Here is a 72089-nt window from a genome sequence, read left to right on the forward strand (position 1 = left end):
CTGAGTCTCTGTGTCCCATGATGTACGAGAAAGAAAATAGGATTTTTATAACAGCTTACCTGTAAAATCCTTTTCTTTTGAGGTACCTCACGGGACACAGAGGTCACCCCCCTCTTCTAATACACTTATATTGCTTTGCTACAAAACTGAGGTACCTCCAGTAGGGGGAGGGGTTATATGGGGAATTGAACTTCCTGTCTAGGGTGTGCCAGTGTCCAATGACCTAGTGATACCCTATAACCCACCAGTAATTACTGAGTCTCTGTGTCCCATGATGTACCTCAAAAGAAAACGATTTTACAGGTAAGCTGTTATAAAAATCCTATTTTTCCATTGTTTACTACCCATAATATATACAGTGCCTTGAAAAAGTATTCATACCCCTGGACATTTTCCACATTTTGTCACGTTATAACCAAACATGTAAATGTATTTAATTGGAATTTTATGTGATAGACCAAAACAAAATGGCACATAATTGTGAAGTGGAAGGAAATGATGAATGGTTTTCCAATTTTTTTACAAATAAATATGTGAAAAGTGTGGTGTGCATTTGTATTCAGCCCCCTTTACTCTGATACCCCTAAATAAAATCTAGTGGAACCAATTGTCTTCAGGAGTCACCTAATTAGTAAATAGAGTAGAGCAGATTAATTTAATATCAGTATAAATACATCTGTTCTGTGAAGCTCACAAAGGTTTGTTAGAGACCCTTAGTGAACAAACAGCATCATGAAAGCCAAGGAACACACCAGACAGGTCAGGGATAAAGATGTGGAGAAGTTTAAAGTAGGGTTAGGTTATAATAAAATATCCCAAGGTTTGAACATCTCACGGAGCACTGTTCAATCCATCACCCAAAAATGTAAATGATATGACACAACTGCAAACCTACCGAGACATGGCCGTCCACCTAAACTGACAGGCCGGGCAAGGAGAGCATTAATCATAGAAGCAGACAAGAGGCCCATGGTAACTCTGGAGGAGTCCACAGCTCAGGTGGGAGAATCTGTCCACAGTACAACTATTAGTTGTGCACTCCACAAATCCAGCCTTTATGGAAGAATGGCAAGAAGAAAGCCATTGTTGAAAGAAAGCCATAAGAAGTCCTGTTTGGAATTTGTGAGAAGCCATGTGGAGGACACAGCAAACATGTGGAAGAAGGTGCTCTGGTCAGATGAGACCAAAATTGAACTTTTTGGCCTAAAAGTAAACTGCTATGTGTGGTAGAAAACGAACACTGCACATAACCCTGACAACACTGTGAAACATGGTTGGGACAGCATCATGTTATGGGGATGCTTTTCGTAAGCAGGGACAAGTAAGCTGGTCAGAGTTGATGGGAAGATGGATGGAGCCAAATACAGGGCAATCTTAGAAAAAAACCTGTTAAGCCACGTACACACGTAGCCGCCTGTCCGACGTACTTAGTCTGGCGGACTTCCGCCAGACTGTCCGTCGGAATTTCCGAACGGGCTACTTGCCCACACACGGCACTTTTTCAGCGGACTAATACGGCGTACTAAGTCCCCTGTACTATCCGCCCTACTTTCGAAATGAACGGACTCGCCCACACACGCGGAGTAAAGTCCGCTCATTTCGAGCGCGTCTCCAGGTAGGCGGGGCCCGCGAAGGAGACGCCGCTGGCCCCGCCGCCTGGTCTGGACTTGTGCCCCCCCACCCCAAAGCACCTTGTCCCCATGTTGATGAGGACAAGGGCCTCTTCCCGACAACCCTGGCCGTTGGTTGTCGGGGTCTGCGGGCGGGGGGCTTATCGGAATCCGGGAGCCCCCTTTAATAAGGGGGCCCCCGGATACCGGCCCCCCACCCTATGTGAATGAGTATGGGGTACAATGTACCCCTACCCATTCACCTGTAAAATAAAGTACAAAAAAAAACACAACACACAAGATAAAATTCTTTATTGCACAGCTCCGGGGGTCTTCCGTCTTCGGGGGTCTTCTCGCCGGACTCCTCCGCTATCTTCTTGTAGCTCTTTTGCTAGCGGAGGAGTTCGACTTTCTTCCTCGCCGCCGGCCTCTTCTTCCGACTTCGGGGGTCTTGTCCCCCTCTTCGGTTCTTCTGCCGGGCCACCGCGCCTTCTTATAGCTCTTTTACAGGCGGTGGCCTGGTCTTCTGTCGCCGCCGCCGCTGCCGCCGCCGCCTTCCGTTCTTCTTCTTCTTCTTCTCCAGGAGATGTTGACTCGGCGATCTCTCCGGCCGCAATGCCAGGGACGCGCTGCACGGCCAGTTATATAGGGACAAGGGGCGATGTCACATGGCTTTATGTCACATGGGTTGGTGTCACATGGTGACCCCGCCCCCTTACGATGTCACAGTCCCCATGTGACATCAACCCATGTGACCAACCCATGTGACATAAAGCCATGTGACACCGCCCCTTGTCCCTATATAAGTGGCAGCGCAGCGCTTCCCTGGCATTGCGGCCGGAGAGATCGTCGAGTCAACATCTCCTGGAGAAGAATAAGAAGAAGAAGAAGAACGGAAGGCGGCAGCGACGGTGGCGACAGAAGACCGGAAGAAGAACCGAAGAGGGGGACAAGACCCCCGAAGTCGGAAGAAGAGGCCGGCGGCGAGGAAGAAAGTCGGACTCCTCCGCTAGCAAAAGAGCTACAAGAAGATAGCGGAGGAGTCCGGCGAGAAGACCCCCGAAGACGGAAGGCCCCCGGAGCTGTGCAATAAAGTATTTTATCTTGTGTGTTGTGTTTTTTTTTGTACTTTTATTTTACAAGTGAATGGGTAGGGGTACATTGTACCCCATACTCATTCACATAGGGTGGGGGGCCGGTATCCGGGGGCCCCCTTATTAAAGGGGGCTCCCGGATTCCAATAAGCCCCCCGCCCGCAGACCCCGACAACCAACGGCCAGGGTTGTCGGGAAGAGGCCCTTGTCCTCATCAACATGGGGACAAGGTGCTTTGGGGTGGGGGGGCCGCGCGGCCCCCCTTCCCCAAGGCACCCCCCATGTTGAGGGCACGCGGCCTGGTACGGCTCAGGAGGGGGGGCGCTCGCTCGCCCCCCTTTCCTGGCCGGCCGGGTAGCGTGCTCGGACAAGGCTCTGTTGTGGACTTGGGGGGACCCCCACGCCGATTTTTTTCAGCGTTGGGGTTCCCCTTTAAGTCCATACCAGGCGGCGGGGCCAGCGACGTCTCCTTCGCGAGCCCCGCCTACCTGGAGACCCGCTCGAAATTAGCTGACTTTTCTCCGGGCGGGAAAAGTCCGCTCATTTCAAAAGTACGGTGGACTGGCACACACACAGCCGGATTGTTCGCCGAAATGCGAGTCCGACGGATAGATTGGTGTGCAACACGGCATTCTAAGTCCGCCGTACTTTCGGGTCAAAAAAGTATGCCGGAGGTGTTTGGCGGACTTGAGTTTGCCGGACTTTTCCACCGGATTGTTTGATCGTGTGTACGCGGCATTAGAGTCTGCAAAAGACTTGAGACTGGGGTGGAGGTTCACCTTCCAGCAGGACAACGACCCTAAATATACTGCCGGAGCTACAGTGGAATGGTTTAGATCAAAGCATATTCATGTGTTAGAATGGCCCAAAGTCCAGACCTAAATCCAATGGGGAATCTGTGGCAAGACTTGAAAATTGCTGTTCATAGACACTCTCCATCCAGTCTGACAGAGCTTGAGCTATTTTGCAAAGAAGACGGGCAAAAATGTCACTCTCTAGATGTGAAAAGCTGGTAGAGACATTCCCAAAAAGATTTGAAGCTGCAAATGCACGCCACACTTTTCACATATTTAATTGTGAAAAATTTGGAAAACCATTTAGCATTTCCCTTCCACTTCATAATGTACCACTTTGTGTTGGTTTATCACATAAAATCCCAATAAAATACATTTACATTTTTGGTTGTAACATGACAAAATGTGGAAAATTTCAAAGGATATGAATACTTTTTCAAGGTACTGTATATGCATCCTTGAAAGATTGATGAAAAAAGGAAATCCTGTGTTTAGGTACACTTATAGACAGCGTAATGAAAATAATCTAGGCCTTTGCAAATTATATGAATTTTTAGTGTCCAGTTATGCTGGAAGTGAGGTGAATAAACAATACGATCTTGTATGTGCATGTTCTTCTATTCAGGCTATTTTTATTTTATCCTTGTACCAGGACCAGGGGTCCTAGAAGTTTGGCGATGGAACCTGCTGTGGCGAGATTTAATCAATAAGTATCTGATTGGATCCAGACATAGGTGTGCTATTTGAACACTTACCTGTATGATTTAGCAGGTGACATGTTCACTGACTAAAGGCACCCCCTATATTCTGCTTTAAAGTGGAAGTAAACTCCCCTATCGTTTTCAGCCAAGGAAGCTGCCATCTTTGCCTCTGTTTAATCTTCAACTGCTATTGGTGCTGCACATGTGATTCGTTAGGACACCAGCCATTGGATGGTTTGATAGTTGGCTAGGAGCACAGCCAATGTGCAGTTAGCATTCCCGGCATGCCTTTTTTTTTTTAACTGTTTAAATTGATGGGTTTACTTCCACATTAATCTAATACTGTATGACATATGAACATAGATTTGTTATGTGATCATAGATTAATTCACAATACTTGAATGTACATATCTCTGCTTTAATACATGTTATCATATTAAAGAATACAAAATACTCTAATACTTAAAAAAAAAAAAAAACGAAACTTAAAGCAGGGAAAGTGACCAGAAAAAATAATTGGTTTAGAGGTATACAGTATGTAAGAATGCTGTCTAGTATTTTAATGGTTCTTTTTGCAACCCCACTAAAATCCTTTATTTGTTACTGAATGTGTGGTATGGAATTAATCTCTGAGGAGCAAGACAGCTTTCATTGTCTTCACTGTGAGTTTAATGGCACAAAAGACAAATACAAACATTTTCTTCCTGGCTTGAGCGCCAGAGTCCCATGTGGATGGTAATTTTGAGCTTTACCAAATGTAACTGCAACACGTAGCTATTTTTTACCAACATGTTGCGGCCACTCAGCCAATCTGTACTAAGCCCCATGGGTAACAGAACCTTCTGTAGTGATCTTCACATGGTAGTATAAAATTGCACAATGCTTCTTGAATGAGACAGAGGAACTGTAGAGGTTAAGTCTAGTTAGGTAATGGAATATCTACTGAATCGGCAAAAAGAAATAAAATTGTGCTTTTTGCCTGGCTAGATAAAGCTATAAGCTTGCTTGAGCAAAGCAAATGCAAATTGTAAGTTTTCCTTTTTTTAATTAAACAATATGCTTTGAATGATTGCCCGTAAAATACTCCCCATGATTTTCTATTAAAGGCTTGAGATACCAGTATGATTAAGAATCCTACTTTTTTTTTATCTGTGATCTCCACAAACACATACAGGTACATACAGTACCTTGCAAATGTATTCACCCCCCTTGGCTTTTTACCTATTTTGTTACATTACAGTCTTTAGTTCAATGTTTTTATTTTATCTGAATTATATGTGAAGGATCAGAACACAATAGTCTAAGTTGGTGAAGTAAAATGAGAAAAATATATACATAAAACTATTTTTCAGAAATAAAAAAACTGTATATTCATATCGCTCCCAGACCCTTATCCGGCATGCAGCCTGGCAGGTCAGCAAAGGGGAGTTGAGAGAGCCCCCCCTCCTGAGCCATACCAGGCCACATGTCCTCAAAATTAATGGGTTGTGGCAGGGGTGCTCTGCCTCCCCTACCCCAAAGAACCTTGTTCCCATGTTGATGGCGACAAGGGCTTCATCCCCACAACTTGTGGCCGATGGTTGTGGGGGCCTGCGGGCGGGGGGCTTATCGAAATCTGGAAGCCCCCTTTAACAAGAGGGCCCCAGATCCTGTCCTCCCCTATGTGAATGAGTAGGGGTACATAGTACCCCTACCCATTCATCAAAAAAGAGTCAAGAAGTAATTAGCGTTGCCGACCCAGCATGCGCCAGTCCATGACATCAGAAGGGGGAGGTGCCACCGGTGATGTAGCTAGGTTTCCCTGCCCCTTACCTATTTAACAACTTTCAAACAGCGGAACCTGCAGTAGGCAGCCAGCCTGCATCCCGGCAGGAGCGTTTTACATTTTTGTATTTTTCGGGTGCGGTGGGTGGCACGATTAACAATTTTATTTTTTATTTATTGTGTTTTTGTTACTTTTTGACACTTTTTTGGTAAATGGGTAGGGGTACTATGTACCCGATACTCATTTACAAGGGGGGATCTGGGGGCTTCCAGATTCCAATAAGCCTCCTTCCTGCAGACCCCCACAACCACCGGCCACGGCTGTGGGGATGAGGTCTTTGTCCCGATTAACATGGGACTAATGGGCTTTGGGGTGAGTGGAAAGCCCCCCCCAAGTACCCACCCCCCATGTTGAGGGCATGTGGCTTGGTATGGTTCAGGAGGGGGGAACCACTCACTAGTCCCCCACTTTCCTGACCTGCCAGGCTGCATGCCCCAGATAAGGGTCTGGTATGGGTTTTGGGGGGGAACCCCACACTTCTTTTTTTTAAAATATTTTGGCTTGGGGTTCCCCATAAAATTCATACCAGACCCGAAGGGCATGGTATATACTTGGGGGAGCCCACACAATTGCAACCACAAGTCAATTTAAATTGGATTTGACATTTTTTTCTTTAGAAATATAGTTTTTGCTGCAGCATGTTCTGTACATGCTCCAGATGTGCCACTTTACAGGAAACGAAGGGGACCCCCAGACGCTATGTTTATAGGATTTTTTCATTTTTATTTTTGCACTTTAAGCCTCATTAAAATCATTGTTCTTGAAAAAATTGTTTTTAAGAATTATTTTGTTTGCATTGATACATGTCCCCCAGGGCAGTACCTGGACCCCCATACCCCTTTTATGGCCAATTACTTACATATAAGCCTTCGAAATGGGCACTTTAGATTTTTCCTGTTCAGCTCCCATAGAATAGTGTCAGGATTTTTCTCCTGTGTGTGAGTTCTGCTGCAAACCAAACAGGGAGGTGTTTGGCCCCATTTCTATCAAAGAACCAACAATCTATCTTTTCTCTTCCTACTCCTATACAGTGTTGGTCATCTTACTTTAAAAAAGTAATTAGTTAAGTTACAAATTACTTCTCCCAAAAAGTAATTGCATTAGTAACTCAGTTACTACATTGGAAAAGTAATTAGTAACTCAGCAAAGTAACTGTAACTTTACTTTTATATTCTAAGGGGTGGGTCTAGTATTACTGTAAGCAAGGGGTGCGTTCCCCCCTGCACATCTGTTCCCCCCACACTTATATCTGTTCCCCCTCTGTACCCCACTACACGTCTGTCATCCCCCCCACACACATATATCTGTTTCCCCTCTGTATGAATCAGATCGCTCCTCGGATCAGAGTCACGGATCGGATCATTTTTCGGCTCAGCAGATAATAATTGAATTTGCAAAAACCTGTGAAAATTCCACCACCATATAGTCCCTACTGTAATATTCAAAATATCCCCCACTGTAATATCCACGTCATCTCCCCCACTGTAATATTTGCTGAGTATGGCTGGGTACGGCTGAGCATGGCTGGGTATGGCTGGGTATCGCTGAGTATTGCAGAGTATGGCTGGGTATTACCGAGTATTGCAGAGTATGGCAGAGTATGGCTGGGTATTAACGAGTATGGCAGAGTATGTCTGGGTATTACCAAGTATGGCAGAGTATGGCTGGGTATGGCAGAGTATTGGCTGGGTATGACAGAGGATTGGCAGGGTATTGCAGAGGATTGGCAGGGTATTGCAGAGGATTGGCAGGGTATTGCAGAGTATTGGCAAGGTACTGCAGAGTATTGGCAGGGTATGGCAGAGCATTGGCAGGGTTTAGGCTGGGTATTGGCAAGGTACTGCAGAGTATTGCAGGGTATTGCAGGGTATTGCAGAGTATTGGCAGGGTATTGCAGAGTATTGGCAGGGTATTGGCAAGGTACTTTAGAGTATTGCTGGGTATTGCAGAGTATTGGCAGGAGATTGCAGAGTATTGGCAGGGTATGGAGGCCATCCGATTTCTCCCCTGCACTGTACAGATCTGTACACAGGGGGGGGGGGGGGGGAGAGGAACCGGTGTAATTTGATGGAGCAATCACATTGTAAACGGCTGACGGGTGCACCAAGATGGCCGCCGCTCCGGATCTAGGCCGAAGCCGCTGCCCTTCCTAAGGCCGAGGCCACGGAGCGCTCCGAATAGCGATGTGTGATGTTCCATTGCGCCCCTAGTGGCGGTAGATGTAATTGCGGTAATGCCACCCAAGTAATGGGAACTGCGTTACCAAGAGGGGAAGATTAATCAGTTAGATTACTGGTTACCCCCTAAAGTAACGGCGTTAAGTAACGCTGTTTACTTTAACTCAGTTACTTACATCACTGCTCATATATACTTTTATGAAGATGTTTTATTAAAACTGGTAAAAAAAAAAAATATTGAAAAAGTAAAGTTGCTGCCTGTTATACAGTAGAAAAATTAAACAATATTTTGATGTGGTGTAATTTGGTGCTCCATTTCTTTTATCTAATGTAGCACTAACCCCAGAATGAGCTTCTGGTTTGATTGGTCTTACCATTACCTTCTTCACCTTGATTTGCGTGTCTAGGGGTTCTTGTGGTAGATGGCCCAGAAACTTTAGAGACTGATGACGGATCCGCTTAAAGGGATTTTTATTTGCAAAAACGTAGTTAACGAACAGTCTCTCAGTATAGGATCAGAGGGTTAGGAATAGCGTTCAGGTACTCTTAGTGTCAAAGTCAATAATAAAGGACTTGCCTACTTTGACTGAATCCAGAGAATAGCCATTCACAGCTGGATGTTTACTCTAGTTGGATAGTCCCTCTCTCACAAGGCCTAGCAGCCAACAGGGTGCTTAAATCAAGAATAAGTCTCTGCCACAGATTTTGTTGTAGAACATAAACAAGGAAACTTGAATACTTGTAGAAAGCTCGGGTGGTACCAGTATCTTTCAGCCGGTTCGGTGATGCCCACGAAATTGGATTCCCTTAGGTCCTTCAGCCCTACCAGGCTCTTGTTAAGAAGCCAACCCGTACGTGGCCTTCTTCTGAAGAGTCCTCCCCTGGATAGCTACGAAGTTGCTGAGCCTCTTCACAACCGGAGATGGCACCGGACCACCTTTGAATGCTTTCCTTAGTTTCCCTGCCTCGGGCTAGCCAGCCCCGAGACATAAAATCGGGTGGATCTGCACCCCAGGCCATAGCCTTCCTAGGGGCTGGTCAGAAGGACCAGGACCATGGAGTCAGAACATACTTCTGGACTGGAACCCCAAACCACGTGACATCTTAAGTACCCTCTCCCAGAAAGCACAGCAAGAGTGACACTCCCACTGGGCTGGCTCCGAGAGAAAGTAACCTTAAAGCACCCAACCAGACTGTGTTTCCATGCCTACCAGAAAAGACAGTGCCCCCTATGGCTAGGCTGAACACCCTATAGTCCAGTCAGACTGATGCTGAGGTCAAAATTTTGAATAATTATACCCAAACCAAACTGCAGTTCAGGTGTAACATTAAATTTCAAAAACATAGTGCACGCTCTTCAGGAGCCGGCGCTACACTAATTTTAATGAATCACCCAAGCTTGTGAATAGTAATTGGTAGACACCCTGTAACTCCCATGCTTCAATAACCTACTCTTAATGTACACTTGAAATCTATCATGAATTGCATGATGCTTCATGATGAAAAGTCAAAACATTTTTTTTTTTTTTTTTAAAAGGAGTAGAGCAAATGCTGTTGAGTTTTTTTTTTTAGATTGTTACCTCTAACGATCTGGGCCATCTGATTCTTACTGTATTAAAGTGTATTTTTACTCTTTCGAGGCCCCCGAGCACCCTATCCACTGATGCCCTCCATGCGCACCACGTTGCGGGCATGGAGGGCGTCACACATTACCCTAAACGTACAATTTCCCCCAGTGCCCCCTTTGGCGAAACCCAACTCTGGAGCATATCTACAAATTGCCTGAGCCCCATGGCTGGACTAAATTCAACATAAAAACGATATCACAGATTGTTTCCAACCAATCCCTGGTTCTCTGAACTGAACTCTGATTTTAATGTGCCGCGGTCCTATTTTTTCCAATACCACCAACTCTCCCATGCCTTCAGTAGTCAATTCTCCAATTCCCCCCCACGGCTACTCTGGTCTTCACTAGAGGACCTCCTTAGGTCCGACTGTGCAAAAAAACCCACCTCTCAACTGTATTCACACCTGATCATCGCCCCTCTACCGGCGCTGGAAACGCTAAGAAATAAATGGTCCCATGACAACCCTGAGCTTGACAACGATGATTGGGACGACATTTGGGACTCCCCCTTTAAATCTTTGGTCTCCCTCAGAGACCGCCTGATCCAGTTCAAGATCGTCCACCGGGCATACTTTACCCCCTACAGATTACATAAAATTAACCCTGACTCCCCTCCCGGGTGCCGGAGATGTGATGGGATTCCTGCGGATTTCACCCATATCTTCTGGACCTGCCCAGCAATTGCCTGTTACTGGAAATAGATTCTAGCCTTTATTGTGCAGGTTACCTCAGTACCACTATAACTGACAATGGCAACTTGCATATTAGGACTGATTGAGCAACTAATCCCTACGGCAGGGGGTCGCATGCTTGTGGGACTCCTGCTTTTCTATGCCCGCAAAGCAATAACCCTCAGCTGGCACAAACTGATCCCTCCTCCTCTCTCTCTGTGGAAACAACTCATCAACAATAGCCTACCTCTCTACAAAGACACTTACGCCAATAGAGGCTGTCCCAACAAGTATGACAAAATCTGGTCTAAATGGTTGGCAGATCCCGACTGTGCTTAGGAGGTCCCCTAATAGTCCCTGCTTCAAATTGCTCCTACATGAGGACCAACTGTGCACACCACTTATAAATGATGTAATGCTAGTATACATAAAGGTTAATGATAGTACCCGGCGACCCAGCACTCAGTGGTGCTGTACAACAATCATAATATTGGTTATATGCCTGCTACTCATGTAAGACATAACCATACGGAGTCCCCTCGGGGTTTCCAATGCTGCCATGTAAGACCAATGTTTGTTTAAATGTGTTTTGTTTAAACCAATAAAAAAATAAAAATAAAAAAAGTGTAGTGTATTTGTACTGTCTACCCTCAAGTTGTAAAGCGCTGTGTAAACTGTTGGCGCTATATAAATCCTGTATAATAATAATATTAATAACAATAATATAATATATATATATATATATATATATACTCTTTTCTGGTTTTCTTTCTAGAAAGGGACATAACATTATAAAGCTTCAATGTGAGTGTGTGAGCACAGCAGTACATTTAAATCATTGCAAGGAAAAGGTAATTAGTACTGACAGCAAGAGTGTAGATCTCAATCAAGAGGCCTGTTCCATTTTTGCAGCCCCTTTCCTAAGTAATTCACAATGTCAGAAACATGACTTTACAGATATGGCTCTATGTGGAATCTGGTTTTCATAGATCGTAAAAAAAGGAAATAATAATTACAGTGATTAGTCTATGATTGTTAGCAGAAGGTACCAGTTGGCACATACATATATATTCAAAGTGTGTTCTTGACAGTTGCAGATAGAGATAGCACTTTTCTTTAATAATGCTTTAGAACGAACATAAGAGGAGCTATAGCAAAATACTAACATAAGTTTTAAGTGAGTTTTGATGTCATACCCAGATCTTTTTTTTTTTTTGAGTATTGGACAGTAGGGTACTTAAAGTTGATTTGTTAAAGTGTAAAATACTGTTCAAACACTCATGTATTAAATATTTCCTATATAGCAAATTGAGTCTGCCAAAATACTTCAGAGTCTGTGTTATCCTTTGTATATCCTGTCTACTCATTTTACTAATACTGATAATTACCATATCAGTAATGCCTACCTGACCTCTCTTCTTGCCCTTTAATATATGTAGACAGGTTGCCTACGTGGGGATTTTTTTTTATATTAGCAAGTGAGACTGGCTCCCCAGATTGAAAAAGGGTTAAACCTGTCTCTGCCAGTCTTTTTGAGTGCTGCCCTTTCCCCTGTGCTGTAAATATAAGGAGGAAAGGCTCTGCACACAGAATGAGCTGCTGCATGGGAAGAAGACAGTGACTTTGAACAGACATACTGTAGGACTTCTGTGCTTCACAGTGCAATGAAAGCACCAGGATTTCCAAATGACATCCAAACCATGGAGAGTACCAGTATGGACTACCATCTCATGGAGGTATGCCTGGGCAGCCACACAACTGTAGTTAGGATTGGGAATTGGACTTATTCATATTGGACTGTAATGTTGATGACTCTTCAGTAAAGTTACACTAACTGTTCTGAGTCTGGTCTGAAGCTATTCAAAGGGGTGCATGTTGGTTTTGGTGTATGTAAAGAACCACGGTCTGTAAAGCACAGAGGGGTAATCAGTTCCCTGATTATCAGTGTAAATGTGTGCTGTCATAGGATTGCTAGTTATCGGCTTTCCTTTCCTCACACAGTGACAGCGCTAAGGAAAGAAAATGGCGAAAACTGCCATTTGTTTACGTGGGATCAGCTGTGATTGGACACAGCTGATCACATGGTAAAAGGCCACTGTGATTGGCCCTGTACCTCGATCTATGATTAGCTGTGTCCAAAGGACACAGCAATCACAGAGCACACCAGATGCAAACAACAAGAGGATTATTCCTTATTTCAGGATAATGGATGGAGCCTTGAAAATCATTCTTTTATGTCCCTATGGTGAATTGTACACCCAGAACAGATAGTGTATAGTACAGTATAGAACTTTACTCTAAAGTACTATTATAGTATAGTTTAGTATAGTTCTATTGCTGCAATAAAACTGCATACACCTGTTTCAGGCTTACTGGCCTTCATCAGTGTTGTGCATGTAAATAATTACTTATTTGTAGCAGGCCTACAAATTTATTATAACCCAACAGGTTATATGAGGTGGGCCAAAAGAAACCAAAAAAAACGTACCCCATGGTAGAATTAGCAGCTGCAGATGCTCACGAAAGCATCAGAACAAGCAGAACACTAGTGGCTCCATCTGCTAGATTTGACCTGATAATGTTGAACCCTTGATGCCCACTGCAACGTTCTAAAACTTTCTTTTGACCAGTATGGTCACAGCAAAAAAAAAAAATTGGCGCAATAGGTAGGTATAACAGTTAAGCTGGGATGCACTGGAATTTAAAAGTATTACACGTCCTCTCTGTTCTATGTTTTCATTTTTTTAATGATGGGCTATATTTAAATTGCAGTGGTATTCTTGAAATATATAGTCAACTGGCACATAAATGATCTCTATGCTAACCAATAGTATTGATTTTTTGAATGCCATTAAAGATCAGTCTGGAATAATTTAAAATGAATTGTTTCTACCTTGGATCCTAATTCCCTCGAGCCATTTTTAACTGTGTCAGGCGCCCGTGTACCTGCATAATCTATGCACCACCTCTAGCCAGCTCATACTGTAAGTCATGTCACGCAAGGAAATAAAGATGTTTGTAGATAAAACGTACTAATGAGTTTCTGTTGCAGATATTTTATGAAGGATCACTCATTGTTTTTACCTGCTGCTGAAGAAACAGCAGAATTAGAAAACAAAAGACAACTTGAAAACTGTAGTGATGTTCCTTTTTATTTATACAGTATATGGTTGAAAAAAGTAGTTTGCATAGTAATCATTTATTTAAGTTGTTACATGCAGAAGGTTCTTGTTTACATTGACAAAACCAGTTAATGAGCAGAACAGTGTAAGCCTTCAAGTGCCACATACTAGGATCTAAAGAACAAGTCTCTGGATTTTAGGACTAATGCATTTTCCTAATAAATTATCTGGCGTTTTAAAAATGTCAACTTGACAACTCAAGCATTTCCTAGAAGTGAGCTGGGGGGTTCTTAGTTGGCATGTTGGATTTTACCATAAGTTGTCAATTTACAGAAAGACGTTGGCTAGAACAAATGCTCCATCCCGAGCCCTTTATTATGTACTGTCCAATGCTGTTTTGATAGACAAATAATTGCAGTAAGGAAGCGTTCTACGTTTCCCAATGGTCATTGCGGGGTTACTGATTTAGTATCTTTTTTATTGTACCTTTAAAGCACTGTGTGAAAAGATCCACTTAATATTTATACCTTGGAGGCTTTAGTGGAACCCTCAATTTGCTCCTGTTTAGATGCTTTTTGAGAAGCGAGGATAGATCTCTGTAGCACTTTGCAGAGGGCTCAAATGCAGGTGCATAATTTCTATTCAGAATGGATGGCCTCTTTAACCACTTTCAGACCGGACCATTTTGCTGGCTTAAGACCAGACCACTTTTTGCAGTTCGGCACTGCGTCGATTTAACTGACAATTGCGCGGTCGTGCGACGTGGCTCCCAAACAAAATTGATGTCCTTTTTTTTCCATAAATAGAGCTTTCTTTTGGTGGTATTTGAACACCCCTGCGGTTTTTATTTTTTGCGCTATAAATAAAAATGGAGCGACAATTTTGAAATAAACGCATTTTTTTTTTACTTTTTGTTATAATAAATATCCCCCAAAAATATATATAAAACATTTTTTTCCCTCAGTTTAGGCCCGATACGTATTCTTCTACATATTTTTGGTAAAAAAATCGCAATAAGCGATTATTGATTGGTTTGCGCAAAAGTTATAGCGTTTACAAAGTAGGGGATAGTTTTATGGCATTTATATTAATAATTTTTTTTTTTACTAGTAATGGTGGCGATCAGCAATTTTTATTGTGACTGCGACATTATGGCGGACACATCGGACATTTTTGACAAATTTTTGAGACCATTGTCATTTATACAGCAATCAATGCTATACAAATGCCATGATTCCTGTGTAAATGGCACTGGCAGTGAAGGGGTTAACCAGGGGGTGGTAGTGTAGGGGTTAAGTGTTCCTAGGGGTGCGTTACTAACTGTGGGGGGCTGGGCTTTGTGTTAGTGAACACTGATCTCTGCTCCAATCACATGGAGCAGAGATCAGTGTCACTTGTTGCTAGGCAGAACGGGGAGATGCTATTTACAACGGCATCTCCTCGTTCAGCCTCCCCATGAGACGATTGCGGGTATCCCCGCGGCGATCGAGTTCCCCGCCACCGGACTCACGAGGGTCCCGACCATCACGTGATGGCAGGGCGGCATATAAAAATGGACGTACCTGTACGCCAATATGCCTGCCCGTGCCATTCTGCCGACGTACATCGGTGTGCGCCGGTTGGGAAGTGGTAAAAAATACTTTCCATTTTACTGTTTTTTTTCCTTCAAAATTATAAATATATTTATATATAATTATATACAGGTTCACAAACTATAGGTCTTGAGAGTGTTAAAACTATTAAGACATCCTCATCGATGAACTTTCACTTTTGTCCCTCTGCAGCATCTTGTTTACCATTTATTTTATTTTTTTATATGAACAAGTACGCAAGCTATTAAAAGGACCCTGCTCTTAGTAGACATTTTCATGTAACCAGATTCTGCAAATAAGTGTTTCTATATAACCTCTTGTAAAAGTTCAAGTGCAGAGGCTTCATATTATCTAAGGATGCTGTGATTATTTCACCATTATAGTTACATGAACATAATTGACTAAATTGTGCATGTAAACAACAGATTGTTTGAGTTTTCTAAATAAAATGTAATAGCTTAAGAACAGACATCTGTTTCTGCACTTATAAAAGACTGGATTAAAATGAAAAAAAATAAATAAATAGCTGAAGTGCCAAAACAGATACACCCTGGTCTCTAGTTTGTAATAATGGAGAAGGGGAGTCAGTCTTCTAAAATGTAAAGGCCATGATGAATCCAGACTAAGGTAACCTTCAATGTATTGGTAAAAAGAATTTGCATGCAAATTGGACCTTGCGCCCAAATTAAAAGTCTGCTTATTAAATATTGGCACTGGCACATTCCACCCCTTCCATGGTAAAACATCTATTGAGAAAACATAAAAAAATACCTATCTTACACCTGACTTCCTCACAAATTAGTTTGACATCAGGGTGCTTCTGGAACTGTGCTAGAGTGTTTCCTCATGAATCATAAATAAGAGATCCTCAGTGTACTCAGGATCTAGTTAAAAGGACTGTGATGTCACTGTGGTGACAGTATGGGTGGAAGGTAATGATATTTTTTACTTTACCCAACAGGGTTTTTAAAGACATGGAGGCACTATATAATAAATGTACCTTGCGGTTTGGTTGAGTCCTTTTAAAAAACAATTACCCCAATGCTTCTGATGACTTTATTTTATGGTTTCCCCCAAATGTTGGGTGTTCTCCGTATGCTACGCAGCCCTCTTTCATGTGAAGCCAACTTGTCAGAGATGTTTCTGTCACATTCAAATATATCTCTGTGAATGCAGCAATACAAGTGATGCAACCATGCCTAAACTCCATAAACGATATAGACATGTAATGCAGCATTCTGTTTATGTTATCTAGTAAGTATACAGTGAAATGTGTTTCTTGATATAAAATGCTTGTTAATAGAAGTATGTATATTTAAATAATTATTATATTAGCAGTAACTACTTTCTAAGAATAGAGGACACTGTTTCTGGAATGGGGTTAATTGTTTAGCACTTACCCCAAAGAGTACACTGAGAATGACTCAGGTCTCCCTTACCTGTTCAGAGGCTGTCAAGCCCAGACTCCTGTTTCAAGCACAAAAAAAACCCCAGGCTCAGTCTAGGGGATGTCTTTGTGTAGATTTATTGCAGTTATTGAACATGAAAGAGAGGTGAGGGTGCAGGACACTCCAAGAATGCCAACAAGTAGAGGAGGACAGATTCTCAAGCACAAATCCTTTAGCAGCAGCCTTTGCTGAATGTAGAGGGTATAGCCAGCTATTCTGAGATGCTGTAAAAGCAGTCCCGATCGTTGCATCAACCTCTGGCATTCAACCCCAAAAGCATATGCATACCTGGAGTCCTAGGCAAAGAACCAAGGACAACTGTCGCCAATCAGCTTCCATGCCATGACCCTCCTACCCTATTTTTGGAAGCTTTTTCTAGGGGGCATGAGCAATCAACCACCAAACTTAAGGAAACCTGACAAGACCTAGAAAATGGATTGCTGCTCCACTGAGTACAGCAAAGCCAAAAACGAAATTTAACCTGACTAGGTAGGATGCTTGAATGGACTACCAGTGTGGAAAATGTGTGTAATTTCTTGGCACAAAACAAAGGATTGTGTCAGGAGTATCAGTGATGAACTGACATCTATGGCATTGGTTTTCTGTGGAAGAAGATTTCACCCTCTGGACAAGAATCAGTGTGGCAGCCCGGAATGATGCACTGCTCACCTGAGGACCTTTGGTTCGTTTAAATAAAAGATTAAACACCCTAAGTAGTTTTTATTCATTCTTTCATACCTTTTTTTACAGATTTTTTTTCTGTATGTAAACTTTCAAAATCATATTTGTACAAAAAATGTAGTGCCTAAATTTTAGTACCTAAATTGAAGATAAAATGTACACGAGTTATAAGCTATCTCCCTAGATGAAAAAACACATTTTGGCTGTCATTGTTTTAATAGAATTCTCCCCGTGGTCATTATAGCTAAATTACAATAGTTTAATCCACATTGAAACACCCCCCTACATGTGTGGACATGTAAGCTCCACTCATCTTTGCTCTTGGGGGGGGGGGGGGGGGCGCTGCATACTTGCTGGGGCCATTACGAGAGGACTGAACCCTTTCTTTTAGATTTTAATGTATGGAATATTGGGGGGAAAGAAAAGTATGACATTTGTGGGTTTGGCAAGGACACCCACCAAAGTACAGAAACATGAGTTGATAGCCGTGGCACATAAATAATAGTGCTATAGCCTCCAAGAGGTATTAGAAGCCAAAGGATGCAGCTCCTCAGACTCCCCCCCCCCCATATATAACATGTGTGCACTGACCATGTAATGTAATTATATAATAAAGTGATGCGGAAATTAAAAAAAACTGTTATGGTGTGCAGACACCCACAGTAAATAAAACAGATTTAGTATTTCTTAACCCCTTAGCTCTGACTGTATGCACAGCTGCAGGCATCACCCCAGTACCGGTATTTAGAGCAGGCGGTCGGCTCTTTAGGGATAACAACCAATGTGGCTAAAAGCCGTTTGGCTGTTATGCTAAAGGAGCAGGAAGGGATTTTCCCCCTCTCACCATCTTTTGCCGCCTTCCACCGCTCTTCCTGGGCCTCCAGTCCTACAGGGATACCCGATCCACGATCTGACACTTACAGCGGCTAGGCTGAGACTGTAACTGAATACTTTAAGGTTCAAAGGAGTGATTTGGGGTCTTTTAGACCCCTGATCCCTCCATAATGAGTACCTGTCACCACCTATTACTGTCACAAGGGATGTTCACATTCCTTGTGACAGCAATAAAAGTGATCAGAATTTTTTTTTTTAAAGTGACAATGTAAAAAAAAGAAAAGAAAGACATTTTTTAAAGCATCCCCATGTGCTCACGCAGCAAAGAAACCGCATGCGTTAGTCACTCCCGCATATGTAAACGGTGTTAAAAGCACACATGTGAGGTATAGCCCAGATAGTTAGAGCAAGAGCAATAATTCTAGCAAAAGACCTCCTCTGTAACTCTAACCTGGTTAGGGTTTCATTTTTTAAAGCGTCACCTATGGAGATTTTTAGGGTGTGCAATTTCAAAGCATGACATGTTAGGTATGTATTTATTCAGCGTAACATCATCTTTCACATTATACAAAAAAATTGGACTAACTTTACTGTTTAGTTTTTTTTTAATTTATGAAAGTGTCTTTTTGCTCAAATACGATGTGACATAATATATTGCAATTCTCACCATTTTATTCTCTAGGGTCTCTGCTAAAAATATATATAATGTTTGGGGATTCTAACTAATTTCCTTGCAAAAAATACGGATTTTAATTTGTAAACAACAAATGTCAGAAATAGGCCTAGGCATGAAAGGCTTCATCTCAAAATATATAATTTATCTTAGTCAGAAAACTGAAAAATAATTGCTATTCTGGTGCTATTAATGTCCATTTTAATAATATATACTGCAGAATATATTTACAAATATATGTGTAGTGAAGGTCGGGTGCCAAACCAAAATGAATACCCACTGTTTTCTTTTTAGCAGTAATTTTTTTAAACACTCTCTTTGAATACTGCAATACAATTTTCTTCTTGTCTGCAACATTTATTCAAACTAAAATTTTCTTAAACTAATAACATATTTCCATATCTTTCTCAGCATCGCTAAACCTTCCCATTTGTTTCAGGGAAGGCTGCATCCAAGACCACAAATGGGCATTTACACCATGGTAAACTATATCTAACAAATCTCCAGACTGTTGTGAGAATATTGGTGTCAGATTTCTGCTTGGCCCAAACAGGCTGTGGCTGTGGCCTAGGGTGCCAAGGCTTTTAGGGATGACAGAAAGTCACTCACAAATAATTTTTTTGACTTGGTCTATATGCTTAGAGTCAAGTTTCCACCATAGTCAGGTGACATTTTTCCTTATTCTTTTAGTTGTCTGTGTACTAATGAGGAGTGGGCAGAGTTATCTCTTGCAGCTCGTTTGTCCCAGTGTACCTTGAGTGGCTTGTTAGCATCAAACCAAGGCTGGCCATAGATGGTTCAGCCCAGAGGGTTGATTAAAAAAAATGAATGGATTCCCCCATCCACACATGTGAGGTGGAAGGAGGAATCTTTCTTACATTTTTGGGAAACCTACCCTGTCGGAATGCCTACAATGCATACAAACTGCCGAATGCCAAAGGTTTTCCAAAAGTTCCATTCAACAGAAGTTGACTGCTAGATCAACTTCTGTTAAACGGGAATGGCCATAGGTGGATTGAATTTTGATCCATCTTTGGGCAGCTTAAGGTTAGCCAGCTGACTAGGATGGTAAAAACAACCTGTGGGAGGGGGCCAGTTAATATAAATCTAGCCCTGATGGCTTCACAAGTATTCTAAAACTGAAACAACATTGTATTATCAATTCCATTATATAAGAGGAGATGGAAAAGACCAGTTGTACTAGCAGTGTTTCTATTATGTAGAAGTAAATGTAGTGCTGGCTCCTGAAGAGCACACGCTATATGTTTTTGAAATTTAATGTTACCCTCAAAACCACAGTTTGCTTTGGGTCTAATTGTTATAAATTTTGACCTCAGCATCAGTCTGACTGGACTGCGGGGTGTTCTGCCTGGGCATACGGGGGGCTGTCACTTTTGGCAGGCATGAAACACAGTCTAGTTAGGTGCATTAAGGTTGCTCTCTTTCGGAACCAGCCCAGTGGGAGTGTCCCTCTTGCTGTGCTTTCTAGGAGGGGGTACTTAAGGTGCGGATGTCACTTGTTTCGGGGGTTCCGGGCCAGAAGCATGTTCTGACTGCATGGTCCTGGTCATCCTGACCAGCCCCCAGGACTTCCATGGCCTGGGGTGCTGATCCACCCGACTTTGTGTCTCAGGGCTGGCTAGCCCGAGGCAAGGAAACTGATGGAAGGATTCGGAGGTGGTCCGGTGCTGTCCTGCTTAGTGGAGAGGCCCAGCGACTGTGAAGTTATCCAGGGGAGGACTCTTTGGGAGCAGGCCATGTAAGGGTTGGCTTCTCAACAAGAGCCTGGGAAAGCTGAAGGACCTAAGCGAATCCAATCTCGTGAGGTATCGCTGGACCGGCTGCAAGATACTGGTACCACACGAATGTTATGCAAGTTTTCAAGTTTCCCTCACATGTTCTATAGCAAAGTCTGTATTCCTGACTCAAACATCCTGTTGGCTGCTAGGCCTGGTGAGAGAAGGACTATCCAATTAGGGTGAGGATCCAGTTGTGAATGGCTATTCTCTGGATTTATTCAAAGTGAGAGACTGTTTTCTACTGAGTTTAACAATAAGAGTACCTGTACTTTTCACCCAAACCCCCTGTGCTGAGAGACTGTGTTGTTAACTACTTTTTGCAAATAAAAATCCCTTCAAGTGGATCTGTCGTCAGTCTCTACAGTTCTTGGGCCATCTACCTCAGGAAACCCCTAGACGCATACGAGGTAGAGGAGGTGAAGGTAAGCCCAATAAAATCAGCCGCTCCTTCAGGGGTCAGTGCTACATAAAGGGTTGAATATGTTCTGTTTATTCTTTTAGTTGTCTGTGTCCTAATGAGGAGTGGACAGAGTTATTTCTTGCAGCCCATTTGTTCCAGTGTACCTTAGTGGCTTTGACCTCAGGTCTTGTTAGCATCAAACCAAGGCTGGCTATAGATGGTTCAGCCCAGTTACATAGTCAGTATTATGTTGTATATCCCTGTATGTTGTGGTTGTTTATCAGTGGGCTGATAAAAAAAAGAATAGATTTTCCCATCCACACATGTCAGGTGGAAGGAGGAATCTTCCCCACTGTGCACAGTACATAGTAGATAAGGTTGAATAAAGACAATAGTCCATCCAGTTCAACCTGTGTAGGTATACGTTTCCCAGTGTCTATAATTATTTCCCATATCCCTGTATGTTCTATTCCTTAAGATGCACATCCAAGAGTCTTTTAAAATATACATACTCCTCGCTGCCACCACCAATTGTGGAAGAGAGTTCCATAGCCTTATTGCCCTGACCGTGAAAACCCCCCTGCACAGTTTAAGATTAAACCACTTCTCCTCCAATCTCATTGTGTGGCCCCGTGTCCTCTTACACTGCCTGAGACTGAATAGTTTTTTTCCTATGCTGGGATCACCATTAAGATATTTTTAAATCGGTATCATGTCCCCTCTCAATCATCGCTTCTCCAGAGAGAATACATTTAGTACTTGTAGTCGTTCCTCGTAATTGATGTCATCCAGACCTCTTATTAATTTTGCCCATATTTGGACTCTCTCCAGTTCAAGCACATCCCTTCTGAGGACTGGTGACCAGAACTGAATGGAGTACTCCAGATGTGGCCTTTTTAATGCATGCTAAAATTCTACTGCCTTTGGTAGCTGCAGCTTGAGATTGCATGCTATTGCTCAGTCAGTCATCTACTAGGACCCCTAGATCCTTCTCCATCCTCGATCCCCCCAGCAGTTCTCCCCCTTAGTGAGTAGTTTACATTTATGTTTTTTGCCCCCAAGTACATTACTTTACATTTCTCCACATTAAACCACATTTGCTATGTAGTGACCCACTTCATTATTTTGTTCAGGTCTTTCTGTAAAATTTCTATATCCTAATGTAAAGTTATTGCCCTGCTTATTATTGTGTCATCTGCAAAAACCGAGATTGAGCTATTTATCCCATCCTCTATATCATTTATGAATAAATTGCATAGAATTGGTCCCAAGACAGAACCTTGAGGAGTGGACCAGTCTGAGTACGTGTTATTTAGTGGGAATGCTTCAGCAGTCCCTCTACTGTTATTAGTTTTTTTTATTTATTAATCATCATCATCATCTTTTTATTCCGTACGTTTTTTGGCTCTGTGTAACTTCTGCATACTTTCAACTATTAAAGCCATTCAACATTTAAAATGTTCAGCTCTTTCAGCTGATGATGGGACTTCTTCAAATTTTTTTCTACTATTTATACTTTTTAACCACTTCCCGACCAGCGCACGACGATGTACGTCGACAGAATGGCACGGGCAGGCATATTGGCGTACAGGTACGTCCAATATTCAATGCCGCCCTGCCATCGGGAGTGCGGCACCGGCGGCGTGCTCCCGCGCTGGTCGGGACCCCCGTGAGTCCGGTCGCGGGACCCGCAGACTCGATCGCCGCGGGCATCCCCGCGATCGTCTCACGGAGCGGCCGAATGGAGGAAATGCTGTGTAAACAACATTTCTCCATTCTGCCTAGCAACTAGTGACGCTGATCTCTGCTCCATGTGATTGGAGCAGAGATCAGTGTTCACTAAATGAAAGCCCAACCACCACACAGTTAGTAACACACCCCTAGGAACACTTAACCCCTACACTGCCACCCACTGGTTAACCCTTTCAATGCCAGTGTCATTTACACAGGAATTACTGCATTTATATAGCAATGATTACTGTATAAATGACAATGGTCCCAAAAATGTGTCAAAAATGTCCGGTGGGTCCCCCACAATGTCGCAGTCACAATAAAAATTGCTGATCGCCGCCATTACTAGTAAAAAAAATAATAAAAAATTATTAATAAAAATGCTATAAAACTATCCCTATTTTGTAAACGCTATAACTTTTGCGCAAACCAATCAATAATCGCTTATTGCGATTTTTTTACCAAAAATATGTAGAAGAATACGTATCGGCCTAAACTGAGGGAAAAAAATGTTTTTTTATATATTTTTGGGGGATATTTATTATAACAAAAAGTAAAAAATAATGTGTTTTTTTCAAAATTGTCGCTCTATTTTTGGTTATAGCGCAAAAAATAAAAACCGCAGGGGTGATCAAATACCACCAAAAGAAAGCTCTATTTGTGGGAAAAAAAGGACGTCAATTTTGTTTGGGAGCCACGTCGCACGACCGCGCAATTGTCAGTTAAAGCGACGCAGTGCCGAATCGCAAAAAGGGGTCTGGTCTTTGACCAGCAAATTGGTCTGGTCTGCAAGTGGTTAAAATATTAAGCTTTTTAACACTTTTTTTAACATTGAAGTCAATGAGAGCATGCTTAAAATCCTTAAAATCTTCTTCCGCTAACCAAAAGTTTCAGCTCCTTCATACTTTCCCCTACAGACGCCAAACAAACTTTAAAATGTTCACAAAATATTCAGCTATCTGGCTATATCTTTTCAGTTTGATATCTTTTACAGTTTTTGTGAAAAAGCTGTTTAAGTTTAGTGATCATTTCCGAAAATGTCATTAATTTAGGGCATCTAGGCTTTTGTTGTCTGTTTTGTTTCCATGGTTACCAAAGCTTCTTATACACAGTGATGGGCAGTGGGGGGAGGCGGCTGGAACATCTCAGATTACAGAGCTCGGGGGTGAGCACAGACACAACTTGTACTGATTTATAATAGAGGAATATGATGGGGCAGTTTTGATGCTATTCCGAATTCCCACGCATTTTCTCCAGGAAATGCATTTTCTAGTTATCACTACCCTCCTGTAACCAGTTTTTTACCCAAGAACAAACCTTTATGGTCCATGCCTGCAGACATCCGTTTGCAACTTTAGCGTTTATGGGGAAATGTGTCAAATTCTTTTACAAAATCCAGATACACTAAATCCACAGGCCTTCCCCTGTCTAGATGGCAGCTTGCTTCCTTGTAGAATGTTAGCAGATTGTTCGGCAAGAATGACCTATCGTAAACCCATGCTGATTATTTCTAATGATACTTTTTTCATCAGTAAATTTTTGGATATAGTCCCTTATCATCCCCTCCAATACTTTACTTACTATTGATGTTAGGCTGACTGGCCTGTATTTTCCAGGATTTGTCTCGGTCCTTTTTTGAATATTGGTACCACATCAGCTTTTCTCCTACACTGTCAGAATGCCTACAATCTGCCAAAGGTTTTCCAACAGTCCCATTCAACAGAAGTTTACCGCTAGATCGACTTCTGTTGAACGGAAATGGCCATAGATGGATTGAATTTTGATTTATCTATTGGCAGCTTAAGGCTAGCCAGTTCACTAGGATGGTAAAAACAGCCAGGACAGCGCCAGCCAGGATAAGGCCGTCCAGGCAGCAGCCTGAGGGCACCAGGAGAGGGGGGGCGAGAAAGCTGGGGCTTCTCCCAAATAATGCTGATGCTGGCGCCTCCCCTGCTCACACATTTTTCCACAATCTGCACAGCATCGCACAGTGACAGGCTGCACAGACCCAGGCACTGGGACTTCTGAGCTGCCTCCACACATTCCCATCTGATCTCCCGGGCCTTCGCAGTCAGTTGCAGGAGATGATGGCTCTTAGTTTCTCCCCCTCCAGCCCCCGTTATAATCAATCCCCTGCTACAGAGTCCCACCTCCAGTCCTGCACAGGGACAATCACTGCTGAACTGTAGGTGATTCAGATGAGTGGGACCCCGGGAGACCAGAGGAAAGAGTCGGGTGAGAGCGGGGTGAGGTCAGCAGACACAAGAACTGAAATGACACAGGTGACTATCCTCCATTGAAGGTAGGGCAAGGATTAAATGCTTTTTTATCTGTGACTGTGTGCTTTTATTATACAGCCCACTGCACCCTACAGGGAACCCTCTGTAGGATGGACACATGGGGAAAACAGGACAGAGAAAGAGAGAGAGAACAGGGGGAAAAAGAAAAGGGGACATGGGGGGGGGCAGTTAGAGAAGTTACAGAGAGACAGAGCATAGGAGAAGTGGACAGAAAAGAAGACACATGGGGGGGGGGCTCTGCTTTGCTTAGTGGGGGGGTCTGTGAGCTCATCCCAGCTGAGCAGGGTGGGATGGCGCCTGCTCTCTATGAAAAACAGACAGGCAGATCCAATTGGACTTCTCATATAAAAGTGCCTAAAGTGCAATGTGATAGATAAAGAGATGAATATATGTTATTATGTAATGTAATTAATATATGTGCGTCCAAAGTGCTAGTGTAGTTAATACATTTCATACATTAAGTCCGATAAAATTGTGTCATGATAAACTTGTGCAGATCCACTGCAAGCTATTTGCACATACTTCAGTGTAACGTCACCAAGACACAAGAGCACATACCATCTTCTTACCAAAAAATGTGTCCTCTTAAAATGATGAGGCCCTGTGTGCTTGTCATCTGCCGGATTTTTGTAGCCATTTCACTCAAAAAGCAACAATGCAGATATGATGGCTTTCTCCCAAAAGTAGCCTTTCACCCCTGCGTCCAGTCCAGTATCAACCACAGGAAACCCCATATATGCAAAGAATAAAGCATGCTGTAGTGCATTACCAAGCCAATTAAACAATTTGTCTCTTTATCCTAGTAACGTTTGCTGTAAGTACATTACTTTCATAAAACAGCACATTATGTCCTGGTGATGCACTATAGCATGCATTATTATTTGCATATATGGGGTTTCCTGTGGTTGGTAATGGACTGGACGGAGTAGTGAATGGCCACTTTTGGGAGAAAGCCATCATACCTGATTTGTTGTTTTTTGAGTGAAGTGACTGCAAATATCCGGCAGATGACAAGTACACATGACCTCATAATTTTAAGAGGACACATTTCTGGTAGGTAAATGGTATGAGCTCTGTTTTGGTGATGTTACACTGAAGTCGGTGCAAACAGCTTACAGTAGATCTGCACAAGTTTATCAGCGCACAATTTTATTGGACTTTTTATATGAAATGTATGTTTTATGCATATTATTTATTGCACTAGCACTTTGGAATGTACATATATTAATAATTCTTGATTCCTATCACATTGCACTTTATTGTGGTTCACACGTATATGATGGATGTTTTTTCTTTGTTTCATTGAGTCCCATCCTCCCAGCAGAGCCGCTGTCTGGCATTTGGGTGGAAGGATGGTGGGGGCACCAAAATGCACCTATGTCCACAAAAATCCTGGCACCGGGTGTGGGAGGGGGCCAGGAAATGTGAATCTAGCCCGATGGCTTCACACCTATTCTAAAACGGAAACATCATTGTATTATCAATTTCATTATATAACAGGAGATGGAAAGGAATCAGTTGTACTAGCAGTGTTTCTATTATGTGGAAGTAAAGGATTGAATATGTTCTGTTTATTCAATTTAAGTTTATGTTAAATATACTACACCACGGGTGGCATCGTTTTTCTTCTTCCTTGCTTATTGTAGAAATGCCAACTGCAAATTCATCAGTATCTGATTCATATGCTTCATTTACTGAACTGGTACACATTTCAAATTGATTATTCTTCTCTCTATAAACTTGAATTTGATTATAGTGTGGTTAATATATTGTATTGATTGCAGCATTGACACAGTCATAACATTCATGAAGGAGACAAGTTACAGTTATTTGTTTGTGGCAGGAGAAATGTTATAATTATTATTACAGTTATTATTAATGTTGATTAAGCAGTTATTATAATTATTACTTTGGTTTTACTATATATCAGCGCTAAAACAATATATCACAAGCTTTGTTAGTGAAAAAAATTACAATTAAAATTTCACTACTTTGATTACTAGTAAGAAATATGGTACGATGTAATAATGTAATTCTACAATAAAGGTTCTCCGTTTGAGCTGTCTGCTATTTTCGTACCTTCTTCAAGGGAAACCATATAATATACAAGACAGTTTATATAATCTATGTATGATTAAATAACCAGTTATTTTTCCCAGCTGTCCTTAGTACACCTGCAGTGCTATTCAGGGAAATGTATATTGGTTTTGTAGATAATTTCTTTACTATGGCCAAGATTTTTTTTTCCTTTGAGTAAATCTGAAATATTCAATTAAAATATTATGTGGCCAGCAGGTGGAGCTCTGGTTTCCTTTTTAAATCATTAGCATGCTCACTTTCCCGCTTTGCCTAAACTACCCCATTGTATACAGAATTGGAATGATTTTTCAGAGCAGTGACTCAGTGACATAAGGAGCCTCAAAGAATTCCACTCTTCTGTGCTCACCTTAGGTAACCCATAGTGCTCTTGGAATCATTGTCATGGATCAAATGTAGAATTGTAAAACAAATATTGCATATAAATAAGTAAAAAAGATATCAAACCAGGGGCGTAACTAGAAATCACAGGGCCCCATAGCAAAATGTTGTATGGGCCCCCCCCCCCCCCCACCAAAAAAAAATGAACTAATGCCATTAAACAACAGACTACCACACCCATGTGGCCCAGTACCCAGGCAACAGCTTATATTAATTTTGAAAAACAAAGTATGAAGTATACTGTATGCAGCCCCTGAAGGGAACACATTGCAGACCTCCAGGCCTTTTAACCAATTTCTGTTCTGTTATATAAAATGAAATAGTTCAACTCACCATAATGCAAAATCAGTGGGATCCCTGAGCGTGTCACTTGCCATCATCGCCTGCCACCAGATGCATATTGTAACTTGTCAAACGTTGCGGAATGTCACCTACCACATGTTGCAGATTGTCCACTTGCCACATCCCAGATTGTCACTTGCCAAGTCACCTGCCACACAATATGGATTGTCACTTGCCACGTCCTGGATTGTCACTTGCCACACATTATGGATTGTCACTTGCCACGTCCTGGATTGTCACTTGCCACGTCACTTGCCACACATTATGGATTGTCACTTGCCACGTCCTGGATTGTCACTTACCACACATTAAGGATTGTCATTTGTCACATCACCTGCTACACATTGCGGATTGTCCACTTGCCACGTCGCCTGCCACCAGATGCAGATTGTCACTTGTCACACGTTGCAGAATGTCACCTGCCACATGTTGCGGATTGTCCACTTGCCACGTCCCGGATTGTCACTTGCCACGTTACCTGCCACACATTACGGATTGTCACTTGCCACGTCCTAGATTGTCACTTGCCACACCTCGGGTTGTCACTTGCCACGTCACCTGCCACACATTACGGAATGTCACTTGCCACGTCACGGATTTTCACTTGCCGCGTCACCTGCCACACATTACGGATTGTCACTTGCCACGTCCTAGATTGCCACACATTACAGATTGTCACTTGCCACATCCTAAATTGTCACTCGCCACACATTATGGATTGTCACTTACACGTCCCGGGTTGTCACTTGCCACGTCACCTGCCACACATTACGGATTGTCACTTGCCACATCCAGGTTGTCACTTGCCATGTCACCTGCCACACGTTACGGATTGTCATTTGCCACGTCCCTGGTTGTCACTTGCCACGTTGCCTGCCACACATTATGGATTGTCATTTGCCACGTCATGGATTTTCACTTGCCACGTCACCTGCCACACGTTACGGAGTGTCACTTGCCACGTCCCGGGTTGTCACTTGCCACGTCGCCTGCCACACATTATGGATTGTCACTTGCTCTGCCACTTTCCTGCTGTGTCACAGAGTCAGGCAGCAGATTATCAGTCAGGCAGCAGAGAGATCTCTCTGCTTCCTGGCTGCCTGCACAGTGAGGTGGGAACTGCACTGCAGGGATGAGAGGGCGGCGAGAGATGATGTCATCTCTATGCTCCCCGCCTGTCAGCTCCCTGATTGGCCAGCCCACTCACGCCCACTCTCTCACCAGCGGACCAGCCACTCTCATCCGCCTCCCACTATCACCCGCGGAGCCGCTGACCGCCCGCTCTCACCCGCGGAGCCTCCCGCGGACTACCCGGGGACCGCCCGCTCTCACCCGCGGAGCCGCTCGTGGACCACCCGCAGAGCCGCGGACTACCCACGGACCGCCCGCTCTCACCCGCGGAGCCGCCCGCGGACCAGCCGCAGAGCTGCGGACTACCCGCGGACCGCCCGCTCTCACCCGCTGAGCCGCCCGCGGACCACCCGATCTCACCCGCGGACCCGCCCGCTATCTCCCGCGGAGCCACTGCGCCTATCCTCACCGGGCCCCACTTGACTGCGGGCCCCATAGCGCCCGCATGTGTTGCTATGGCGGTAGTTCCGCCACTGTATCAAACAATATGTCCACAAGTTATAAACAGTTATACTGGTAACAGTATGTAGAAAATATATATATTTTTTAATTTCTTCATTTTCCCAAAAATTTTGACAAAAAATTACAACTTCAAAAAACTTGCCTCTTACTAAATACCTTGAACTGTGTACGTTCATAAGGTCATTTGGTGGATATTTGTACTGTCCTGGCTTTTTCCGGCCTCAAGAAATGAGACATCAATACATCAGGATTGATCGATTTTCCGATATATACAGTAGTTTGTGGACTCTATAACTTTTCTACAGACTAAATAATATTCATTAAGTTGGGTTATTTTTACCCAAAAAATGTAACAGAAAACATTTTGGCCTAAATTTACGAAGAAAGATTATTTATTTGCATCATTTTAAAGAAAAGTGCTTTTTTTTCAAAATATTTTCGTTTATTTAGCAAAAAATAAAAAATAAACCCAGTGGTGATTAAATACCACCAAAAGAAAGCTCTGTTTGTGTGAAAAAAATTATATGGCCACACGATTGTCATTCAAAATGCAACAGCGCTGAAAGCCGAAAATTGACCTGGGCAAGAAAAGGTAAAAGTGTCCTGTATTGAAGCAGTTAAGGTGCAACTGCATGCTTTCCTCCAAATATTCAATTCATCTGTCCCCTGCGCAGAAAAATATTGGCTGTATGGCCTTTTTGGATTCTATGTTGGGCCTGGGCATTTCCACCTACTCCAGTGCAGTACGAATTCGCTATCATTTTGGATGGAGATTGATATATGTGTTTCCAAAGAAGAAAGTATTAAGAAGATGGTATGTGGTACCATGGAGGCCACACTGCCAAGATTTTTTGCTTAATTGTTGCTAGATGTAGTTAATATTTCTGAAATATGTGGTGAGGGTGCACCTGAATAAGTGTAGTTTTGCTTTAAGGGTATACAACATGTAAGTCAACTTCCCTACCCTTACTTTTCCTCATTGTCTGGTATATTTCATGAGTATTTCCATGCTCTTCGTATGTATGTATGTATGTATATTTATATAAAAAAGGACAAAAGATGCAGTGCTCAATCATTAAAAATCATAATAAAAGGTCATTGGAGATATCCAGAAAGGCAGCTAATCAGCGCATAAGTGAGGGGACCACCACCGACACCCAATCACACTTCCTCTCACCCCTTTTTCCAGACCCTCATTACAAAGGTCAAACATGCAGTGGGCAGAAATAAACTGGAATCATCAGAAACAGTGTCAGGTACTCACCAAGATCGAGATGACGAGAGTGCACTCCACCCCTGAAGGGGCCACAGAGGGTATAGAGCACAGAGAGGCACAGGTCGCTAGCAGACCGGCTTGCATGAAGATCTTATGGAGGAAGGATGAACCGCGCAGAGCAGACTTGACACTGAACAGGATAAGAAGCCGGCCGGGGATCTGACACCTTCCGGATCCAGAACTGGAGACTGGTGCAGGGTCTGAGAAGAAGGCAGAGGGTCAAACAGAGTTCAGGCAGTAGAGAAGTATTTTAGAGAAGCTGAGGTCATGCACAGGGGTCTGGCAGAAGAGAAGTCCTATGAGCAAGCCGAGGGTCAAACACGGGGATCAGGCAAGTAGCAAAGTCCTTAAGCAAGCCGAGGGTCAAGCACAGACATCAAGCAGATAGAGAAGTCCTTTAAACAAGCCGAGGGTCAAGTGTTGGAGAGGTTCAGAGGCAGTCAAGGTCAATCCGGGTAACAACAGGCAGGCACAGGAATACAGAGCTTGGAACAGGAACACTGGAAGCTGAAAAGACAAACCAGCAATGAAGCAAGGGCTGAACTGCCTTTTATAGACCTGCTGGGGGATCTCAAATTGTGCATGCTATGGTGTGCACACGTCCGCGCTAATGCGCCGCATCGTGCACCCATGTGCGCCGGCCTGCTGTATCGCACACCCATATGGGCCATAGCACTTCTCTGCCATACAGGAGCACAGGGAAGTGCCGATACTGGCAAGTTCGGTTTCTGTTATTTCTCTGATAGTGCCCCCCCAAGGGGCTGCCTCCAGATACCCAACCTGTTTAGCGTTCCTGGGTATCTTCTGTGAAAGTCCTGTACCAAATGAGGAGCATGCACATTGTTCGAAGGTTCCCAGCAATTGTCTTCTGGGGGGTACCCTTTCCATTTAATGAGATACTGGATTCGTCCCCCCTTTTTCTACAGCCCATTATTGCTTCTACCTCAAACTCATTATCACCTTCAATTTCAACTGGTGGAGGTGGAAGTTCCTCTCTTCCTGAAAAAGAGCTGGGGACCACCGGCTTCAGTAAAGATGCATGGAACACAGGGTGTATTTTGTAAGAACTGGGTAGAGCTAGTTCGAAGGCCACGGGATTAACCACTCTCTTTATTTCAAAAAGGCCAATGAATTTTGGGCCCAATTTCCATGATGGACAGGGTAATTTGAGGTTAATAGCAGATGGACAGCAGATATATCTTGTCTCCAATCTTGAAGTTTGGGTTATTCCTTCTTCACCTGTCATAATATTCCTTATAACTGTTTTGGGCTTGTTTCATGGTTTCTTAGATCTGCAAAAAATTTGTTTGGATGAAGTTTATCCGGTCTTGTACCGCAGGAACTGAGACTTCAGGAATTGAATATGGCAGAAAGGAGGGGTGAAAACCATAATTGGCCCAAAGCGAGTTTGGTTGATGGCAGAATGTATGGAATTTTTGTAGGCAATTCCGCACAGGGGAGAAGGGCAGACCTGTTATCTTGGGAGTAAGAACAGAAGCAAGCGAGATATTGTTCTAAGGTCTGATTAGTCCTTTCTGTTTGGCCGTTGCTTTGCGGGTGGTATGCTGAAGAGAGGGATGACTTGATTGGTCCTTCCAGATCTTGGAGGTGAATTGGATTCCCCTGTCAGACACAATGTTGTGGGGGACACCGTGGAGTCTTACTACTTCTTTGATGAATGTGTTTTCTGTATCCAAGGCAGAAGGGGTGCCCATCATGGGCAGGAAGTGCTCCATCTTTGAGAGGCGGTCGACTACTACCAAGATGGTGGTGAATTTTTCAGAGGGGGGTAGGTTGATGATAAAGTCCATAGAGACTTCCCTCCAGGGTCATTCAGAAACCAGTAAGGGTCTTAGGAGCCCCCAGGATTTAGTGTTTGACCCTTTCTTGCATTGGCAGGTAGTGCAGGATTGAACATAGTCCTTACAGTCCTGTCTCCAGCCCGGCCACCACAAGGAATGATGAACTAATTCAGAGGTTTTCTGTATTCCAAAATGGCTGGCCATGTTATGGTCATGGAAGGTTTTTAAAATTTGAAGTCTTACTTGAGGAGGAATGAATACTTTGATCTGGGCCCACAGCAAACCCTCTCTTTTTTCCAAGGAAGAGACTTTTGGTTCAGTGTACTGGCTGGAGGCCTGTTTAATGGTAGATTTAAGTTGTGTGGGAAATAAGATGGTACCAAGATCTATCGACTGGATGATTTCTGGGAACATTCGGGAGAGTGCGTCCGCTTTACCATTTTTTGAGCTGGGTCGGTAGGAAATATGGAAGTTGAACCTGGGGAAGAATTATGCCCATTGGGCTTGTCCGGGTCTAAGATGTTTGGCTGATCTGAGATACTCCAGGTTCTTGTGATCTGTGAAGATCATGATGGGCTGGGACGCACCCTTCAGTAAGTATCGCCACTCCTCCAGAGCAAATTTTATGGCTAATAGTTACCGGTCAACTACGTCGTAGTTCTTTTCAGGTGGGCTTAATTTGCGAGAATGCAAAAGCCACTGGGTGGAGAAGTGCCTTTTGACCACTTCTCTGGGACAAAATTGCTCCTGTTGCTGACTCCGAGGCATCTACTTCCAGTACATAAGGTAAGGCTGGGTCAGGATGTTGAAGTATGGGAGCAGAGGTGAAAAGGTTATTTAATCTATCAAAAGCTTCCTGGGCTTCTTGGGATCATTGGAACCGGACTTGCTGGCGAGTCAACTGGGTGATGGGGAGATGACTGAAGTGAATCCCTTAATAAATCTGCAGGTAAAAATTTACGATCCTGGATGACTTTTACCTTTTGTGGGTCCATTGTGACCCCTTCTTCAAGGTCATTCACAGGGATCAGGCAGAAGAGAAGTCCTATGAGCAAGCCAAGGGTCAAACATGGGGATCAGGCAAGTAGCAAAGTCCTTAAGCAAGCCAAGACCAAGCACAGAGATCAAGCAGATAGAGGAGTCCTTTAAACAAACCGAGGGTCAAGTGTTGGAGAGGTTCAGAGGCGGTCAAGGTCAATCCGGGTCACAACAGACAGGCACAGGAATACAGAGCTTGGAACAGGAACACTGTAAGCTGAAAAGACAAACCAGCAATGAAGTAAGGGGCTGAACTGACTTTTATAGGCCTGCCGGGGGATCTCACTTTGTGCGAGCTATAGCGCACACGTGCCCGCACTAATGCGCCGTATCGTGCACCCGTGCGTGCCGACCCGCTGTATTGTGCACCCGTAGGTCCATAGAGCCAGTGTTTCATACCAAAAAGATGGCCCCCCGCGTCCAGGCATACAGAAGTGTCATACATCTCTAACACCTCCATATGCGTTTTGTCATCAGATGTATGACGTTTCTAACTCCTGCTCTGGATTGGCGTATTTGCATGTTCCAGTTCCTGCCAATATCCAGCAACTTCGTAGAGCCATTGAAGAGGAAAGGACCAACATTCCACAAGCAGCAATCAACAACCGGATCAACTCTATGCAAAGGAGATGTGCTGCTCTGTGTGAGGCAAATGGTGGTCACACCAGATACTGACGGAATTTCGGATCCCCCCAACACCCCCAATACAGTAAAACTACACATTTTAGAGTGGCCTTTTATTGCAGCCAGCTTAAGGCACACCTGTGCAATAATCATGCTGTCTAATCTGCATCTTGATATGCCACACTTTTGAGGTGGATGGATTATCTTGGCAAAGGAGAAATGCTCACAAACACAGATTTAGACAGATTTGTGAACAATATTTGAGAGAAATAGGCCTTTTGTGTACATAGAAAAAGCCATAGATCTTTAAGTTCAGCTCATAATAAATAGGGGCAAACACAAAAGTGTTGTGTTTATAATTTTGCTCAGTGTATATATACAGTATATATATTGTAACATGGGGCACTATATTTTAACCTCCCTGGCAGTATGATTATGTAAGATTTTTAAATCTCAAAGCAGTACATTGTTTTGCATAGTAATTTGGCGTTTCATGTTGTAGGCCTGTAATTCTTTGGAATGACTCATTTAAATCTGTCCAAACAAGAGTTTAGTAGACATCCTGGGTATGATAAAGTTTGCAACACAAAATCATAAATGATAATATAGTAAATAACTATAAATAATTATAAAATAATAATAATAATAATATAATAATAATAAAAAAATGAATTTCCCCACGAATCACTATCGCTCAATTCTGAAAGTGTTCTAATTTACTATTACTGTTTTCTAGCTGGTCTAAAACCGCTTTTTATGTAAAGGTACACTTTTTGGATGCCATAGGCATTCTCAAGTTTATATCTTATATAAAACTGCAGGCAGGGCACTGGACAAAGCACTGGGGACAAAAGGGAGGTGGAATTATTTGATACAGTAATGTAATCTTACAGATTACGGTGTACTGTGTTATGTTTTTTGTACTTTTTGAATTTGCCGCCAGGCTCGGACCCCATGCGTCGCGACACTTGCAGGGAACGGAGCCTGTAACACAGAGAATCGGGCGGAGAATCCGGTGGAGGACATAGAGGGGCCCATCGCAGGATCCTGGGGACAAGGTAAGTTACCTGTTCCAAGATTCTGCAATGCAATCCCGAGTATGGCTCGGGGTTACCGCTAATAGTAATGAAAATTAACACCGAGCCACACTCGGGAATACTGCCAGGGAGGTGTAGCGGCTTACCTTGGTTGGAGTCCATAGTGCAGAGATGTATGCTCACCATTGCAAATACACACAGCCCACGGTAACTAGGTAAAAGGCTACCTGGGCTGTGAATCCAAGCACGAGGGCTTGACAGGGAAATTACCAAAGGATTGTTGAGGTGAAGCCGTAGTCTTGGAACACTGAAACTTGAAAATAAGAAAATGTTAGTGGGATCTACCAGCATTTTTCATGGCATCATTAAAAAGGTATGGACCTAAAGTCGTTTTTTTGACTATGGATCTGTTTTAATACATTGACCACCAGAATGCTCATTCCTGCTTCTGTTCCACATTTTATGTAGACATGATTGCTATTGTCTTTTAGCACCAAAGCATTGTCATCTGTAGTTGGAAAAGTAATGGCATTGATCTTTTAAAGAATCCATGCAGAGTATAAAATGAGCACAGTGGTGGTTATGTCTTCTTGCTGGACTGAGCAAGAAGTGTGTGCTTTTTGTTTTTATGGGTTTTGTTAACAAGTAGCTTTAAAATGTTCACTGTGTTAAATAAGGTTTTTCAGTTCAAGAATGATGGCAAAAGGTTCCTTACATGAAAAAGATTAAGAACCACTGGACAATATTTTCATGTTATTGTCCCATATATCAAAGAAATGTTTGCCATTTTCATTGACCCTTTACTTTTACTTCTGTAAGCCAGGTCTTTCCTGATAAGAAATGAATGCCACCCTCAGATAGACTGATTGCACCCCTTCTTTCCTTATATTGCTCTGAGGCATCATCCAATTTTTTTTTATATTACACAATTTTATTTTACATTACACCTGTTATAGTTAAACACTTCTCTGCACTTTCTCCTCTCTACTAGAAGCTGTTCTCGATCACCTCATTAAGCTTCTAGGTTCTATCTTACCTACTGTAGATATACCCATATTTTTTAGTTATATAGATCAAGCTCCTGAGATGCTTGTACAGTTGTCCTCAAAAGCATTTTTTTTCTGCTCATGGCATGGAATAACCTTAGTTAGCTAGTGGTGTATTTTAATTTTTCTCACGCAAATGTTAATTTTCTTTATCCTGATCATTGTTCTCCTGAGTGCCGTTTACTTTGCTTTACTTGTTTATAAGAAGGTTTTTCTCCTTATTTGTTGTTGTTTTTTTTTTCTTTTTTAAGTTGCCAGCAATATTATGTGATGTGATTGCCTTTACTATTGTTCTTCCGTATAACTACTGCACAGCATGTGCTTTTATTGAATAGTGTTCCATTCAATACAAGTTCAATTTTACACTTCATATCCTTTATCGGAATTTGCCCAAACAATTAAGTCACAACAAGTAAAGAGCAAAGACCTTCATAGATGCGGATATTTAAAGCAGCCAGTGCTTCCACTACTTGCAGATACTATTTTTTTTTTACCTTGTCTTATATCTGTAAATACTCATACAGTGTCTGTCAGAATGCCTTTGTGTGTAAAGAAATGAAGTACTTTATCCCAAATTGCATACAGGTTACAGCTGTGATCATATTCTTGTAGATAGCATGGCTGATTCGTCTTCATTGAAGTAAATCGGTTCTCAAAATATAAGTATAGGAAAACAAGCTAACAAAAGTTTAGTATTACTTGCCAATAAAATTATTTATTTTTGTTCAGCTAATTTCCTAAACCATAATTTTGCCAGACACTGAACAAAATGATGGCCCGTTACTTTTCTACTGCATTGAAAGCAATACAGATTGATGATTGACTGGATACCATGGGAACAGAAGCTTAGAGGTGAGGCCATCTCAGTCTTTTCTCGTCTACACTGCAAGCCCTATTTGCTAGATTTAATACACTGTGCAATTGGATCTTAGCAGCTTCCTGTTTTTAAGAGCTGGCCCATGGAGAGTCAGTCCAGAACTTTGGCTTCTTTTCCCTTGAAGTATAAGTACTCTCTACAGAGAGGGGGTGAGCAGTCCAACGGGACATAAATAGGGTTTCTAGTGTGTAGAACAAATACATACTCAAAGGGCTTTTTTTCAGCAGGAAGGCAGGGTAACTCAATTTGGGCACCTCCAGCACTGAATGTAATGTAATGGCAAGGGGAGCTGAGGTGTGCTGGAGGGTCTACTGATCCAGGCTGCTGGGGGATCTATTGTTGCTGTTTGGGGATGTAATTTTGTGTGATGACCTATTGTTGTTGGGGAGGTCATTTGTTGCTGGTGGGGCTGGCCTGGAAACTGACTCTGTTCCTGGTTTGCTCAGCAGTCCTGTACCTGTGATATCACCTAGCACGGCTGCCAATACAGTTTCCCCATTGCACCCCAGCCACTCTCTGGTAACCAGCTCATCCAAGAGCAGTAACTGGCAAACCATGCTTCTTTGAGCACTGCACACCATGTACCACTCCAGGGGTGCGTTGCACTTAGCCGCAATGAGCAACTCGGCCTCACACCCGAAACCTGACATATGTTCTTGCTGCCAGGGTCTATTGCTGCTGTGGTGATATTTTATTGCAGGGGTCCTATGTTTCTGGGAGGTATGTTGTTGCGGGGGGTATCTATTGTTGCTGCAGGGGATTTGTTTTACTGTTTTTCTTGTTATTACCAAATTTCATACAAATTACTTAGCACAACATACTGATACTTGGCTCTGTATTCTCTAAATGGGGTGGTGATGGGAGGTGGATAGAGGGTGGAACCAAGGGGTGGTGCTCGGAGGTCAGTAGGGGGCGGAGACAAGAAGTGACTCAGAAGGGGGGGGGGGGTTCAGCGCCTATTCTCTGAGAAAAAAAGCCCTGCATACTCCTATCCTTTTATGATATGCTTTGTACCTAAAACTTAGGCTGAAGTTCAAGTTGAAGAACTAAAGTTCATCTCTTCTGCTCCTCCTGGTCACATAGCAACCACTTACATTTAGAGTGCTGAACCTTTGTTCAATCCAAAATTTGCGCTCATCTCATCTCTAGTATTGAGGTTAGACAAAGCATGCTGTAACAAGAAAGGATAGACTACTGTTAGGAACCATGAATCAGACAGATAGAGAAAATGCAGTAAAAATCACACCATTTATTATAGTGATAAAAATGGTACAAATAGTAAAACTAGTCAAAACATAGCCAGGGTTCGGTAGCCAAATCGGGTAGTCGGAACAAGCCAGGAAATCAGGGAGCCAGAGATCAGCGTAGTCAGAGCAGCAGACAGGATCAGGAACCAGAAGGGAGTCAGCCAGGCAAGTCTTCAACAGGAACACAGCAGAGAGTCTCTAGATATGTTGACCAAGGGGAAGGCACAGGAGATCTAATCCACGCACCTTAAATAGCCAGCAGGGCTTGTTAACGAGCAGGATATGATCACCAGGTGAGTCACTGAGGAACGATCAGTGCTGGCAATTAAACGACAGCTGAGCAGCCTGTGCTCTGAGAAGGGAGTTGAGTGGAAATGAGGGGATGGAAGGCGCATGATCCAACGCATGAATCAGATATAGTTTATTCATAAACAATATAGATGGGTGCAAAGAAATTATTACAAATTCATACAAACTAGGTTACAAGATATAAAAAAAAAATAGTTATGCCCATATAAGGGCAAATGATCAAGGAAGTCTAATGCTTTTCGAGGTGTTCCCTCTTCATCAGAGCCTTGGAAAGTAAAAGAAAGTCTGTAGGACATGGTGGATATACATGGAGAGGGGTGGCTGATTAGGAGATGTATCCCATAGTGGGTGATGTATTCTCCTTTACTCCAGAGGTATCCACATCACATTGCTCTAGATTAGATAAATACCAAATGTATGTGTGTATAATTAAAGTTCTAGTAGAAGGCACATGTGTACAAAGTGTTGGGATTATATATTATACATTGTAATTACAGACAAGAGATGTATAAAAAAATGTTGAAACATTACAACATTGAGTCATTGAAGCATTGAAACATTAAACCATTAAGGCATTAAAAACCATTAAAAACCATTGGAAGCTAAAATGATTATTTTAGAAGTATCACTAAAAAATACTTGAAAAGTATTAGAGCAGTGAACTATTAAAACCGTAAGCCATTAGCTCTACTTAAATTACTATAGTCGGTTCACTAAAATGCAGTTGTAGTTTAAAATGTAAAATTCAAAGTTTAAAAACAAGTGCATATATTCAGTATATATATATATATATATATATATATATATATATATATATATATATACACATACACGTGCATATACACATGCATATAAAAACATACAGTGCCTTGCGAAAGTATTCGGCCCCCTTGAACTTTTCAACCTTTTGCCACATTTCAGGCTTCAAACATAAAGATATAAAATTTTAATTTTTTGTGAAGAATCACCAACAAGTGGGACACAATTATGAAGTGGAACGAAATCTATTGGATAATTTAAACTTTTTTAGCAAATAAAAAACTGAAAAGTGGTGCGTGCAAAATTATTCGGCCCCTTTACTTTCAGTGCAGCAAACTCACTCCAGAAGTTCAGCGAGGATCTCTGAATGATCCAATGTTGTCCTAAATGACTGATGGTGATAAATAGAATCCACCTGTGTGTAATCAAGTCTCTGTATATATGCACCTGCTCTGTGATAGTCTCAGGGTTCTGTTGAAAGTGCAGAGAGCATCATGAAGACCAAGGAACACACCAGGCAGGTCTGTAATACTGTTGTGGAGAAGTTTAAAGCCGGATTTGGATACAAAAAGATTTCCCAAGCTTTAAACATCCCAAGGAGCACTGTGCAAGCGATCATTTTGAAATGGAAGGAGTATCAGACCACTGCAAATCTACCAAGACCTGGCCGTCCCTCTAAACTTTCAGCTCAGACAAGGAGAAGACTGATCAGAGATGCAGCCAAGAGGCCCATAATCACTCTGGATGAACTGCAGAGAACTACAGCTGAGGTGGGAGAGTCGGTCCATAGGACAACAATCAGTCGTACACTGCACAAATCTGGCCTTTATGGAGTGGCAAGAAGAAAGCCATTTCTCAAAGATATCCATAAAAAGTCTCGTCTAAAGTTTGCCACAAGCCACCTGGGAGACACACCAAACATGAAGGTGCTCTGGTCAGATGAAACCAAAATCAAACTTTTTGCCCACAATGCAAAACGATATGTTTGGCATAAAAGCAACACAGCTCATCACCCTCAACACACCATCCCCACTGTCAAACATGGTGGTGGCAGCATCATGGTTTGGGCCTGCTTTTCTTCAGCAGGGACAGGGAAGGTGGTTAAAATTGAGGGGAAGATGGATGCAGCCAAATACAGGACCATTCTGGTTGAAAACCTGTTGGAGTTTGCAAAAGACCTGAAACTGGGATGGAGATTTATCTTCCAACAAGACAATGATCCCAAACATACAGCAAAATCTACAAAGGAATGGTTCACAAATAAACGTATCCAGGTGTTAGAATGGCCAAGTCAAAGTCCAGACCTGAATCCAATCGAGAATCTGTGGAAAGAGCTGAAAACTGCTGTTCACAAAACGCTCTCCATCCAACCTCACTGAGCTCGAGCTGTTTTGCAAGGAAGAATGGGCAAGAATTTCAGTCTCTCGATGTGCAAAACTGATAGAGACATACCCCAAGCGACTTGCAGCTGTAATCGCAGCAAAAGGTGGCTCTACAAAGAATTAACGCAAGGGGGCCGAATAATTTTGCACGCCCCACTTTTCATTTTTTTATTAGTTAAAAAAGTTTCAAAAATCCAATAGATTTCGTTCCACTTCACAATTGTGTCCCACTTGTTGGTGATTCTACACAAAAAATACAAATGTTATATCTTTATGTTTGAAGCCTGAAATGTGGCAAAAGGTTGAAAAGTTCAAGGGGGCCGAATACTTTGGCAAGGTACTGTATACACATACACAAAAGGGAATGCATGAATTCCTCATGATGGGAGTATTGTATACTAGTGTATATTCAGTGTAGACAAAATTGAAAAAAACGCACCTGTGTTTATCAAAACACATAGACGCATGTGTGCAAAAATGTGCAGAGAAATTCATGACCTCCATTTTCCTCCTGCAATTGCTGAATGCTTGCAGGAGAAAGAGGAGGAGAAGTGGGCTTTCAGTGGCTGCAAAAGGAAAATGGAAGGCATTGGTTCCTCTATATGCCACCCCCACTGCCCCTCCTATCCAGGTGTACAGGGGATCTGCACAGGAGCATGGGGATGGGTTGCAATTGTAATTCCTGTAGTTACGCCCCTGGTCACATAAAATATGGAGGGGTCCTATACTGAATATTATGGTGTATTAATTTCCCCTAGGGTCAGTCATAGATTGAAGGGGTCATAAGGGACCTCAGGGACAGGAGGGTAGGGCGGGTTGACACACTCCCACCATGCTCCCACCATGTTGTCACTGTCTTGGGCGGTGACTGTCAGCTCTTCTGCCGCACTACCGGACCGTTGTGTCTCTTCCTCTTCCCCTTGCCTGATTCCTCCAGGGCTCTCTCGCACTGTGTTGGGCACTATGGAGTTAAGGCTTAAAATGAATGTGGAGCAGAGTGGGAAAGAGTTGCGGAAATTCCTGAGGCATGGGCATGATGAACTGGACACCACACACACCTGACAGCAGGACCTGCATAAGGTGGCATGTAGAGGAACCGATGCGCTCCATTTCTGTTGCCGCTAAATACCTGCAGGAGGGAGAGGAGGAGAAGTTGGCTTTCAGTGTCTGCAGGAGGAAATGGAAGGCATCAGTTCCTCTCCTATGCAGGTGTACAAGGGAGCGGACCAGGCCCCCTGGAGAATGGGATCAATGGCTAAATCTGTTTCTGTAGTGCATGTTAAAACCTTAATACCACAAATAATATGTTAATAGATTTGCAATCAGTTTGGAATGTATTACAATTTAACTAAACCTATTTGATTTTAGTCAACTAAAATGCACTGGTGATTTTAATCGACTAAATGAAAATTGGAATTGAATTTCATCATAGGTTTTGTCAATTGGCTTAATCCTAATTTAATTTTTGTCACTGAAAACATGCAGCTGGCGAAAACTATGACGAAAATATTTTAGTCGACTAAATTAACACTGCTCTAATACAATTGTGCTCAAAAGTTTGCATACCCTGGCAGAAATTGTGAAATTTTAACATTAAAGTGGAGATCCACATTAATTACTGACTTAATGCTATCCCCTTCTGTGGATTGCATAGATGCGCAAATGACAAAAAATAAAAATGTAAGTGCTGTATTTACCTTATAAATTGTCTTTATTGAGGCACTTCCTATCTATTACTCCCGTGGGTGTAGGCGTGTACATTTCTTTTCCCCGGAGGTGCACTGTCTCCTGGGAGTTAAGTGTCAGCATTTCCAGGAGTCAGTGTGGATCGCTGCCGCAAAATCTCGCAAAATCGTCTGCTCTCTCTCCCCGTACTGACCTTTGCTTCATCTGTGTTTGTTGTGTATATTTTTGGTTGCTATCACAACGGGGCGGGAACTTCCGCCTCCGCCTCCTGTTGTGATGGCAACCTACTCAGTTTATGGTGATCCGCGCCATTACAACTGAGCATGCGCGGGAACGAGCAGTAAATGCTCGTAGCTCAATATTCACTGAAACCAGGAAGTTAATGCTTGTGGGCTTCACGTGCCCACAAGCAAGATGAAACTGGCCGTACCCTTTTTTTAGAACTTAATTTTTTAATGGAAACCGGACATGGGGGGAGATAAATCACCAGAACAGTGAGTGTAACATTACGATTATTTGATTGCGTGCATGGTTGAACAAAAAAAAAGGAACGGTCGGTGGACCTTCGCTTTAATATTGGAAATATGCCTGACCATGCCAAAAAAATTGTCTTTTGTTTAAAGCGGCGTTCCACCCAAAAATGGAACTTCCGCTTTAACCTCCCTGGCTCGGGTTAGGATTTTACTATCATAAGCGGTAACCCAGAGGCAGACTCGGGATCGCATCGCTGGATACAGGGAGAGGTTACTTACCTTGTCCCCTGGATCCAGCGATGTCCTCCGTGCTGTGTGATCAAGCTGTCCTCCGCTCGATTCACACAGTGCCTGAGTGCCGCCGAGCTCTGTTCCCTGCAACGTTATGGCGCATGGGAGCGGAGATCGGCATCAAATTACAAAAAGTTAAAATACACAAAACACACACAGTACTGTAATCTGTAAGATTACAGTACTGTATAAAAAAATTACACACCCCTTTGTCACTAGTGGTCTGTGCAGTGCCCTGCATGCAGTTTTATATCATTTATGATTGTCCATAGCAACCAAAAAGTGTCCCTTTATGTCAAAAGTGATTTTAGACCAACTAGAAAACAGTAATAATAAATTATAATCACTTGCAGAATTGAGCGATAGCGATTTGTGGGGAAATTCGTCATCAAACACTAAATCTAATGACAGCGACAATTCTGCAAATGAGCAAATTTCAGTGTTTTTGGACTTGATTACATTATTGAATCATTTTTATTATTATTTATTATTTTATAAACGTTATCATACCCGGGATGTCTGCTAGACTCTGGTTTGAACAGATTTAAGAGAGTTATTCCTAAGAATTACAGGACTACAATATAAAACGCTAAATTTCCATGCAAAATAATTGTACCGCTTTCAGCACCTAAAACCAGAATGAATCATACCGTCAGGGAGGTTAAGTGAAGGTGACCCCCTGACATGCCACATTTGGAATGTCATTTTTTGGGGGGGGGATACCCTCTTTTTAGAGAGATCCAGCTCCCAGTCCCTCCCGGGGCACCGCGGCACCAAAAGGAAGATCACCTCTCCCCTCTCCCTCTCAGCAATCATCTGGGACACGCCACAGGTCCCAGATGATTTCCCCGCCAGTAACAGTGTGCAGCGCGGCTCTCACATGCACAGTGCGTGCCCAGCTGTGACAATGCCGGCACCACAGAATGGAGGCAGAGAGGAACGGGGCTTTGTTCGCCCTCATTGCTGGACTGTGGGATAAGTGAGTGTCTGATTAATAAAAGTCAGCAGCTACACTTTTTGTAGCTGCTACACTTTTATATGGGTGGAACTCCGTTTTAAGGATAGCAGTCACAAGAAGACATTTATTATCACATAGTTTTTTGGATCCTTTTGAAATCATAATGATAACAGAAATCACCCAAATGTCCCTGTTAAAAAGTTTACATACCCTGAAATGTTTGGCCTTGGTACAGACACAGAAGGTGGCACACATAGGTTAAAATGTCAATTAAAGGTTAATTTTTAATTGTGATTTAAAAAGCCACAAATGTGGGAAATGAACCTTTAATTTCCATTTTAACCTGTGTGTGCCACCTTCGGTATCTGTACCAAGGCCAAACATTCCAGGGTATGTAAACTTTTTATCAGTGCCATTTGGGTGATTTCTGTTGTCATTATGATTTAAAAAGGATCCAAAAAAACTATGTGATAATAAATGGCTTTCTGCCAGGGTATGTAAACCTTTGAGAATGACTGTACATGTAAAAATCTGCACTTTTTTGCAGAAAATGACTTAGAACCCTAAAATATATTTTTTAAGCAGAGACCCTAAAGAATAAAAGGGTGAATGTTGCAATTTTTAAGTGACATGCTATTTGCACAGGGGTTTTTCAAACTCCATTTTTTTGGAAAAAATACATTTTAGTGAACACAATATAATACCCAATTTTCAGGTAAATTATAAATTTGCTATTACACAGAGTAAATAGATACCAAACATGTCAGGCTTTAAAACTATGCATGTCTGTAGAGAAGCGACAAACTACAGTACATTAAATTATCCATAGGTGAAGCTTTAAAAGACTTTACAGGTTAGCAGTTTAAAGATACACAAGAGGTCTGGCACTAGAATTATTACTCTCACTTTGACATTTGCATGTGTGGTGCGATCGTTGTTTATATATGTGTGTGGGACATATGTGCAAATTTGCATTTGCATGTGAGCATGAGGGACAAGGGTGCTTACATTTTTTATTTTATTTTTTTTATAATTTTTTTTATTTACTGTAAATATATTTTTAACATTGTGTCTTTTTCTTCAACAGTATTGCTATCACAAAGAATGAACAACATTGACTGTGGCAGGTCCTCTTTTTGGAGAGATCTGGGGTCTATTAGACCCCATCACTCTCCACTGGCCTCCAAAGCATTTGAACAAACCGAAAACGACGGTAGAAGTGACAAAATCCTCATTGCTTCTGTTTTTTGACATCACACGGTAGGAGGAACAACATCGGTTCTTCTCACTGTGTTCAGGGAAGCTGATGCCATTGGGTCAGGAAAGCCTGATAAAGGCTGCAGCGACCAGAGGGGGGGGGGACCACATTCCGTCACTTGTAAAAGTGATCCAGTGGCTGTTTAGCCACTCGGGTTACTTTGACATTGTGCTGAATCGCCTGCTGTAAAAAGGATACTGCGATCATGGTTGTAGCGTCAACCATGACCCCAGTATAACCATCTCAATATGAGGCCCTATATATATATATGTGTACAATGGTGATGAGGTGGTTAAAAAAAAATGCCAGCAACAATAAGGAACAATCTCATGTTTAAATTACACAGACAGCTGGTTATAAGTGCATGTGCATATGAACCCAGGAGACTATGGAACATAAAGCCTGTTAAAAATAGAAAATATGCCCTTTTAAAAACACATATGCAGTCTGGCAGGACTGTAAAAAGTGCATGTGGAGATACTGTGAGCACACAGTCACACATCGGCACTCAGCGGCATTAGGATGTAAAAATTGTTTTCTCCCACCAGTGAAAGAAAGAGCCTTTAGCATCAGTCAGCTCAGATACCAAAACGTCTGAGGACAGCTGAGACTGATTAAAGGGTTAGTTCACCTATACAAAAACAAAGTAATAAACTGTCTTTGCAGATAAGGGGGCATCTGTAGATAAATAACAAACTGTGCAGCTCTGACTAAAATTGACTAATGCCTTTGCTATAGGTGTAGGCCATTTACAGACCTCCAGAAGCCTGACTGGAATACTCCCAGGATGTTACTAAGTGAAGCCTAGTCATTTCTGCTCATTTCCACCACCATCAGAGGAGTGAGCCTTTTCTCTGATTCAAACCCCCTAACATGCTCTTTCTCTCCCTTGATGCATCAGCTCTGTGCTCTGTATTTGAGAGCTCCTTCCTGTGATGGTGGAGATGAGCATCCTAGCATCATCCTGGGAGCGTTCCGGTCAGGCTTCAGAGTATATGTACATATATGGCCTATACCTATAGCAATGGCATTACTCAATTTTAGTCAGAGCTGCACAGTTTGTTTTTATCTACATGTCCCTTATCTGCATAGTTTTTTTTCGGTAAAGGTGAACTAACCCTTTAGACCCCTTTCACACTGGGGAGTTTTTCAGGCACTTTTGGGCTAAAAATAGCGCCTGAAAAACACCTCCCTTGCAGCCCCAGTGTGAGAGCCTGAGTGCTTTCACACTGGGGCGGTGTGCTTGCAGAAAATTAGAAAAAGTCCTGCAAGCAGCGTCTTTGGGGTGGTGGAGGAGCGGAAATGAATGGGCACCGCTGCCCAAGTGCCTGCAAAGCATATTTGGCAGCAGCGCATTTCAGGTGGCATTAACCCTTTCTTCGGCTACTAGCAGGGGTTAATAGCCAAAAAGTGTTGCTAAAACGACGGTAAAGTGCCACTAAAACTAGCAGCGCTTTACCGCTAACATTGCCCATTGTCACTGTGAAAGGGTCTTAATAAGTTGCCCTCCAAAGCAATTTTTTACATTTTCTGCACACATGTCAAAATCAGAAGTTTAGCTATAACATTTCTTAACCCCCCCCCCCAGAGCAATATACAGTATATTTTCTGAAAGTAGGGGCCTTGTATAGTAAAAGTATTTTTTTTATATCTATGCATATTTGTTTGCGTATTTGTATTACTGATTTGTTTAATTCCCTCTCTCTCTCTAGGGCCAACACCCTTAGGATGGGGCTGTTACCTGCCATCCCTTGATTAGATATACAGCTTCCCTTGCTCTATTTAGTGTGTCATGTGATCTGGTTTAGGAGCCCTGTGGTTCCCATCCCTCCCGGGAGCTGCAATGCATGCCGCAGACCCTCCTCGTCCTCTTCTACTTAGCTTGGGTGGACGTTCATGTGCCATGTATCAACATCACCTTCTGCGTGTTGCAGGTGCGGTGTCACTGCTGTGGCACTGTTCCTCCTTTCCACAGTAGTACCACCTAGTGGCTAGATGGAGGAGTGTAATGGCACTGACGCTGGGCTGTTCTTTGCCCAGCCAAGGACACCTCCCTCCTGCAGTGCACACCCACATGACAGATTTACTCTGGTGTGTCGTTGCTCACTAGACATGTGCATTCATTTTCGTCTGAATGCATTTTCGTCCGAATTTCCACAATAAGTAAAATTTACGAGGTGCATTCCTATGTTGAAATGTCAGTTTTTCACTTATCAACATCGTGTTAACTTGTTCCACCCATTGATCTCTAGTGGGAACCCTGGGCGTTATCCAAAGTCATGCAGTTAGTTTGCGGGCTACATTTAGTAAACAAAGAACTGCTGTGCGAGCTGGAGGAGACAGCAGCTCCTCCTCTTGGGCGGCCAACAGACATATCTTAGTGCCTCGTGGAATAGTAAAATCAAATACCTGTGAAATTATGTCCAGTGTTGCTTTCCAATACCGGAAAAGTTTGGGGCATTTCCAGAACATATGCAGCAGGTCACCACTGTCCCGCTGACACTTCGTGCATATAGGTGTATCCCGTAAACGCCAACTATGCAAACGTGCTGGCGGTCTATATATGCTCTATGCAACAAGTAGAGATGTGATCATTTTTGGGAGGCGGATACTGAGACCAGGGGGGGCGGAAGCCAGGCAAAGATTCCAAGTCTCCCCATCCATAATCCCCACATCCCCCTCCCATTTGTGTCTACACGGCAAACTAGCCGGGTCCTGAATTTTACTAAGCAACATATTATAACACCTAGATATCATGCCTTTTTTTGTTATTTTCCATCAGGATATCTTGTATCAATGGGTGGTTTACCAGTCTGAGTTCTTTTTGTCTGGCCTGTATGTATAATGCGTGGCGCAGTTGTAAGTATCTGTAGAAATCGTGGTACATTAAATTCTGACTGTATTTCCATAAAAGACTTAAGGGTCGACCCATTATACAATTGTGCAATGTATCTTATACCCAGATTCGCCCAATTCCTAAAGCCTCTAAGCTTATATAGTTCCTTATAATTAATGTTGCGCCATAAGGGGGTATGGGATAGATATCCCTGTATCCCCATCAACTGCTTGGTATAAGACCATAACATTTTCAAAAGATGTATAGTCAGGGACCCAGGGTCCAGTCCTGGGTAACCAGCTTCCAACTGTGATGGAGCTGTCATGTCCGCATCCGCAGAGTCCCAAAGGACTCCACAAATTGGATCCAAGGTGTCCTCTGTCCCCTAGCCCCCCACCTGTTGGAGCTGCGAGGCAAGGTGATAAGTTCTTGCACGTGGCACAGCCAACCCACCCTCAGTTTTGTTATATTGTAATGTTGATAAACTCACTCTCGCCACTTTTTTTCACCAGATTAATTCCCTAAATTGAGAATCTATTTTGTCAAACCACTTCCTGGAAATCCAAACAGGGGAACTGTTAAATATATATAGCAATTGGGGCGCCCACACCATTTTTATTAAGTTAACCCTCCCCACAACGGATAGGGGCAGTTTGCACCAGGCCTTGGACTTCTCCCGAAACTTAGCCAGGAGAGGTATTAAATTAAGAGGTATGTATTGAGACACCTCTAGAGAGACCTGAATGCCCAAATACCGAAAGGAGGATACTACTTGCAATGTCGCTGCACACTCCGGTAGAGGAGAGGTAATGGGATCTAGGGGCATAAGCATTGATTTATTCCAGTTAATAGAGAAGCCGGATAGCGCGCCAAATGCCTTAATAAGAGCCATCACCGTGTTTAGAGATCCTTGTGTATCCCCCAGATGTAAAAGCGTGTCAACAGCGTATAGTGATATTATATCTGTGCCCATCGTACGCTGGAATCCCTTTATATTACCGTTTCCTCTTATATGCACCACCAGTGGTTCCAGGGCCAGGACAAAAAGCAGGGGCGACAGTGGGCACCCCTGCCTGGTACCCCGGAACAATGTAAAGGGATCTGACAATTCACCGTTAACCCTAATTCTGGCTGATGGCTGTGCATATAGTAGTTTTACCCAGTTAATAAAATTGGGTCCTAGCAAAACTCTCTCAAGTACTTTCCACAGGTAAGGCCACTCGACACTGTCGAAAGCCTTAGCTGCATCTAAGGAGAAAATGGCTCTATTACCCATATTATTTGTGGGCACCTGTAGATTAAAATAAAATAATGTTTTGGGCCGTAGACCTAGTGGGAATGAATCCCGATTGATCCCAGTGTATCAATTTTATGTATGACCTGTGCCAACTTAGTGGCCAAAACCCTGGTCAGCAGCTTAACATCGGTCATCAGAAGAATCCACAACCTGCTGATGACACTAGAACCGGGTGTCCCGACGAATCAGGACACTCACTCCCCTAACATATGCAGAATACGTAGAGTGAAACTGTTGCGGATAGACCCCGGGGCTAAAGCTGGTTGCCGGGTCAGAGGAAAAATGAGTGTCTTGCAAACAGATAATATTTGCCCTCGTGGACTTAAGATGCCTAAGAACTGCCAGCCTCTTTACCGAACTGCCAAGTCCACGTACATTCCACAAAGCTATTTTAACTCTATTCTCCATGCGGTGTGACAAAAGATGCAGATGTGTGCTTGCCGCGCCCAAGCAAGTGGAGTGTGTAAACTCATTATGGCATACCTGTCTTGCGTGTTACCTATACCACGTGTGGTTGAGTTGTTATCTGTCATAAATGTTGAAGTCCATGGTTGGTGTCCTGATGGGTCTGACAAAGACTGGGTGGTAAAGCACAAACTTAGAGAAAGAGAAAGAAACAAAAATGTCAGTAACATATCAAAGAGTGGAGCCAATGGGGCTCTAAGCCAACCGGGCTGACATACGTTTCCCCCTGAGAAATGCTTCCGGGGGGGGGGGGGGGATGCTATGGAAACACCTGCAGAGAAACAAAGCTCTGGATGACAGTCGGGGTTTCACACTTGCAGGTTGAGCAACACAAGTCATACTATAACAATGTGCAGTGTTCTCCCTCCATCCGCCTGGCCCAGAAGAAAGGGCAGATAAGCCAGAGGGGGCAAGGGGGGGGAAGAGATGAACAATCCCTCCACCCCCCCTCCAAGCCCTCCACACAACACGATCAAGGACCCTCAAGCTGGAGCTGGGTGCTGTCGTCATGCATCCTTGAGTGCTCTATCTTTCCGGTCTAGCCACTGTGCAGCTGCTGTAAGACGGTCAAAGAAATGCACCTCGCCGAGTGCAACCACCTGGAGGCGTGCAGGGTATAGCATGGCATATTGTAAATCATATCCTCTGAGTCTATTCTTAACATCAATGAATTTTGCACGCTGTTTTTCTAGTTCTGCAGAAAAGTCTGGAAACAATGAAACTTTAGCATTATCTATCGCCAGCTTGTCACCCATGGTTCTGGCTTTAGACAGAATTGTGTCTCTATCTTTGTAGTTCAATAGTTTAAACACAAAGGCACAGGGTGATTGCCCAGTGGCAGAGGATGAGATGGTACTCTGTGTGCTCTTTCAACAGCAAATAGTGGGGAGTAGGCGTCCTTGCCAAATGTGGAAACGAGCCATCGCTCAATAAAGGCCACAGGATTCTTACCCTCTGTCCTTTCTGGAATGCCCAGAGTGCGTACATTATTGCGCCTCATTCCGATTTTCCAAATCGTCTAAACGGGCTGCATGTTGCTCAGTAAGGTGGCAGTTGTACTTTAAATCTCTTTGCATGGGAGCCATACCATCCTCCATTGTGCTTATTCTGCCTTCCAATGAAACTGTCCTCTCCCTACGTTTTTGTATGTCATGACGCACATAGGTGATTTCTGCTTTCACCCCCTGAATTTCATCATAAAGTGCAGTGATGGATTTATTACAGGAGGTTACAGCTGAGAAAAAATCCCTGAGAGTAGGTTCAGGCTCATCACAGTTAGTAGGAGAGGATTTATGAGGCCCAGCAAAAATGTCTCTAGGGGTACTCACTGCGTTCCACTCTGGGGACAATCCGCCAGCATCTGCCAATGGTCCGGTGTCCTCTGCCTCTCCGGGGCTCCCAGGTGTTCCCCCTGCAACTGACATTGCTGCCAAGGCATCTTTATATGATTTACCGCCATAGAGGAACTTCTGTGCGGCCTCCTTGTATAGCTCTTTGGAAGTGCGTTGTGGGCCAGCGCCATCTTGGCTCAGCTCGTCTCCAGCTCCTTTCGCCTCCCTTTTCTTCCTGGTCATCGTAGCGACGGCAGCAGAGTAGCCGATCGTGCGGTGTGGTTCTCAGTGCTCTAAAGACCAACTCTACGGGTCCTAAGCGGTTAGATGCAGTGCATCACAGGATCAATGTCAGGATACTCGGCGGAGCTGAGGAGAGTCACGTCCTGTTATATCCGTTGCTTAGCCAAGCCCCACAAATGCAATTTTTAATGAAAAACTAAATAGATAAAAACAAATTTCGGGAGTAACTAAATAAATGTATTTTTCGGACGAAAACGAAATTCCAAAACAAAATATTTCAGTGTGCACATGTCTATTGCTCACTTTGGTTCACTACAGGAATCACCTTGGATCCCTGGACCTTATGAACTGATCACTGTCCAATTTGTAATTAGAATTCACCTCTAGTTTTCGCTGCACTGTTAGATTGCTTTATTCAACCTTTCTTGGTGATGTGTTTATATCCTTATCACTTTTCAATTTTTTACACCTTTTTATTCAACCTTTCTTGGTGGTGTGTTTATATCCTTATCACTTTTCACTTCTTACACCTTTCTATTCAACCTCTTCTGGTGATGCGTTTATATTCTCATCACTTCTTACATCTCGGCTTCCACCAATAATTTCTAGTACTTCAATCCCTCTGTTCTTTACCAAGCACAGGACATATGCCTTGTCCCTATGATTCAATTGATATCTGTCAGTATGTATAATTTTTGATATTATTTGTTTATAATCATGTGGCAACCTGTCTATATTGTATGTATAGATATATATTTTTATGAATAGTACCAGTTATTATAATTGTATTGGATATACACTTACTGATTATGCGTTTGTATGTTAATTTATATAATAAATGGAATTCTTTATACCTACGTGCATCATTCTAAGTCCCAATCCCCTTTCCCATCTTTTTTTGACATATAGATAGGGATGGAGGCAATTGACCTTACCAAGTCACAGCCTCATAAAAAGTTCCATCTGTTCTCCTTTTTCTTATACCTATGCGTTCATTTGCATCTGTGAGCAGGGCAGCAAGGTTACCGTTAATTATAAAAAATATATATATTTTATTATAATTTTATTTTATTTTTTCAACTTTTTTCAAGAAATGTTATTGCTATTACAAGGGGGCTAACAAGTTATAGAATAAAGGTGAAGGCCGGGCATGAAATGTCCCCGCCCCCACCACCTGTGGGATCATGTCAGACACATCTAATATTTTTACAGTAAATTTAAAGTTTGTTAAAAAAAATATATATATATATATTATACTTACCAGAGATTGGTTAGAAAAATGACAGTTGCTCCAAAACGGTCCTCTTGCTCGAGCCTCAGCCTATAAAAAGAAAGAGGATGTGTCATTAGTGGGGCAGAAGATGGTGAAGATCAGAAGATGAGATCATCCCACCCTCCCTCCCTGTCGTGGCCTATTTTTATGAGGTTTTTAATCCCTTCTTTGTAAGAAGATATTATAATTGATGTTATAGTTAAAGCTTAAACTTAAATGGCTAAGCTATTTAAATATATAATTATATATGGTTTTATGTTTAAGAAGATTTTGATACATGCTGAATGTATTCATTGTTTTAGAATATATTTTAAATTGATATAAATTAATTTGATATTTATACCTATAAATAAAAGGCCACGGCCAATTTAAACCACAGGTATTCATTAAAGTATTTGTATTCTTTATTTAACTAACGGAATATTTTATTAAATATCAGTTGTTATTAAGTTCTGACTATGATCCCATTGGGCAGGTGACCTGTACTCTTTATGGAGACATCAGGGGTCTATTAGACCTCCAATGTCTCCCCTGACCTCAGCTGAAACTAATCAAGCACTTGATTGTGCTCAGTTGTGTAACTGAGTTCAGATATCAAGCTCTTTATTGCCACCTCTGGTTACTATGTGCATGTGCCGCCCATGTGTGGGATGCCTGTACTGTGTTCCGCTGTGTCAGCAACATGTCAGTTTTGTGAAAACAAGCTGGGACTAGGTAGGAAGATTTCCGTTACAAGAAAGGGCTGTGAAGGAAAGGGAGGTGGGCTGTTTGTGTACAGGGAGGGGCCAGAGGCTTGTGTGTTTACAGATTTGTGTATGTGTGGGGCTGACATGTCTATACACAGGTGTGTTGGGGGGCTGGCATATATACAGGTGTGAGGGGGCTGACATATATACAGGTGTGGGGGGCTGACATATATACAGGTGTGTGGGGGGTGACATATATACAGGTGTGTGAGGGGGCTGACATATATACAGGTGTATGTGGGGGTGGGGCTGACATATATACACAGGTGTGAGGGGTGCTGGCATATATACAGGATTGAGGGGGGCTGACATATATACAGGATTGGTGGGGGCTGAGTGCATACAGATGAGGTGACTGGTGTGTGGATTGGGTGGGATGGCCCAGGGACAAGCCCTGGGGAATGCTGGTGGTCAGGCTTGGGAGGGGGGGGGTCAGGCCTAAAGCTATGTAAGGGGCCCAAAAATTCCTAATGGCTGCCCTGCAGGGACCACACTGCCCTCACTGTAAAAGTGATCAGGCAGCTATACAGCCAGAAGCCAGCTGAACAAAACAAACACAAGATCATGGCGGCTACTGCTACTGTAGCCATGAGGCTGTGTTATAACCTTTTCTTTTTGGACATACAGTATCTCAGAAAAGTGTCAGAAACCATGAAATCAGACTGAGACAGAATTACAGTAAAATCACACGTGTTTAATAATAAAAGTTAAAAAAAAAACATAGTCAAAAACATACCCAAAGATAGTCAGCTAAGCCAGAAGTCAGGGATCAACGTAGTGAAATAGCAAGCAGGATCTGGAGCCAGAAAGGATGTCAGCAAAGCAAACCTTTAAACAGGAACACAGGCGATCATCGATGTGATGATGACCAAGGTGAAGGCAGAGATCCTATGGAATGGATGGCTTAAGTAGGCAGGACTGACGAGCAGGAAATCATCAACATCTGAGTAACTGTGGAGAGATGGGAGCTGGCAATTAGCTGACAGCTGAGCGGCCAGATTTCGAAGGAAGGGCTAAGCCCAGCCCTGACAAGTGCTTGTGCTCAGCATAATTTCCAGAGGTTGTTTTTGGCAAAATAGACGTATGAGTGCTGCCAACATTGCTGCAGAGGTTCAAGAGGCCCCGCCCCTTCAGCCTGTCAGTGCCTAGTCTATACGCTGCACACCGCATCAATTTGGTTCAGATGGTGTCTAGCATGTGGGGTGGCAACCAGGTGATGAGTACAAAGACAAGTGTGTCTTGCCTACAGTCAAGCATGGTGGTGAAAGTGGCATGGTCTGGGGCTGCATGAGTGCTGCCATAACTGGGGAGCCACAGTTCATTGAGGGAACCATGAATACCAATGTGTACTGTGACATACTGAAGCAGAGCATGATCCCCTCCCTTCGGAAACCGAGCCACAGGGCAGTATTCCAACATCCAACATGATAAGGACTCCCAAACACAACTCCAAGGTGACCACTGCCTTGCTAAAGAAGCTGAGGATAAAGATGATGGACTGGCCAAGCATGTCTCCAGACCTAAACCCTATTGAGTATCTGTAGGCATCCTCAAATGGAAGGTGGAGGAGCGTAAGGTGGAAGAGGACTCCAATGGCAACAGGTGAAGCTATGGTGAACTCCGTGCCCAGGAGGGTTAAGGCAGTGCTTGAAAATAATGGTGGCCACACAAGATATTGACACTTTGGGCCCAATTTGGAGATTTTTAATTAGGGGTGTACTCACTTTTTTTTGCCAGCGGTTTAGACAGTAATGGCTGTGTGTTAAGTTATTTTGAGGGGACAGCAAATTTACACAAGCTGTACACTCACTACTTTACATTGTAGGAAAGTGTAACATCTTCAGTTTTGTCACATGAAAAGATAGAATAAAATATTTACAAAAATGTGAGGGGTGTACTCACTTTTGTGAGATACTGTATATATATATATATATATATATATATATATATATATATATATATATATATATATATATATATATACTGTACAGACAAAATCTATAGAGCAGCTAATGCACCAGGTAAAAAAATAAATAACAAAATCCTTCCTGAATCAACAAAAATAAAGGCTGGTGAATTGTGGGTTTTAGAAAGACCCTTTGGACAGGCACAGTAAACTTACCAAGCCAACTAGAAAAACATACATTTATCACAATAGAAGTTATCCCTGTAGCATCCCGGTAACGAAGACATGGCAAAACAACACTATATCAGTGGAGATAGATCATAAACTAAGTCTACACAACTGCAGCACTTGAGGGGAAATAACAGGACATATTTTGAAGGGAATCTATCATGTAACAAATGTTTTTGTTCCATTTGTCTTTAATTGTTTAGTGGCATCATCTATCTACAGCAGTGTTATAGCTAATAAATGTCATCGGTTTTGTAGTTTTATCAGCAGGTAACAACAATTAAATTGCTATTTTTGTCTGTGTACTATTTTCTATTTAACCCTAAAATGCACAGGGTACATCTTCCTGTGTTTTTGCATTGTTGCAGGGGTTTACTTTTTTAACATAGTATTTCTTTATATTTCTCAGTATCAATGGCACCTGACATCCTCTGCATGCAGAAATAATCTGATGATTTGGGAAATGTTTTATTTATTACTTTTTTTAAATTTGCTCCCAAATATGGAAACTCAGATCACCTAAGTATACTGTACATGTTTATATTAATGGAGGCAGGAGATACAGGACAGGCAGACATCTCCAGTGTCCATGGTGACATGCTTGAAAGTGTTCTTCATTTGCTGTAGCATATTCACTGCATAGCACAATGAAGGGCGGGTCACAGTCTTCATTGCAGAACATCACAGGGAAACACGGAAGCCACTGAGGGCCAACACAGAGTGACCTAGTGCCACTTCATGTACTTTCAGCACTTCATCATGTGATATAGGGAAGGGCCACTGTGCTTGGTGTTGACCCTCAGTGTCTTCCGTGTGCAGCTCTGCAGTTATGAATAATGGCGCGTACACACGAGTGGAATGTTTGACAGAAAAATTCAGACAGAAGCTTTTCATTGTATATTCCGATCATGTGTATACCTCATCAGACTTTTTTCTTCTAAAATTCTGACAGACCTAGAAATAGAACATGTTCTAAATATTTCCGACGGAACCAATTCCTATTCGGAAAACCACTCGTCTGTCTGCTGTTCCGACGGACCAAATATTACAGATGCTCTGAAGCAAGTATGAAAAAGAAGCTACTGGCTATTGAACTTCCTTTTTCTAGTCCCGTCTAACATGCTGTACGTCACCGAATTCTTGACGATCGGACTTTGGTGTGTACACAAGACAGTTTCAGTGGAATTCCATCGCAACTCCGTTGTAAAAATCTTCAGATTTTATTCCTAAGGGAAAACCGGTTATGTGTACAGGGCATTAGGCTAAATTCACAATGGCATTGAAAGCAGGTGTTGGATGGGTATTTTTAACGCTCCTCAAACGCCTATGCAAATGGTACTTTGGACAGCACACACTTCTGTTCACTAAAACATGAAGCGCCAAAGTCACATTGGTTCACTTCAAAAACAAAGCTTTACGTTGAGTTTGGAGGAGTTTGAAGCATTTCAAAGCCTCCCATTCAAGTCTATGGTAGTACTTCACAACCACACCTGCAGAAGTTTGTGGCGTGTTAAAATGAGTTTTAAAAAATAATCATGCAGGAGGAATGTAATGTCCCACAATGCTCTGTAATGATAGAGGCGAGCATAAAGTGTCCTGCAGTCATTTCCTTCTATGCACTTCCTGTTTAGGCTGCTTGAAAATGGCTGACAACTTCTGAGGGTAGGTGCATAAATTATGACAGGGCATGAAAATGCCCTTTAAAATATATCTGAGAGAGAATTGGATGTACCTAATAGCCCATCTCCTCTTCCTCTGCTCAGCCAATTGCTCATATATCAGCATCATCTTTAGGAGGCCAAAAATGAAATAAAGCATAGTAAAGGAATCCATGCTGTTGCCTTCTCTGCTAATGGAGTATGCACAGTAAACATTCACTGCGACAAGCCACACCTTAAATTGTTTATTTCCTGTAATGTCACTTCCCTTTAAAAACATAAAAATAAATAAAAAACATTTGTGGAGCGGTTTTTAACACGCCTTAACGCTCATCATAGCACATAAGATGTTTGGAGAACTTTTTTAAATTATCATTAACGCTTGTAAATTACCAGTCTGATGCCCATACTAAAGCACATTAACGCCAGTGTAACGTCTATACTAAAGTGTATTAACGCGACTCTAGTGTCCATAGTAAAGCACATTAATGCTATAGTAGTGTTTGTTAAAAGTTTCAAATTTAGTCAAATGTGAACAATCCCTTACAGCAGGGCCAATGTACCTTGGACTGTACACTACCAACCCCCTTCCAACCTAAAACCACATAGGAAACTTAAAGGAGTTCTATAGTCACAGCCTAGACTTTCATTGTATATCATCTTTATTGCAATAGGAATACAAACAATAGTTTTTTTTACATTGCAATATAGGATTACTTGAAAAATCTCCTTTGATGGTGTGAGTTCTGCCTGTCTGTTGGTCATCTCTTTCCACAAATTCTTGGGTTCCCTGCATGCTTTGCAGCTTTTCCTCTGTTATTTACTATAAATTTCTAAGGACTACATATCCCATGGTACCTTACTGCCTGCAAGCAGTGAATCCTGTACTAATTCTGTCTCATGAAACTCACCCTCTCAACTCTGTAGTTCAAAAAGCAGCCTCTATGAATTATGTGACATAGCAGGGCCTATTCACAGGGCATAATACTGTAAATGTGTGGGGACCTTCACAAAGTAAGTTTACAAACTTCAAGATCATTCAAACTAATAGGAGTAGGCTAGAAATAACTGAAGTACAATGTGTAATAATCTTTAATAAACATAACATTTTAAATGAATTAACAACAAAGCAATGATTAAACGCATGTTAAAATGGCTGCAGTACTTTATTTAGGGTTAAAATAAATACAATTTAAAATGTAAACTTAGCATTACTTGTCCACTCATATAAAGTACAAAACGGTGATTAGAAAAGGGAAGAGAGGGTGTTAAGTTGGTTGAAGAGATCCAGACAATCTGCTGAAGAGAGAGAGGCATCCATGGGCATTAAACAGTCCATAGACCATTACTGAAATGAACTCAGACTGTTGCAGGTATCGCCCTTTAGCTTATCAACAGCAGAATGTTCCTTCACTCAGCATCAGCCAATCTGTGACCTTATGACATAAAAGATAGATGAGAGAAGCAGTATCTGAGCCAAAGAAGACTCTACCTGTAATATATTAATAGCAGAGGGAACCAAAATTATTGGCGTAAAAGCAGAGAAAGGGGAAGGTAGGCAGCCCCGTAGGGTCACAGCATAGCTGCTAAGGCTCTAGTATACTCTGTCCAAGTGTTATATTCATATACTGTAGGTCAGGAGGACATGCTTGAGAGACCCTGTAATTTATATGTTTATTCAAATTATTAAATGTAGGAAGTTAAACATACATAAATGAGCACCAGACCACAAGAGCTCATGAAGATTTTAATAGTTCACAATTCATCCACCATTCAATGCATTTTAGAGGCAACAAACTTCCCTTCTTCAGGGCATGGAACAGAGAAGTGAAGAACTAAACATTAAAACATCAAATTAAAACCCAAGGGATTTTATTAGGAATCTATATTAACTCTGATGCTCCTTTAGAAACTCCACACAGCCAATGTGATCACTGAGGAGAAAATGACCATCTTGAGATGTTCTAAAGCTACAAAACGAAAGCCCCATACACACTATCAGATTTTCTGCTGATTTTTTCCTTCAGATTTACCAAAACCATATAATATGAGGTCAAACCTTAGGAGTTTCAATGTGTATGCAATCAGGCAGGCCCTTGTACTACATGGTTTTGGTAAATCTGAAGACAAAAATCAGCAGAAAATCTGGGCTTTACAGACATTCAGCCGTGTACACCACTTAGTGTTTAACATATGAGGGTGGGAACATTCTGGCTAGAATTTGTACAGCCAAAGGCAGGTGGGATTTAGGCTCTCTCTAGAAACCCATCTAGATCTAGATATGCATTAAATCAAAATATGAAGGTGAAAGCTTTTGTTCCTATTTAATGACTCAGGATTCCTTAGTAGAAACCAGTAGCTATAAGGAAGCAAGATGAATGATAGTATGAACATTAGACCTACTCAACTGATATTTTGTGTGCCTTTAGTAAGTGGCAGTGCAATTTTGTATGCTCTACTGGACCCTACTCTTAACATTTTGGAATTTGCTTTCCCCTTCAGTTTGAACAGTTGACATTTTTCCAATCATTCCAACAAAACACACATTTTTTTCTTGCTCTTACAATACAAAGAATGTTTCTATGAAGTTTCTCAGTCTTTTCCAGCAAACAGAATCTAGCACAGCAAAGTTGTTATTTTTATCTCCTCTTTTGTGTGCACTCTCAATAGGGACTCTCCGCTTAATGATGTTAACCCTGATGACACATCTATTTCAGTACAATGCTGTCCCTTCCATTTAGCCCAGGCTTTGTGTCAGGAATGTCAAATCCCAGGTAATCTGCGGTCCTCAAGACTCTTAAATGTAGCAATGGATTTTCAAACATAATTGTCAAAAAAAGAAGAAAGAATATGTTTTTTTCTGCTTCTAATAATCTATGCATTATTCTGTAAAAGTGTAATGCACACCTGGTTAACTGAAATTATTAGAAGCAAACTCTTTACTGTGCTATTTAAGTGAACTTTTCCCGAGGAAAACATGGAAGCTGCCAATGCTGACCTTCTGAAGAAAATGTCACTTTTTCTCCAGTTTCAAGCAGGCAGAGCAAGGAATAAGGATCACGGTGTCGTTTTTTTCCTCTGCAGATTAGAGCAATTTTCTTTAATAAATGACAACTGACTGCCACAACTAAAACCAATCAGCCAATCAATCAAATATCTAGGCACTGCAACTATGCTAATGTCACAAAGTCCACGCAGTACATCTTTTAATGAGAGCTTAATGTAATTCCTGCAGACTTTTCACACTGCTTTAGGATTGAATTGCATCTTCTTCCACAGGGCCATTCTGTTTATTAAGTAGGGTATACGCTATATCTTAGTTACCGCCATGGCCGTCTTTAAGGCAGGGCAAAAGGGGCAGCTGCCCTGGGCCCTGTCATTGTTGTGGGGTCCAAATCAGCTGCCTCATACTTGCCAACTATCCCAGTTTAAATTCCCTTGCCCCTTGAAGTTTTAGTCCTGTGCGGTGTCCCGATATGTCAGTGTGAAGTGCTGGTACTAATGCTACCCAGCTCTGCCCTATTGTTGTGTACAGATGACACACCTGCAGACACTGTGTTTACATGTAAATAACCGTCATTCATATGTAAATAACGGCGGCATTACTAAGTAAATACCTGTGGCTGGCAGCATTGATATGTAAATAAACGTGGCATTCTTATGTATATCATGCTCCCTTGCAGTGAGGAAATGATGTACAGTAATCTCTAGCAACCAATTAACGAGCAGAAATCATTTGCTGTAACCTCTATCAACTAATCAGTGAGCCGTAAGGTGTGCTGTAACCTCTAGCAACCAGTCATTAAGCAGTAATGATATGCTGTAACCGCTGGCAACCAATCGCAATTGCTGCCTGATCTGCTTCAGTAAACTGATTTTAGATTTTATGATTTTAGATTTTATGAAGTCTAGCTGCTATTTATTGTATGCCTCGGAGCAGGTGGAGAGTGAAATAGCAATGGGGGGGGGGGGGCCCTGATTGCCTCAATCCACCCTTTGTAAGCACTAGCAGTAATGCCTGAACTAGTGTGGGTAGGTTTTTTAACAATAGATAGCAAGGCAGCAGGTCTGCAACTGGCTGTTAAAGTGTACATGTCATTTCTAAAATGGTTACAAGACTAAAATGAGGCCACCTAATGGTGCATGCCCATATCTATAACACCTTCGGTCCCAAAGCCTTTTCCCATTTTTTTCCCCTCGTCATTCTAGATTTTGTTTTTATGATTTGGAGGTGTGTCAGTTTGTACCTTTACAATTTTTAGCCTAGGGATCCTTTCCTATCCACCAGTACTTCCACCGACCATCTTTAAAACCTGCCTACCTCTGCAGCAAAACACTGCAGAAGTGATTGATTATGTGTCAATTACAGTGAGCAAAAGAGAAATATACACTTGAGGCAAATGGATTTTGTTTCATTATGCTACTCTTTTTAAGCACCCTGGAGACTATGTGAATCGGTAGGTGTTCTAATATATTAATTCTAGCTATTCTAGTACTGTTGAGAGCTGTTCTTTTCACAACTTCCTAAGTAAGATTATCCCCTTCATGCCTAATGCTGCATACACACAACCGGACTTTCTGGCAGACTAGGTCTGACAGAATCATTCCGTCGGATAGTCCGATCGTTTTTTCTTTAAAAAAATCAGATGGACCTAGAAATAGAACATGTTTCAAATCTGTCCGACGGACTCAATTCCTATCGGGAAAACCGTTCGTCTGTATGCTGGTTTGACGGATCAAATACGACACAAGGGCAGCTATTGGCTACTGGCTATTTCCATTTCTAGTCCCGTCGTAAGTCATCACGTTCAAAACGAACGGACTTTCGAACAGACTTTAGTCCATTCATGTGTGGCTAAGTCCGTTTGTTTGGAAGTCCGTTGAAAGTCCTTCGGGAAGACCGTTGGACCTTCTCTGCCGGAAAGTCCGGTCGTGTGTATGCAGCATAAGCCCATTTCTGACATTTGTTGCTTACAAGATAAAATCCGTATTTTTTGCTAGAAAATTACTTAGAACCCCCAAACATTATATATATATATATATATATATATATATATATATATATATATTTGTTAGCAGAGATCGTAGAGAATAAAATGGTGATCATTGCAATATTTTATGTCATGCGGTATTTGAGCAGCGGTCTTTCAGACATACTTTTTTGGGAAAAAATACATTTTCATGAATTAAAAAGAAACAAAACAATAAAGTTAGCCCATTTTTTTTGTATAATGTGAAAGATCATGTTACACCAAGTAAATAGATACCTAACATGTCATGCTTTGAAATTGCGCACACTCGTGGAATGGCGACAAACTACGGTACCTAAAAATCTCCATAGGCGAAGATTTGAAAAAATTTTATGGTTTCCAGGTTAGAGTTACAGATTGCGGCTATACCTCACATGTGTGATTTGAACACCATTTACATATGTGGGTGCGACTTATGCATGCGATTTCTTTGCTGTGCGAGCTCCCGGGCATAAGAAACATTTTAAATTTCTTATTTATTTTATATTTTTTATTTTTTATATTATCACTATAAAAAAAAGCCGACCGCCCGCTCTTAAAAAATGGTACCAGGGTGATGTCTGCAGCTTCACGCATCATCCTGGTATAACTCCTTAAAGCTGAGGCTGCATATGTGTGTACAGTCGGCGCTAAGGTGTTATTCAGCACACTGATAGGCCACACTTTCAAACCTCCTGATCCTCATTGTTTGTTTGAACAATCAACATCTGCCTTGACAACAGATCCCATGGCAATTGGAATAAGGTTACTAAGGGGCATTTTAATTGGCCTTGGTATGTGTATGTATGTGTGAAGGAAGAGACCTTAGATTGTAAGCTCTTTGAGGGCAGGGAATGATTTGAATGTACAATATATGTAAAGTGTGGTGTAAATTGTCAGCGCTATATAAGTACCTGTAGTAATACCTGTATGTAATTAAAAGTAGCGGCAGGACCAACACATTTATTTAAAGAGGGGGAATCCAAATGTAGCACACTCTAGTGCTGGAATAGGTGTAGGAAATTTTAAATGACTCATAGTAGTTACATGAGTCTGTTAATTGGGCCAGGGTTCAGATTAAGGTCAGGCTGGAAGGCTCTACAGACTAGTCCTTTATCACTTCCCACTGGTTCTGGAGGTTTCATGGAAACTTCTAGAAACTAGTGGGCAGGGGTATAGGGGCAGGAATCTTAATATTTATAGGAATCTGGGCAATCCCCAGGCTGGAGGCTTGGCAGGGTGACTGAACCAGCCCATAAATATTGTGGAGCCTGCCCAGCAGGGGAGTCAGGTGGAATATGGAGTGCTGAAGTGCTGCTGTGTGTGGCCTAGGAGGGGGCCCCAGAGAAGGGGGTTCTTGCTCCAGGCTGGAGGCTGGAAAAAGAAAGTAAGTCATGTCAAGTTGGGCATCCCATTAACCCCTAAACCCTATCCAAGTTGTTTACCCCAAAGAAAAAAAAAACAACAAAAACAAGCCCATGGACAGGTTACTGACTTTGGATGCATGTAGCCTGGCTGTGCAGACTATAGGGGGACCCAAAGCTCAGCGACTACAAGGGGGTAGCGCTACACATAATATTATAAACACTTGGTTAGATATTAAATGGCCATTTTTTGGGGTTAAAGTAAAAGTATAACTGACACATATCAAGGGAAGTAGTGAAACATAATGAAACACACATTGGGTTTAGATCTTCTTTAAAGGTGCAGAACAGGCTTTGTTCTCTAGTCAGTTTGAATTAAAAATGTTTGCAGCAGTGCATCTTTAAATCAGGCTGATCCTGTCAGTTAATTTTTGGGTTCATGCTTTATTCAAACTATATTAAATAACAAAATAAGAAACATTCTTCTTTACTCTACATATGATACTGGTTTTGTATTGTTCACATTCATTACTAAGTGGTGATATGTCTAATATCATTAGCAATATTTTATTTTTGGCTTCTACAGTATGCCAAAACCTGTTTTACATACATTCTCATGGCCATTTGTTTCCTATTATTATAACGTAAAGGTCCTTTATCAACTTTTACAACAGTAATAGTCATTAGTCACAAATGTGCTGGAAGTGCAGTTTAGTGGGAAAGTGCTATACACATACACTATTGGGAAAATGATTATAGCTATTATTGAACTATTTCTTCCAACTTACGCATCAGATGGTTTTAATTATGTTTACTTTCTAAATCTGTTTTATGATGCCTTGATAAAGTATGGAAAATGTTTATGGATATATTTGGAAGATGTGACTGAATAGCGATAGGCGGGGTAGCAGGGGTAAACTTAGGATAAGATGAGTTCAGTGGGTGAAAAGTGGATGTTTTTTGTTACAGGTCACTCTGTTCACACGATGCTTCATGGTATATATATCTACTGGCTCCCTTGACATTCCTATTGTGAACAAATGTCTCTCCTAAATAAAATCACTTGAATGCATATATACAGCATGCACAAAATATGTCCGTAAATAGTTCCATATACAAATTTTATTTCTAAGCTTTTTTATTGTCTGATATCAGTCATATTAAAGGAAATGTTCCAATATTAGTGGTCTAATCAGAAAGGATTACATTTTTGGTAAGATTACTTTGTCTGCCTCGTGATTCTGGAAAGTTCCTGTGCTTTGTATCCTGGGATTGTGGAGAAAATGGAGCCAGCATCACCCCCTTGTAAGCGTGACCTTGAGCTGAGCAAAGCAGTCTTTTCAGTCCTTTACCTTTGAAAGTTGCTTAACCACTGAAGCCCCGGGCCATTTTGCTGGCCAAAGACCAGACCACTTTTTGCGATTTGGCACTTCATCGCTTTAACTGATAATTGCGCTGTCGTGCAACATGGCTCCCAAACAAAACTGATGTCCTTTTTTTCCCCACAAATAGAGCTTTCTTTTGGTGGTATTTGATCACCCCTGTGGTTTTTATAAACAAAAAAAGAGCATCAATTTTGAAAAAAAAGCATTATTTTTTACATTTTGCTATAATAAAAATCCCCCAAAATATATAAAAAAACATTTTTTTTCCTCAGTTTATGCCAATTCGTATTCTTTTTTTGGTAAGAAAAATCGCAATAATCGTTTATTGATTGTTTTGCGCAAAAGGGGATAGTTTTATGGCATTTTTATTAATATTTTTTTTTACTAGTAATGGCGGTGAGCAGCGATTTTTATCATGACTGCGACATTATGGCGGACACATCAGACATTTTTGACACATTTTCTGGACCATTGTCATTTATACATCAATCAGTGCAATACAAATGCACTGATTCCTGTGTAAATGACACTGGCAGTGAAGGGGTTAACCACTAGGTGGCAGTGTAGGGGTTAATGTGTCCTGGGGCATGTTTCTAACTGTGGGGGGCGTGTCTGTATGTAACACATCACTGATCTCTGGCAGGGAGCAGGGATTAGTGACATTGTCACTAGGCAGAACGCGGAGATGGTTGTTTAGCATCTCCCCGTTCTTCCTCCCTGTGAGACGATCGTGGGTATCCCCGCGACGATCAGGTCTGCGGGACCCGTGATTGGACTCATGGAGGTACCGACTGGCATACCTGTACGCCCATTTACCTGTCTGTGCCATTCTACCGACGTATATCAGTGTGCACCGGTCGGCAAGTGGTTAAAGTGGAAAAAAGAAGATATCACCGCTCCAGGAAAAACAAATAGGTAATAAATCCTTCTCTCAGTTCGGAAGTCATAGATGCTGGCAATTGCTATTAGCAATAAACAGGAATAGATTCTGGACAGCCGCACTCTTAAAAAGTAGCCTTCTTTTATTTAGAAAATTCACATAAAAAAAAATCAAAGATGGAAATCACAGCAGACAAAAATAGCTGACGTTTCGCACTAACAGCAGTACTTATTCACATCAAAAAATCAAAGATTGAAATCACAGCAGACAAAAATAGCTGACGTTTCGCACTAACAGCAGTACTTATTCACATCAAAAAATCAAAGATTGAAATCACAGCAGACAAAAATAGCTGACGTTTTGCACTAACAGCAGTGCTTATTCACATCAAAAAATCAAAGATTGAAATCACAGCAGACAGAAATAGCTGACGTTTCGCACTAACAGCAGTACTTATTCACATCAAAAAATCAAAGATTGAAATCACAGCAGACAGAAATAGCTGATGTTTTGCACTAACAGCAATGCTTATTCATAAGCACTGCTGTTAGGTGCGAAACGTCAGCTATTTTTGTCTGCTGTGATTTCCATCTTAGATTTTTTGATGTGAATTCTAAATAAAAGAAGGCTACTTTTTAAGAGTGCGGCTGTCCAGAATCTGTTCCTGTTTAAGTGGTTAAAGTGATTGTAAACCTATTTAAAAAACAAAAAGCAAACATGCTATACTCATCTGCTCTTTACAATAGCTTTGCACAGAGCAGCTTTAATCCTCTTCTTCCAGTAAGTAAAGGGGGGCTGGGGGGAAGGAGCTGAACACAGAATGCATAGAATAGATTAAAGTGATTGTAAACCTGAAAAATCGAAATTAAAGGGACCAGTGTACCTCACACAGCAAAGCAGCAGAAGTCATCTGCCCCCAGTCAGGCCAGGAAAGGAGCAACCAGTCATCTGAAATCCTCTCCGCTTTCCTACAGTAAAAACATGACACACAAAAAAATTTGTGTCACCACACCTCCTCTCCTGTGACTGACAGACTAATTAGGAGTCTCATGCATGAGCATAAAGGAGGTGTGTGTTCTGCAGCCATCCACACAGATCCCTCCGAAAGGAGCTTCCAGCCCAAGGAAACTCCGTAAACAATGGGCAGTGTTTTATTCACAGGTGGTGCAGACTTTCATAGGCAGGAGGGAGCTGAGCAACTGTCGGGAATCATTACACAGCGGGACACTGCCAACACTTTGTGCTTATCTCTAGAGGAGGAGGAGGCGAGGGGATTCATGCTTTCACAAGTCATCATTATCAACAGAGCCAAACAGCCTCATACAGACTTAACCCCACAGCTGGCAATAAGTTGAGTATAGCCTCTGATAAAGTTTAATCACAAAATAGGTAAACATACCATCATCCAGGTCAATAGTTTTTAAAGACAAGAGGTTATAGGAGTACTGGGACAGTTGCTAATGCTGTACACAGTATATCCCAACCTACAGGGTTTATTTGGAAAATATGGACTATCTCGGTACTAGGTAATAGATATTGATCAAACATAATAAAGAGAAATATACAAAAGTTTAATGGCAACCAAGAAGTATACATACATATATACATTCAAAAGATTAAAAACATATCTACCGCAACTGGACAATTTCTATCTGGTTTCCCCGTAGGGTTTATGTTGAGAAGTGGTGTAACGAAATTCCTCTACCGCAGAGGCGGCTCTAGACTTTGTGAGGCCTTAGGCAAAACATAGGCATGAGGCCCCATTCACTCTACAGTTTGTAGAGGCCAATCTGCTGACAGCCTTAAAGTGGAATTAAACTCTCTTATCCTTTACAGCCAAGGAAGATGCTTCTGTTTGATCTACAGAGACTGTGTGAGTAAGGAGAAGCAGCACAATGATGATCCCACCCAGTAGCGGCTGGTGCTCAAAAAAAAAAAAAAAAAAAAAAAATTGCAGCTTCACTGTACCATCAAATGCAGCCACTGTGCCCATCAAATGCAGCCGCCACTGTGCCCCATCAAATGCAGCCACTGTGCCCATCAAATGCAGCCGCCACTGTGCCCCATCAAACGCAGCCGCCACTGTGCCCCATCAAACGCAGCTGACACTGTGCCCCATTAAATTTTGCCATTGTGCGGGGCGGCTATTTTGGTGCCCCTGCAAAGTGCTGCCCTAGGCCTGGGCCTTGTCGGCCTAGACCAAGACACAGCACTGAGACAAGGTACATGAGATCATGAGAGACAGACAGGGTACTGGGGGCAGACCGTGAGAGACAGACAGGGTACTGAGGGCAGACCGTGAGAGACAGACAGGGTACTGGGGGCAGACCGTGAGAGACAGACAGGGTCCTGGGGGCAGACCGTGAGAGACAGACAGGGTACTGGGGGCAGACCGTGAGAGACAGACAGGGTACTGGGGGCAGACCGTGAGAGACAGACAGGGTACTGGGGGCAGACCGTGAGAGACAGACAGGGTACTAGGGACAGACCGTGAGACAGACAGGGTACTGGGGACAGACCGTGAGAGACAGACAGGGTACTGGGGACAGACCGTGAGACAGACAGGGTACTGGGGACAGACCGTGAGAGACAGACAGGGTACTGGGGACAGACCATGAGAGACAGACAGGGTACTGGGGACAGACCGTGAGACAGACAGGGTACTGGGGACAGACCGTGAGAGACAGACAGGGTACTGGGGACAGACCGTGAGGGACAGACCGTGAGAGACAGACAGGGTACTGGGGACAGACAGTGAGAGACAGACAGGGTACTGGGGACAGACCGTGAGAGACAGACAGGGTACTGGGAACAGACCGTGAGAGACAGACAGGGTACTGGGGACAGACCGTGAGAGACAGACAGGGTACTGGGGACAGACCGTGAGAGACAGACAGGGTACTGGGGACAGACCGTGAGAGACAGACAGGGTACTGGGGACAGACTGTGAGAGACAGGGTACTGGGGACAGACTGTGAGAGACAGACAGGGTACTGGGGACAGACCGTGAGAGACAGACAGGGTACTGGGGACAGACCGTGAGAGACAGACAGGGTACTGGGGACAGACCGTGAGAGACAGACAGGGTACTGGGGACAGACCGTGAGAGACAGACAGGGTACTGGGGACAGACCGTGAGAGACAGACAGGGTACTGGGGACAGACCGTGAGAGACAGACAGGGTACTGGGGACAGACCGTGAGAGACAGACAGGGTACTGGGGGCAGACCGTGAGAGACAGACAGGGTACTGGGGGCAGACCGTGAGAGACAGACAGGGTACTGGGGGCAGACCGTGAGAGACAGACAGGGTACTGGGGGCAGACCGTGAAAGGCAGACAGGGTACTGGGGGCAGACCGTGAGAGACAGACAGGGTACTGGGGGCAGACCGTGAGAGACAGACAGGGTACTGGGGGCAGACCGTGAGAGACAGACAGGGTACTGGGGGCAGACCGTGAGAGACAGACAGGGTACTGGGGGCAGACCGTGAGAGACAGACAGGGTACTGGGGGCAGACCGTGAGAGACAGACAGGGTACTGGGGGCAGACAGTGAGAGACAGACAGGGTACTGGGGGCAGACCGTGAGAGACAGACAGGGTACTGGGGGCAGACCGTGAGAGACAGACAGGGTACTGGGGGCAGACCGTGAGAGACAGACAGGGTACTGGGGGCAGACCGTGAGAGACAGACAGGGTACTGGGGGCAGACCATGAGAGACAGACAGGGTACTGGGGGCAGACCAAGAGACAGACAGGGTACTGGGGGCAGACCGTGAGAGACAGACAGGGTACTGGGGACAGACCGTGAGAGACAGACAGGGTACTGGGGACAGACCGTGAGAGACAGACAGGGTACTGGGGACAGACAGTGAGAGACAGACAGGGTACTGGGGACAGACAGTGAGACAGACAGGGTACTAGGGGCAGACAGTGAGACAGACAGGGTACTAGGGGCAGACAGTGAGACAGACAGGGTACTGGGGGTAGACAGTGAGACAGACAGGGTACTGGGGGCAGACAGTGAGACAGACAGGGTACTGGGGGCAGACAGTGAGACAGACAGGGTACTGGGGGCAGACAGTGAGACAGACAGGGTACTGGGGGCAGACAGTGAGACAGACAGGGTACTGGGGGTAGACAGTGAGACAGACAGGGTACTGGGGGTAGACAGTGAGACAGACAGGGTACTGGGGGTAGACAGTGAGACAGACAGGGTACTGGGGGTAGACAGTGAGACAGACAGGGTACTAGGGGTAGACTGTGAGACAGAGACAGACCATGAGACTGTGACAGTCAGGGTACTGGCCATGAGACCATAGCAAGATCGGGTAATGTATTATGTACAGACAGCTGACAGCATGATGATGCATGTACTATACCTGCTCCTCAGTCTTCTATACTACTAAAGGCAGCATAAGAACGAAGCCGGCGACAGGTGATGTTGTCTTTGCGCTCCCTGGCCTCATGCAGTGCAATCTGGGAGTTGTAGTCTCTGCACAGCACAGGCACCAGAGGCCCAAGTCTGTTGTCTGTGCTGTGAAGAACTACAACTCCCGCCATGTACTGGGGCCGCCGACTGGGAAAAGGCTAGGACAGCGCCGCAGCGGTGGAGCTGTGTTTTGGATACAGCCTGACTGAGCCGAGATGATTGATGTCATCTAACTCGTCCGCAGCGGCGGCGGTGGAGGCTCATCAGCTCAGACAGCCGGCACGGCGTCTATGTGCAGCACCCGCCCGCTCGCTCACCCGGCAACACACACTGGCCGTTCCACTCCCGAGTCCGCACACTGTTTCCTGTCAGGCAAATTAGGCGGCCGCGGCCCGCGAGGCCCTTCTGAGGGCGAGGCCTAAGGCAATCGCCTAATTTGCCTAATTAAAGAGCCGCCTCTGCTCTACCGGTTTCGTGGTAAACCGCTTCTTCAGGAGGGGGCTCTACAAAGTAGATAGTATAATAGTATACAGTAAAATCAGAACAAAAAACAAAGCAAAAATAGAATATGTTAACGAGGTAAATTTACACTCAATTATAAATAAGGAGACAGGCTCACCAAAACAATTAGAAGCAGCCGATCACAGGACCCACAAAATTCCCCCCAGCAGGGAATGCGGGGGATTGTACAGGACCGAATCTGGTATAGATGATAATAAGTAGAGATAAAATAATATACAGCAATTAAAGGCACACAACAGTGTGACATAATGGTGGAAATCCCAAAGGGTGGCCAGAAAAAAAAAAATTTGAAAAAAAATTCCATAACCCAAAAAGGAAATGGAAGAAAAAAAAGGGACAATGCGAAAGAAATTAGTGAGAAAAAGGAAAAAACAATAAAGACAACCAGGTGAAAATAACAGAAACAATAGAAAGATTTTCCAATCACCAGTTAGTCCACCATTCCCAGGTATATTATAGATAAGTTACACTCACCCAGTAAGGTAGTAAACCGGACTCTATGTGTGGGCTGATTGGTTAGACGAGCTACACAGGTATAACAGATGAGACAATAATATGTAGCTATCCTGGGGGATACAGGAGCCATTCACTCCCCAAATGATTGGAAGGCTGGAAGGTATTATAGTCTACAAGATTCCAAAGTACAGGCCATAAGGATATCGAATTAATCAATAGGGCAAATTATAAAGATCAAAATCAAGAAAACCGGACATGGAAACATTGTGTATACAGTAGATGTCCCGGTATTTGCAAACCTAATGGAACTAATAAGAGTACTAACCTGTGTTTATAATCGTCTAAGTCAGCAGCCCAGCATACAAGGTCCTCATACTGCTCACAAGTGGACTGCAAACAGCCACTATTTGAGCTCCCTAACCCACATGGCGTCCATCAACGACGCCGAACGGCAGAGTCTGACATCATTGGGTCAGCCCACCCACACAGCGCAAGCGCATGGGTCT

This window comes from Lithobates pipiens, unplaced genomic scaffold (genome assembly GCF_037356315.1).
Source record: "Lithobates pipiens isolate NorthernLeopardFrog02 unplaced genomic scaffold, aLitPip1_a1.2 Scaffold_3, whole genome shotgun sequence".
In the NCBI taxonomy this organism is placed as follows: domain Eukaryota; kingdom Metazoa; phylum Chordata; class Amphibia; order Anura; family Ranidae; genus Lithobates; species Lithobates pipiens.